The 72089-nt window shown below is 35.9% G+C and overlaps 1 long non-coding RNA gene across 1 annotated transcript; it reads left to right on the forward strand.

The window, feature by feature from the left end:
- Window positions 1-15970: 15970 nt before the first annotated feature.
- On the forward strand, window positions 15971-39606 carry LOC134430079 (uncharacterized). The gene is made up of 4 exons (XR_010030726.1): window positions 15971-16017; window positions 22997-23114; window positions 23420-23520; window positions 38175-39606. It is a non-coding gene; the product is annotated as an uncharacterized LOC134430079 (long non-coding RNA).
- The last annotated feature ends 32483 nt before the right edge of the window (window positions 39607-72089 follow it).

Here is a 72089-nt window from a genome sequence, read left to right on the forward strand (position 1 = left end):
ATGAATAAGACACTAATTCACATTCACCAGGCACAAATGCTGATACCCAACAGCAGATATACATGGGAACATGTCTGGTGAGACACAAACACATCTTTTAGTTGTTCTGAGGAAATATACCAGAATGTTGGAGTCATAAAGGGTGTTTCTTGGTATTCTGGTCAACATACTTGGTTGCATGAAAATCTATGAGTGGATCACCTCGTGATATTCAAGGACTAACCAAGATTTTTATTGGGTTTTTAATTGTGATTAACCTCACTGTTGTGCTTAGATCATGTGGAAACCAAGTATTGTCACCTGTCTTTAAGCAAGGGTCAATCACTTGTCAGCTACTCATTTCACAGGTCTTCCTTGGGAACACTTGAGGAGATTTCAGTAAATTGATGCTGATCATAAATGGCCTATGGTATAGAGGAGGGATACCATGTCTATACAGGAAGCCACAGCACCAAACTCCAGAAAGTTTTCCATAAAAAAAGAAGCCACTCCCTTGCTCAGTGTGAAGAGGGTATCCTGCCTCAGCAATTCTCCCAGTCTACAGAGGCTTCTGTCAACACTCTGAAATTTGAGATTATGAAATTTCAATTTAAGTGTCTGCTCTTAGGAGGCTCTATCTTTTATAGAATTATTGGTTTATTTTATTTCCTTTATGAAAAATGAGAAAACCACCTTTTTTTGTCCAGTATTTTGGTATGTCCCTTGTCCCTGCTTTTCTGCAGGTCAATGATGAAGTGGGTTTCTGATCATAAAAAGGGTGAATTAATCTTACTAGTCAGTCCACATTTTCCTAGGAGACAAAATAGTGCCAATAAGACCTTCAGTCTTCAATTAGGCTCTGTCCTGTTACAGACTAGCGAGAGCTGTTAAGCAGCAGGTGCAGAAGGGCAAGAACAAACTGTTGTTACCCAAGAGTTTTGAACCTTGTAACTTCTGCTCTGTCAGTGCAGATTCATGAGGCAGGAAGCAAAGTGAGATTTTAGGTTTTGTTAGCAGTTTAGTTGTGGCAAATTGCCCTGTGGCCAGGATAACCTGTGATGTGGTCTTGCTGGTTTAGAGACATCTTAAAGACATTAAAAACAGTTTTCAAGGTGTAAGTGATCAGTGCTTTGTAAAAACTCAGCAGACATTTTGATTTGTCTTGAGACCACCACCATAAAATCAAGATCCCCAAAGCTGCAGTCATTTTTTGAATATTGGCCAAATTTCCATAGGAGCAATCTGTTTGTGCTCTAGTGGTTTTGCCATACATTTCCATATTTGCTATGTATCAGTATTGTTTCCACAGGATTTTACTTAAAAACACACAGACACAATGTCTCTGGAAGATTTTCACTGATACCAGTGATGAAACCGCTGAATGGTCATTTGGATCAGGTCCTTAATAAAAAATATAAGTTTTGGTGCTGTTTGTCAGGCTCTATGGGAAAGGAAAGATAAGTAATATTTTTGAAATGAACAAATAAGATAAATGGTTGCCAATATGTCAGGAAGTTGAAAAAATACAGTTAAAAGGTATGTTATAGAAAGTGTTTCACAGCACCAGGTCACTTACACATGGCTTGATTTATGGTTTTCCTCGAAACATTCTCATTCATTCTGAGGTTTAACATGCTCATCAGAATTACTTAAGCTAATCTGCTTGATTGCTGCTGTAGCAGCTCTTGGCTTGATGTCTGCTTAGTTTCAGACTTTGTATTCAACAGGCTCTCTTGTTGCCCTAGCAGTATGACTCATATACAGGACAAGGCAAATGCCAAGGTGCTGCCAGTCACAAGAAACCCACAGAAATGGAAGTGAAGTATTTGGTAGTTTCTTTTTCTGACCACAGGGTGTTGATGGAAAGAAACAAGGCAGGACAATCACGCTGCTTTCGCATTTTGCTCAAGTGCCAGGAGGCGGTTCTTTCACAGTCACTGCAATTGTTCCTGTTTAACATGGAAGCCTTAAGCCAGACATAATTAGACTTTTTCTTGACAAATCATTTGTGCAAAGTCTTGACAGGTTGAAAACTGAAACGGTTGTGCTGCATTCTTCAGGGTCTGAAACAGACAGGATTACAGAAAAATGAAAGCAAGTACTGTGAAAGCTATAACTTGCAGAAATATGTGTCTAGCGCGAGTACAAAGTCTATGTCATGTTTGATCAAAACAATTAGACAGAATATTGTCTCGTGCTTTGCTGGTGTTATACTACAGTATATTAGTAATATATAAGGGCTGTATTTCACTAGATAAATTCTGTGCCAAATGAGATGCAAACAAACACACCAAAAAATATAATATGCACATATCTGATATTACTGCAGAGCAAAGTAAGTAAGTCTTACAATTTGAGCTCATGTAACAACTGAAAACTTCTTCTCATAAGATGAGCTATTGCGCTGGAAAAAGAAAAGCTCCATGAAACTGTTATCATATATTGTCAGTATACTCAAGGAAATGTTCACAGAATTACAGAATCATTTAGGTTGGAAAAAAACCTTAATGATTTGTTGAATCTGAGATATTAATATTCTTCCTATGCAGGCTAGTATTAGTAATAAGATTTGCTCAGTGATGTCATGGCACAGATGTAGACATTTTGAAATATTTGCAAATTTTTTAATCACTACATAATAAACAAAATCCTCAAACATCTTAGTTTCTACTTGTGCTTGCAAATACCACGATTTTCATGAAAATGCATAATTGTAGCTAGGGTTTAAGAGCAGATTTATAATTATAATGAAGGGTGTTATGAAACATACTACAGGAAGCATTAGAATGTACATTAGAATGCAAATAATTGAATCAGTGCTTTTCATAATGTATCCTGAACTTCTGGTGAAATAGAACTACTGATTATTCCTGGTAACATTATTTTGTGTTACTTCACAAAATATAGCAATTTGTAATAAATCTCTTTGGTAAGCTGGTTCTAAAGCATCACACCAAAACTTTTCCACTTTCCAAGATCCTTTCCAAGGCATTGTCAAGAACACTCTGTAAAATATAAATGTGGGAAAAATACATTCCACAGTCACAAGTAATCTTTCAGCTTCTTTATGGATGGAAAAAATTCTCTCAGAGATTGTCAAGTCTTAGTATCATGTTCTGAGCAAAAATAAAATAAAAGAAGAGAGCACTTCCTCTTGTAATGAAATAAGTCATCAGCTGAAACTCTCAAGTTGTCTTCAAATTCTGAAATCTCACCACAATGTGGTTCTGGTGTCCATCATATGTATGTGCAAACCCAAAACAATTCTTCCCCAGTAAAGTTGCATATACACCTGTTCAAATGTAAATACTTTCCATCATACACAGTACATGTGCATTCAAAAGATCTTAAAAGAAATGTTCTTGCAGAGGTCAAAATGCATATGGAAACTCCAAGCTCCTGCATATCTTCATGTTCTTTGCTCTTTCATCAAATATGTGATGAGAGGACGCATTATATCCTTCATATGGATCTCTTTAACAGACAGTATTAGTAACCTTATTTCAAAATTACCTCAGTAACAGACAGAATTTCTTGTCCAATACTTAGAGAGGAATAACGTCTCTATAACTCAGGTCATTTTTCTGTTGTCCTTTTTTGGTTCTCAAAATGGTTAAGGAATCATACTGAGTTGTGCCTGTGTACCTTTGATCTCACGTGACTCTGGCTTAAACTCAATCATCTGCACTTCTTAAACATAAACCGACTAATTCTCAGAAGATTATAGTTAATAATAAAAATTCAGGTAGCAACTCATGTAAAATTATTTCTGCCACATACATTAAGTCTTTTCTTTCTGCAGCTGCACAACAGTGAAATTCTTGTTCATATGAATTAATTTTACCTTTGGCAGCTTGGAAATGTATTCTTTTAATTGCATTTTTACTGTAATCCAAACTTGTTTAAAAGACCAAAAAAATTTTGCTAAATCTGTTTGACTCAGAACATATGCTTAAGTCTTTGTTGTAGCTCACTCAGGAGTGCTTTTGTGTGTGGCACAGAATGGATTAATTAGATGTAACAAAAGGTAGTAATCAGTAAATTATTTGCGATAATTTGTTATTTATTAAAGATTTACTTACAAAACACATGTTAAAAAGCATTAGGACAATCTCTGCTTTATTATTTTAAGCAGCACTTTTCACTTTGATTGCAAGTAGTAACTTCACAGCTTCAGAAGAGGTCTTATTTTTGCAGGACAAATCCCTCCTGTACTTTTACTCTGAACGCTGCCCTCCTTTAGTTGCACTGCATTTCTGAACTTCAGTTCTGTAGAGTTTCACTTCCTTCTCCTCTTTCTAATCTTTGTTAGCATGGCTGTTCTTAAACTTATTGAATTATGGAAACAATGAAAGCAAGGGTGCCTATAGGCAGCTCAGTCATGTATGTCCATGTGAAAGTTGCCAGCACAGTGCCTGGGGGAAAGCAACCTTTCTGCCTTGAGATACCAAGGTATGCTGTCAGCATTTCCTAGGAGGAAATATGTTTCTGTTTTAAGTACAAGAATGAAAAGAATAAGAAGAAATAATAATAATATTGAGCTCTGAGGATAGCATAGAGGTGTGTTTATAAACAAAGCCCCTGGTAAGTCATTGGATCTCTATTATTTAAGTCTGTGAAATATCCTCTAGCTTTAAAATACTGAAATATTTTTCATGTCTAATGATCAACATTGTGCCTCAGAGTGTCTGTCTACCTGGAGAGAGGTGTAAAAGTTGTGAGAATGGTCCTGTAAAAGGAAAAATAAGAGTAAAATCAAAGTAGCATTGTCTGGGGTTGCAATTCATAGTCAAATTATGTCTGTGCATGAAGAGTCACTGGAAATGACACATCCTTTCTTAAAGACATTGAGTGAATAGGAACAAATACAATGAATTCTGAACTGAGATATAGATATTCTCTTGGTAGTTTGTAACAGTTATGATTTTCTTGCCAATGTAGTAAAAGCTCAAACCAAATTGCTTAGATTAATAAAAAAATTGCTTAAAAAGCTATTATGAGCTTGATTAATATAATTTTATTTATATTAGTGAAATCCGTTCTTTTTTAAAAAATTAGGCTCCTCTCAAAAATAGCCAAGCAAATACACATCTGGCCATAGCCACTATTGGAGACAAAAAAATTGTCATATTTTAGTATGGTCTGGCACAAACAGCTGCTGCCACTCTTCTGCTGAGCAATGCACCTGTGGATGCTGAGCACCAGCACACAAAGCCCTGGGTTACAGCCCCACTCATGTCCTTTTCTCTCCTCTGCAGTCAGCAAACTCTATGTGCTATAAAGCTCCTCTGCCATTGACCTGCTGGCCCTGCGCAACAACAGTACAGCAAGAGGAATGGATTTTCATTCCTTAGAAAGCTGCCTGAAGTCTCATTTCTGTCTTCTATCCCAGCTCACTCTAGGCAGCCTGAACTGGTGTTAAAACTTAGCTGAGAAAAATTGGCTCTCAGTGATATTCACTCATTGTATTATCTTTTATTTTTGTGTGCTCAGTGTTAAGGAAAACTTCCTTTCATGTAAAATGGTGATATGGTTAATGTGAATGGAGAAGGATGGAAGCAGACAGCAAGAGTGGAAAGAAGTAAAAGAAATTATGTTTGAAATACAACCCAGTAAATAGGTATACTTAAACCCAGTGTTGCATGAAGATTCATATGATTTGTCACATAAATAAGCTTAGGAAAATAAAGACGTAAATAAATATTAAAATTTTCTTTATATACTACAGTTATCCAGTAGAAGGCAAATTTTCAAAAACAATATGAACACGTTTGTAAGTACAGACAAAGTACCCTGAAATTAATTGGGATGACAGGAACAAATTTCTGTTGATTCTAATGGATTTAAGATTAGGCCCTAAACAGCAGATTTGAGAGGATATTCCAAAATAAACAGGAGCTTGAAACTGCATGCTTGAGAGTGGGGAAAAATAGCCAGTGAATCAATCATCTCTGGAGCTGGTGATGTACAGCTCCCTTAATAAATGCTGATGGCAGTACTGGCACATGCTGGGGAATGGGTAACACCAGGTATCCATGGTGCAAGCCAGCAGGAATGTCAAGACAGCAGAATGCAGTGCCCAAGAGTAAAGGAAATGTTGAGAGATATGAGTGGTTTTGCTGGAAGGAGAGCATTTAGTTTCCCATAAAAACACAAGAGAAACTGTCTCAAATCCAATTCACTGAAAATACCGAGAGAACAAATTGACTTTGCACCATGCTGTGACTATCTCCTGACTAGAGCTTCATTGGGATAAATTAATTTTATTAAAACTTTTTTTTACAGTCAGTAAAAATGTAAAGAGAGGATTATATCCCCATGAGTGTGCCAACAATGCTACAGTACCTGAATAAAACAGGGAAAGATGTTACTTAGGAGACTACAGATGAAAATCCAAATTTTGAATTATGTCTGGAAACCACAAGAACCTTCAGAGGTCTGGAACAGTCTGGTGAGAATAAAATCACCACAGCCAAGCACCCACATGAGAGCCCAGCTTTTTCAAGCAGTCAGTGTAGAATAAATTTGATAATTCAATCTGAAAGTGATAACAGCAATGTCTGGGTGATAGAAGGAAAGATATACATTGTGATTTACAGAGATATGTACAGCCTTCTAACAGAGACAAGAAGGCAGAACAGACTTCAGAGAAAGAAGAAAATATTTTTTTCAGCAGAAACAATAGAAAAAATTAAGGGAAGACAACAGCCTTAGAAACAGTAGAAAGTCTACCTAATAAAACAGTGGTATGCTAATTTCCATTTAGGTGAGGAAATCTTTCCATAAATGAAATGGAGTCGAAATAAAATGGAAATGCTCTCCTGTGGCAATAAGTTGTACTGGTCCCTTGCACAGAGTACTGGAGTGATTAATTTTGACTAATTTGAGACGTAAAATTGGAAAGACAAATGAATATGTCTATGGTCATATAGACATGTGATAGTCGGACTGCCTGGGATCCAGGAGATTCTAGCAGAGGTCTAGTGTCCCAGAACTCCCATCATTATGATATGCTGAACCAGGGATGGGGAATTCCTGCTCAACACACGCTGCAAGAAAAATTGTGATAAAGTTTTTGTGGTCCTTCCTCAAGCTCCCACCTTATCTGGGCTCATTCTCTGCCAATTAATTTTCTTCCAAGCCTGACACAAAGTCAACCATTAGGAAAGCAATTAATACAGTTGCATGGGTGACAAAAACGAGTCAGAGCAGGGTGTGTTCTGTGTCCTGTAGCTCAACTCTGTCCTCTGCAACAGCTCATATATCTGACTGCCAGGGAAATTAAATATGGAGATCCTTAGGGCTGCTAATGACAAGAAAAAATTGCCTTCTCATATCTCCTGCAGAAAAATTACTAGCCAAACGTAGAACTATCTTCTCAGCCTCAAGTGTGCAAATACAACAAAATATTGTAGTTAAAATAAATAAATAGTGTTGGACTGGTTTAAAATCATGATATGCATAGTCTATCATTATGCATCTCCAAGCAATTGGGCAAGAGTGAAATCAATACAGTGTCCAAGGCTCTCTCAGACAAAAACATGTTTGAAAGAAATTAAGTCATCTGTAAAAGATTATGTCAAAAATTTTTCTAGTTGAATATATTTGGTAAACATATTTATTAGAAAGTTAATATTAACTGATGGGAGTATAGACATCTATTGATACGATCAGTAATTCTCCAGTGAATGGTCAGCACCAGTGCCTGTGGATCTTCTTGCATAATCAGTGTGATTAGCCTTTGATAAACTGCTATACTTCTCCAATCTTTTAGCCAGTGGCTTACTCAACCTATATACTGCCTCTTATAAACACTTCAATCTGAAACAATTTCAGGAAAAATATTATTCCCAGGGTAGTGGCTCAGTTTGCACTGCTTCTTCCAAGGAGTTTTCTGAAAGGCATCCCCTGAGCTTACGGCAGTCTGCTTGCAACATTTCAATTGTTTTATTTCTTCTTTTTTTCCCCTTTCTTTGTTGTCGCTCTAAATTAAATTCTATTGGAGACTGCAGCATTTCATATTATAACAATGCCTGTCAGGAGTTCTTTACTGTGCATGATAAAATGTAAACTCTTTAATTAGCTTTTTTTTTGGTAATAAACAGTGGAAACTACTTTAGCATCTTAATCAGTAGAGTTTCAAAGTTATTTTGTGTTTTGCTTGCCTCTCCTGCTCTTCTTTGTTTGCTATGCTCTATTACTCAGTTGAAAACTTCATTTACAGTTTATTCCATTTCTGATGAGCAATGTGTTTGCTACTTTTAACTAAAACCAAATATTTTATTAAACATCTCCTAACTTATCTCACCCTTTGACAGAAAACATTTGGAAGCACATTACTTACTCTAAGGTGAGTTTGCTGGAAACAAGCTGCTCTAATTTAACCCAACAGTGGCAGTGAGGCATCACAAAATACCCAAGATATGCCAAATGGAAGCATTTACAAAGTGCATTGCTGGCTGCTGAAGAGTTGTCTTACCCACAGTTTTAGTAAACTAACCTGATTTTACTAGGAATGGGATTTGGAACACAGTTACACTGTTTTTTCATGCCAGCACCCAAAACAGCAATATGGTGCTAAATACATGGTTCCCAAGGAGGAAAGGTCAAATAATAAAAGGAGTTTGGAAGAGCTGACACCCTAGATATTTTTTGGACAAGCATTTTTAATAGCTTTTATTCCCCCTCCATTTCCAGGCTTGAGCAGTAAGAAAAGAAAAGGATCTGAGGCTGCTGTAAGGGCTGTGCTTTGCATATAGTTGTGCTGTCTCCAATAATCAGCTGTTTAGCTGCTGAGATCCACGAGCTGCAGAAGGCCACAGTGGGAACCATGCATCTCGAGATGCTCCTCCACAGCCTGCTGGGCAGGCAGGAAGCTGCAGCTGTTTCACAGCCCTGTCTGTCTTTTTCCTGTGCTGTCTGAATGCCTGTTGAGCAGGAGACAACTGGGGTAGAGTAACAACTTCTATTTCATTTCATGGCTTACAGAGAGAGGTCAAAAATCTGATGCAAAATTTAAAAAATATAAAAAATAGAATTACTTCTTTTGGATTCTCCTAATTTCTTATGCTCTGCTACCCAAAGCACCTGGAAGAGTGATGGCATTTATAGCATTTATAGGTAGGAGAGCTTTTTTGTTAGTTTGGGGTTTGGTTTTGGTTTGCTTTGGCATTTCTTTGACTTTTTGCCTTTTTTTTTATAATTACTGTATGTAATATGAAGAATTTGGTGCCTCTCGAGGGCTATCTTTAAAAGCCCAGCAGAAACCAAGTTCATTATTCAGGCCATCTGCAACTGATAATTGAAGAATTACAGTTGAGACGGGATGTTCTTTCACGAAATGTATGATAGTATGTTTGCATTTGAAGGTGGGAAATGATCCTCACCAAGTTCATCTCATATGAATTAGGCTATCTCTAATTCCTGCAGTGTTGGACAGGATGAAGAGTAGGAGATCATATGAAAGAAACTCCCTAGATCTGTAGCAGCACCACCATGCCATTTAATACTCAAAAAGATTTAATATTAAACCTTTTGGAATTGTATCTTCTTTTTGAAGAGACTATATTATTCATTTATATCTTGAATATTGTTGAGATAACAAAGGCAAGTTTTTCTACTAAATATAAAAATCTACATGCTAAACCAGAAAGCATTCTTCTAACCAAATCTTCCTGGTCTGCAATACAACAAATATCTCAGCTTTATATCTACCTGTTCACCTAAGGATTATGTTCTACTGTGTGACAATACTCCAGCAGCTTGTTCAGAGATGTTGAACCAAATAAAAACAAACAAAATATTGAACAAACAATTTTTTTGAGAATATTATTTTGAATACAGAGCTAAAATTGCCATGTCTACAAAAATGCTTATCTGTTGTTATAACCCTAGTTCTGCTACCTACTCTATCTACATTATAATCCACTTTTTAATTAGATGGTAAGATCTAAATTATTTGTTTTCATTAAAAAAAAGGACCTAGCAAAAGCCAAGACTCTACCAAGCAGTCTGCTTTCCATCACATTCTTTCTTTTCAAATGGATGTATCTACTGGAATATATAACAAACTAAATAAAAGCTCATCAGAATTCCCCAAATTGTTTTGGCTGAAACTGTCCAAAATGATTCAGTCTGAAGCAAATATTTATATGGATGCTTTCAGTCGGAAAATACAGAGTCAAGAAACTTAAAGATACCTTATGTCTGGAAGGCTTTTCTCTCAGCCTATATTAATAGGCAGTGATATGCTTGTCTTTGTATTAATCAGGACTTGACTGTCAGAAAAAATTGACCAATTCAAAATATGGGGTTAAAAAATGAACACCATCTCAAACCTTTACTCAGAAATCCCTCAAAAGGGAAGTGGAACTGAGCTCTCTAGTGTTCCATTTTTCCTAGTCCCAAAATGAGCTTCATTTTAGGTTTAGCTGTGATCTGTGGCTTTATTGAGAGCACTTGCTGTTTAGCTGTTTTCACTTGTCAGTGGGAGCCTGTAGCATGCAGGCACTAGACATGGATTATTTGGTTATTCACAGATAGACATACTTGCCATTCCTAAAATATTCTTCAATGGAAGTTTTGTTTGTTTTTTTCCCTGAGGCTTCAACTCTTGCACTTCAAATTGACATTTAACTCTCATACCTCCTACTACCTTCAGTTTAGGCTCCTTCTCCCAGGAATGTTTAGTATTGGTCCAGAAATTTGATATGTTTACAGTTTTAATATGCCTCCCCAATTCATGACATAGTCCTTTTTAGTAGGTGTGTCTCCCAAACACAACCAAGCAACACATTTAGACAATTAACATTGTTTGTTAATTGTCAATTCAACTCCTCTTCAACCTGTTTAATTTCAACACAGCTGTCTCAGAGAGCTAGGGGCAAAGGAGGTAGACTGACTCCTCATTTCATTCTGAGCTTTCATGTGTATACTTTGATTTAAGTCTCTAAATATAAACCCAGAAAAATTACTTCCACAGGAACTTTAGCGTGAGCTTCTGAAAATATACATTGCTGTACTCTTTCTCCCTTTCCCTTCTCTCCAAGGAGAAATATAAGTAACCATGTCTCTAGAACCATGATAGCGTTCTAAAAATAATAATCTCTTCCAGACATGTGCTCGAGACCTAAGCAAGGAGACACTGAATACCCTGAGATAAATCTTTACATCTCTTGTCATGCTTACAGTGTCATCTTGGCAAACCCCCTTCCTGTAGTCCAACTACCCAAAGGTGACAGAGAGCCATTTTGTGTCAGCAGGGGTTGCACAAAGTAGGACACTTCACTTGAGTAATTAGTCAGTGTTAAGAATGAAGACAGTGTTTTGTTTTATTAAAGACCAAAATATAATTCTGAGTTTTATATTTCCTTCATTTACAGATGAAAATTATAATTCATTCCTTATATGTGTGAATTTTAAGTTCATAGCAATTGTTTTTGAAATAGCTACAATTCATTTTCTTTGTCTCTCGGTTTGATATTTCTTGCAGCTTTCAAGATACACAGTTATCTTCAGGGAGGGGACCATGAGTCAGCGAGAAATTTGAGGTAGATATTGTTCTTACAGTAAGCATGCCAAAAAACATCCAAGGAAATCTGAAATTATAGTTTATTTTAGCTCAGACTAAAACAATGGACCTTTATAAAGGGACAAGTGAGGCCTACTTAAGTAAGACAATAAAAGTAACAGAATACAAAAATAAATCTTTCTTTGCCCACTGTATCCTTGCTTTTTTTGAGCCTTGCTCTGAATTTAACAACTTTCAAGGGTTTATTGAACCAAACTCAATGCAATATTCTCTTGCAAAAAAAGGGAGTTTTCTTTGGGTTTTTTCTTTTCTTTTTTCTTCTTTATTTTTTTTTTCCCTGTCCTATTGTTTCTTTGACCCTGATCTCCTCAGGAACTGCTGCTCCTGCTGAAGCCTCTGTGCTTGTTGAGTTTCTCTCACTGATTGCCCCACAGGTTTCATCACAGCTTTTCCCATCTATAGACACTCATTGCTCTCAGGTAAGATACAGAAGGGAACCCCTTGACCCAGAGCATTCTCTCTTATTCATGTGTTACTGAAGACCAGCTTGCCCCTGCTGTGCTTGCTAGAGAGAAAAACACAAAAAAAGTAATGAACAAACATGGTGCATTGTTGCATCTGTTCTCTTGCTCTCCAAATTCCATGCATAAGGTTCAATTTTATGCTATCATCAGGGGCCTACTCACAGCAGAGAGAAAATTGGCATTGCTTGTAATGAATTAATACAAACCTCAAAGAGAAATTAAGTTCTTTCCATTTTCTGTCACTAAGGGATATAAGACAAGGCACGAGAAGGCCAAAACAAGTGCTTTGGAGGATGTATTATTTTAATAGAGTGAAGCTGTAGATGTGACAGAGTACTCTTGTATCAGAGCAAGAGGGTGTATTATTTTGCACTGACATTTCTGGGGTCTAAATTACTTCACTGCAAATGGTTATTTCTAAAGCAATGAGATTAAACAATATTTGGTATGATTACTTGAAGAGTTCGATCTGACAGTGAATTGATTGATGTGCTCAGTCTGTAATAATTGTAAAGGTTATATAGATAAAGCTAAAAGACTGTGGCTAAGTGCAGTCCTCATTTAAGAAGGTGCATGTTTTATAGAATATGTTTATGTAGAAATCTAAATGCATGTAACTCCTGCTAATTAGAGCTGGATTGCAGTATTGATGAGCAGAAAAATCACATCTCTAGACTGTGCCAGAGAATTAAAGTCAGAAACCATCTTAGATATTTTAAATTATATATTCTCTTCGTTCTTATAAGGTGAGACAAAATATGAAGCTATGGCCTAAATGTGGGAACACATAGTTGAGGTTTAAAACACATCACATTAAAAATGTCAGGTAACTCACTGAATAACAGCACTGTCCCTATGTACCTGGACAGAGAGGCAAAAGGGCAAGACCTCGCCCAAAAGCCTCAGCACAGAAGAAACCTGAGAGTAAGGCTTAACACTTTTACAGTGTCAGTACTCATAGGTATAACAAGATCTAAGGCTGGCAGGCTGCTCACAGCCTAAAGGATTGCAACCTTCCCAGGGGAAAGCTGGGAAAAAGAAGAGGGAAAAATATTGGATGGGCAGCCTGAGAGGAGTTAATCGTGATAAGTGGGCCTCTCTGAGATTCTTGGGAATGGTGTGACTATTTTGGAGATGTGACCAGGCTACTCATAAATTCAATTGTTCCTTGAACCAACTTATCTCAAAAATGCTTGTATACTGTAGTGGTTTTGGTCTGAATCACTTTTGGCCAGAGGACCTGAAGACCCTTTGACCCAGGCTGCCCACTTTGGACTGCCTCAAGTTTGACCTCGCTTTGATGATGGCTGTACGTTTTGTGGACTAATCTGAGTACAGCAGTCTATGATGCTGTATGCTTGTGCGTATGAGCACTCATGCACATGCACATCTGTTAAAGAGCCTATATGCAGGTGGATATAATGCAGAGGAAGGGCAATGTACCTTACATGGTGATCTAATATGACTTGTTACATTTAGATCACTTTTGAAAGCCAAAACGAAACAATCAGGTTATTGTATGGAAATGTCAATGAGCTACTCTGCCTGTGGCTAGTTTGCTAGCATTTTTTCATTATGGAGTCATAACTGCCAGCATACATGAAACCATAGATGTAACTTTTGATTATTCAAATTGTTCCAAAGATAAAGACGCTGATACATAGAGCCAACACTTAGGCTTATATTTATAACTCTAATAAGAAGAATGTCAGTCTCATAGCTCACAATTTAATACTTAATACTAACATCTTAATGTACCATCAATCTGAACCCAAACCAAACTTCTTGAAATAGACAAGACCTCATGATACATGCTCCCCACATGTTTCTTCTCTCTTTTAACAAAAGAAAAAAGAAAACTGATCAAGAAAAGTCACAATTAAAAAAAATAAAATATGCATTATTCTTGGAAAGAATGTCTCATTTTCTTCCTTCCTTTTGGCAGTTTTCTAGGCTGCTGTAGATTGAAGAAAATAGGAATAAGCATCTTTCGACCACAAACAGATGTGCTCGATAAAGAAAATGTCAGCAAAAATACTAAAGCAATGTGTCACAGCAGCTTTCTGACAGATAGAGGGAAAAGGTAAAAAATGTTCTATCATGTCCGACAAGGTGTTCTTTTTGAGATTTAAAGATCACTGTGCAACTTTAAACATGTTTGTCACTTTGGCTCTGACTGGAGCTATCTGGAGCTTCACAAGAACTTTATCAGCTCAGCATAGGGGGGAAGAAAGAAGCCCATTCCCATTTATCTCAGCCAGGTTCCCTTCAAAGCCAACAAATAAATTACAGTGTACATTTGATACAAATTGATTTCTTAACTCAAATAACAATGTTGTCCTCCCAGTCAGGCCATGTGTCACTCATTCGCGAGCCTGAGTGAAAGGCTCAATCTGTCTGCGTGACAGAAATAGGCCTGACGCATCTCACCGAGGAATGCTAATAACCCCGGCCTGGCCCGGGCCTTTGTGGGCAAGCCGCGATAAGGAAAATCAGCCCGTCCTGTCAAACACCGCGAAGGCCTGATCGCTGTTTGTTCCAACAAGCTGCATGGGCCTCGGAGCCGCCATCCTATTTCATGTAGTAAATGAGAGGAAAATAAGATCCGGCTACCACGGTTAAGATGCCGGTGACTGTGATGAAGCCGAAGTGAAAGGAAACCCCATTGAATATCTTGAACTGATCTTATCAGCTGCTGGAGAAATGAGATATTGGCAGGGGCTGTTGAGTTTCTCACAGCTGAGCAGGTTAATAAGGTTGGGAGGCAGGCCACAGGCTAATTGGATTTGCCTTGGTTTGATAAACAGTGGCAGGCCCACTGCCAGAAAAACATACACAATGTGGCTTTTCCTCTTTGTTTGTCTTTAAGACATACAGAGGGGGGAAAAAAAATCCCTGAAAAAAGAAGCTGCTTTTTTTTCCCCTTTTTTTGAAGCTAAAGGTGTCTTCCTGAATTCCCAGATGAAGAGGCGAACAAAGTCAAACTGTGAAACAGTAGTTGTTGGGTGTTCTGATTTTAATCAAACACCATTTAACCCGCCTGACCTCACAAAGTCAGCTCACATCAAAATAGCACAACTGTAAGGGCTAACTAGAAGCAGAAGGAAATAACAACCTATTGAAGCTTTCCAAAAGCTTAAAATATTCAAAAGGAAACAATTTTGCAGCCTCATCTCCGGGCAGATGCAGCCCAGGCAAGACAGACAGCCCGCGCAGCCGCCTCCCTGCTGCACCCAGTGCGGGCACCCAGGTTGTGCCCATGGCCGATGAGCAAGGCACCGGCACCCCTTCAGACCTCTCTAAAGTTTGATCCCATGGCCCTCCAGCTCTTGCCATAACCCTGCTTCTTTTCCATGCTGTTACTTGGCAGGATATGGCCTGGAATTTGAAAGAAGTTGAGGATCTTTTTGATTAAACACTGCCAAACTGTGCCCTGCAGGGCAGGCAGAAGGCTGCTCCATTACCCCTGTGTTGCTGCGCAGGTTGCTGTGAGCTTCTGCCCACACTGCCCAGTAAAACCTGCCAAAATGCTAAGGCCTTTGCATGACCTTGGAAATGTGATGCTTTGAAAAATGTTTAGCTGTTGAAGCTGCTATTGAATGCCTCTGATAAAATCCTCTCACTAGTTTTTGTTTCACAAGGTTTGGTTTGTATTTTCTCTACTGACTCTTCTAAATCTTGGGTCCATTTTCTCTTTGGACTGGCATTGGCAGGGCCAGTGAAAGGAGAAGTAACCAAATGAGGGTGGTGCTTCCTTTTTCACTGCAGACACAAATATAGCACCAGGGCAAGGCAGGAATTACTTAGTGCAACAGAGGAGCATGCATACTTTAAATATGAGTGTGAGAACATGAATACATTTTCAGTGTGTACAATGCTCCATATTGTGGCATCTGAACATCTGGCATCTGTGACTTTATCTATAAAAGTTATCAATGGAATCAATAACCAATGAGAAATGTATGCCATCCCAATGGAGAGCTTGTAAGTATCTTAATTTTTTTCATTTATGTAGTTTCTGGTCCCTTAAGGAAATATGTTTGCATGCCATCAGGTTCAGTGAGTTGGACAAGATGAGGAACTAGAAGAAAACATGTCTAAGCTTATTCTGCATTTTATTTTTCTCCATTCAGAATGGGAACTTCTTTGTAAGTTTTTAAAAGAGATTAATTTCTCTGAGAAAATATTGTTTCTCAATTATGTGAGAAATACAAGTAATGTTTGAAGTCTTGGTTTAAATATGACCACAACAAAGAGTTTCCACTCTATTCATCTCCATTCTTTAGAAAAATATTTGTATTTATGACTTTATTATTTACTCTACTTTGTATTTCACTGCTTTAAAACATACTTTAAATTAACATAACATATTTTGTCAGACTTTTTCAGAATACTATGTCAAAATTAATGGTATTGTACATTTTGCTTTTTTTGATTGAGCAGATATTTCCTGAACAACTCTTTCATGCTTAAAATTTACAAGTTTCTGAAAGTAAAGCATACAATTTTCAACAAATATTGCCTGTGCAGGCAGCTTAAAATTTTAGCAGGTTCAAAAGTATCCCTTTTTGGGGTGGTTTAGATTCCCCTAGGCTGACTACTCCTCCTTGTCCTTTGGGTTTTCCTTACGCATTTGCCAAATAGAATCAGAATATAACTTGCCCAAAAAAGGAGATACACTTGTTTAGAAATAATATTTAACTTTCTAGAAAACAATACCAGTCCTCACCTGAGATGTGCGATGCTGAGGAATGTAAAAAAACTACCCCTTCCATCTGCTAGCTGAACTCTGCCTTACTGAAGATGAAATTCCCTTTCATTCTCTGGTCCAAAGCATATCTAATTTGTAGGAAGTGAATTGGTTTGAACAGAACAGAAAGTAGATTTTTTTTTCCCCCTCACAAAATGCAGCTAAAGACTGGTCTTCCACCTGCTTACCACATGTTGTAACTGTGGGACTAGCAACTTCTCTAGAGCAGAGAAGGTCCAGGCAGTTCAGAACTTACCACGTCCTTTGGCTCTGGAAGAAAACATAAGAGAGAGGGAATGACTTGCCAGCAGAAGAGTTTCTCAGATCAAGAAAATCAAAGAGGTTTTCTTTATTTTTTTTCTTTGAGTTTTAGGCCTGGAAACATTTAAGAGAAATTTTGTTTCATGGTAAATAAGAACAAAACCTGTAAATAGTATAGTAACTGAAAAAATGAAACAAAAGCCAATCCCTGTATCATGACGGAAATGAAACCATTCAAGGAAAATAAAGAAAAGAAAATAATTTGATCTAAACATTGCTTAAATTAAGATTCAGGTTTGTTTTTAAAGAAAGAAAACTCTTTCCTCACTTTGAGTATGTTTCTGGACACCATCCCATGATACAAAATTGTCTTTGTACTTGCAATGACTTATGCATAATAGTTTCTTCCTTTCACATTTTGAGTGTTTTATTATTTTTGGATGCACATCAATGCAGCATGTGGCACATGTATAAGGCAGACTGGGGTAATGGAAGTATATTTTCTGCAGTATAAATACTGGCTAGAACTAAGCTGACAAAACCTCTTGTCCAAAATCCAGGTTCACTGCTGTTGAAATTAATGAAATTTGCACCTCTCAATAAAAGTAGGATCAATCTTCAATGGTTTTCCAGCCTTACATAAAGCTTGGAATAATGCTCCTATATTTGCTGTAAATTATATTTGGAATCATTAATTAGTCATTTTCCTGATATACCAAAATATCAATGAACAGATGAATATGAAATAATATCTTTCTAAAATCATGAAATACAGCAAATGAACTACATTTCAGCTACTGATTTTAAAATTGCATCAAGCCCAAGTACTTAACACAGTACTGATCTTATTAGCTCACTATATTTCAAGAATTATTTAAATAACTAGCAACTAATGTTTTCTATTAAGACTCAAAATTTATCATCAGTTTCTCTTTTATTCAATTTTAATTTTTAAAAAAATAGGCAATACATAAATCAAAGCTAATAATAGCAGTTCCAAAGACATCTCATAAAGACTAGCATGTGCTTTTACCTTTAATCTCAGTGAGAAGCCCCTTGCCTTTAATGGAAGTATTCACAGAATATAAAATTGAGCAGATGATCATATCTTTAAAAGATGAGGGCCTAAAGAAGCACCTGGTGATTAGTACAGAGTGCTACAATATGAACAGACCTCATAATGGGGTACTAAGGTTTTCTTGGAATCATTATACTACTATTTTTGGAAGGAAACAGATGAATCCAGAACTCAGAAAAAGCAACTGCCTCAAAGCACAAGCAAGGTATTAATAATTAGGAAGTTCTGTGGAACAATCTGACTGAAGAACATTTTCTCCTCAATACGTGGCAAAGTTTCTATGACATTTACTAAATTTCATATTGGGAAGACAAAGAAATGGAGATACAGAATAGATTCTGAAAATGTTCCTCTTCAGGAATGACCATTACTATAGTGTCCGTTCGGTATTTTCATGGCTAATGATATGATGAGGCAACTCTGCCTCTCCGCAAAGCTCAAGTCACTCCACATACTTGGTTATGTTCCTAATAATTTACTTTTAAATCAAATAATAGATTGAATGAAGCTTTACCATCAAACTTGTTTCTTATAAGGTATACTACTGTATTTGTAATGAAGAAGTGAAGAAAAAAGAGGAAAAAACCATAGAGAATGTGATGATTAACACAAATATAATAGTGTTTATTACCACAAATATGTATAAATACATTGTAGATGTAACTTGCCATCCTAACTCTTTTTTGTTCATCCAAATTATGAATAGGTAAGAGAGAGTTGATAGATTCCAGCCCCTAATTTACAGATTTACAGCCAGACATATATATACATACATACAAACATATATACAAACATATATACACACACATTGCATCAGTATTCCATATAAATTTGAAACTGTAACAATGGGTTTTAATTTGCTTACTTAAATTATTTGTAATTTAGGTCAAAGAAAGGAAATAACATGATTCTGAGAATTTGTTTTGCTTTCTCAAGTTAAGATACTATACAGGCTTAGCATGAGGAGCAAATATTGTTCGAAATTCAGATTTCCAAATAATGTTATAAACATAGGTAAAACAACCCAACATTTAAAAGCATTGCAGTCTTGGAAAATATGTTCTTCAGATTTCAGTATCAAGGCATTAAAATTATGTTATTTTGATTTACACATCAATTAAAAAAATGCTGACTCACACATACTCCTTTTTCCACAGTCACATCACTTCATTTTCTTATACTATTTTGTGATTAAATAATGTAACTAAAGTTTCTACTTCCCACTGGTTGCCAAGAGATAAATCTCCTTCCTACAGTGTAATCCTCTGCTATTCCAGCTCCAAGTGTTTCAAAGACTGTTCCTGCTTCAGAAATTACAACTGCACAGTAGTGGTGGGTCTGTGTCACAAAGACTTGGTGCTCAGACCCCACTGCCTACCCAAACACATACCAGAGGCTTTAGTTCAGACTTGGCTAGACTGATCCTGTGTAGTGACCACTGGGTGAGGTATATGAGGTATACTGTCTTGGGCCCTAGGTTTCACTGTAATTTTACCTAACAGGAATATATAATTTATAACTCCGTAGTCAAAATAAATGAATAAGTAGCTATCAAATCGACATCTACATTATAAGTGTCCATTACTGAACAGCAGGTTTAGTATGAGTGGATCTGTAGAGTAGAGTAGCTGGTGCTAAGGACATGATGTCCACACATTTTGGGGTAAGAGGTTTTTTTAACTTTGTGATTAAAGGACTTCAGGTACATTTCCTGATACTGCAGCAAACATCTTCCAGCTGCTCTTTGAGACACTTTTTTTCCGAACCCCAGGTCAATAAGGGGGGAAAATCAGGAGACTGACATCACAAGCTCCTTCCTGCTCTGAAATAAAATGCTAATGCAGACACACTCTTTCTTTCTATACTGTATTCAATTATTTTATTCTTTTGATAGCATTGCCATATGTTATGTCAGAAGGATTTTCATCATCAGGGTCTAACTTTTAGCACTGACTGTTTTAATGAAAACTTTGGCAAGCATCTTTGTGCCAGACCATTATTTCCCCTTCCAGGACAGTCTGGTTTACCTGTTGGCAAGCTGATTGCTCATTTTAGGATTTAGTTATCATCCCTATCATCTTAATGAGAAGCTTTGTATTTAGTCCTACATCAGATTTTCTCTATTATACTTGATTAATAATTTTTTTCCAGGAGAGTATCTGAGCTTTCCTTACATGTCATTTTTATGAGATCTGTAATATTTTTCTAGCGTAGAAAGACATTTATTCAATCAGTGAAAGAAAAATTAGTTTGGAACAATCTACTTTCTCTAAATATGTATTTCTTTTTCTCCCATTTTTGACTTACCTCCATATATGATTATACTTTTCTTTAAACTGTGTTCTGATATTTTCTGCATTACTTAGATCTGGCTGATAAGTCAATTGGCTTCTTCTCTTAGTCTAAAATTAAGATATTTCTATACTTAGATATAGAAATATTCTTTAATTTTTTGCTTGTCAATAAACTTGCATCATAATAGGAGAGATTTCAACTGGATATAAGTATAGCAAAATAGGGGAACAGGGGGGATTTCAGCCTTGGAGACACAGCTGGATGCAGTTCTGACCAACTTGAGCAATGAGATCTGATCTCATTGCCTACTCTTCTGACCCTCCTGCTGAGCAGGAAGTTGGACTACATTACCTCTTGAATTATTTTGTGGTTCTATGGTCATGCAAATGCATATTTAAAGTATGTTCACAGGATCTATTCCAAGGACACTCTAGAGACAATAGACAGTTCCAGGACTGCAAGTATTGCCATAAAACTACAGATGTCTTATTATATAGACAGATTCCATGTCCTAAGTGAAAAAATCTCAACATTCTAGACATTTATTTCCACACACTTTCCCAGCGACAGTTTGACATACTCCATCAAAAATCATTATGCTACTTATCATCAACATTTTCCTGTCTGTTGTTCTCATCTATGCTAACGTTATTTCTTCTGACCATCAATCTATCCTTTATTGGCCAATAACAACAGAGGCATCATAATGTATTGCTTATTCAAAACAATTCTGAACTTTTATTACATTTTCAAAGACCACCTTACATACAATTTTTTTGAGAATCATCTAAAAGTTGTCACAACCATCCTTGATCTGTCTACAGTGATGTTTACTCATCAATCATAAGATATTGCTTGCTTTCTTCAGGATTCCTCTCACAGATGCAAACCTCTGCCTCTGGCACACAGCATAGAACTCTATTCTGCATTTTTTGAACCAATGAACTATTGCTTGTGTTTAACAAGGGGACAAACATTTCTTTTCAGTGGTACATATCTGCAGCCCTTTCTGAGATTTACTGCTTTCTGTGTCCCAACCATTCTATTCTTATTTCTACCTCCCAGTCTTATGGACTGAGCTAATTATAGTAATTCTATTTAGTTGCTTTTCTTGAACTTTTACTGACATACTTGCAAGAGGTAATGGAAAACAGCAGAGTCAGGCAGCATTTCAGTAATAACTATATTAATCTGCTTATTAATAAAATCAAATCTGTTTTCCAAAGAATTCTGGCCCTATCAAAAAGGATATCAGTTGACTAAACAGGCCATTTTTGCTATTATAATATTAATACAAACTCTTATTGCATATTCTAGTCTGAGGTAAAGTCACTATTTCCAGAAAGATCTGAAAGCTTCTTTTGTCTGCATACATCAATAAAATAATGCTAATTGATACAGGCAGAAGATTCAAATTATAGTTTCAAATGAAGTGCAGTAATATATGTAAATTGGAATAAGGAATGAGAAAAACACATCAAGTAAATTAGGTGGTACTCAAACACAAATATTGCAAATTAAATGACAGAAATAGTGGAATTAAGTGAAAATTAGAAAATGAATTCTTTCTTCAGCCAGATATTTCTCACACAATTTTCAACACTCTACCTCCAATTTTACATGATATGATCAAAACAACCAGATTGCTAATCATATTTCAATCCAGACATTTCATTTAGGGTGATATAATATCTGCTCCATTAGTTTTCCTTCACAGGCTTTAGACATTCAACCATTCTGCCATACTTCAAGAAATAAAAAGATCTGAGGTTAAAAACCTTCCAGAAATATTTTTAAGTTTGCTTTGGGTAGATTTAACTCATGTTCAAAATATTAAAACTGAATATTCACTAGGTGACACACAAATATACCTCAGGATGTATGGGGGTTTATTTTCAATTACAGAAAAAAACCATTCAGTTGTTCCAGAAATTCCTTCATACTCCCTGGCTGTGAACCTTCAACTGGTCCAAATCATTCTAGATAATTCATAATCCTAATGTTGGAGGTATAGGGGTTCACAGATTTGGTGTAGGGGTTCATAGTCAAACCTGATAATGAAGAAAAAATTAATTCTGTGTTCCTTCTCATTAACTTCTGTTCATTTTGGAGAAAAAACCTCAAATTCTAACGTAAAATATTCCCCATTTTCATGCTGCATGCGTCAAGTATTGTAACACATTGCCACAATGCTAGGTGAGCACAGTTCAAGACACAAGGTCAAATATGCATATGGAATGTGCCTTTCAGAATTATACCATATAAATTGCATTAAGTTTCTGTTTGATTCTGAGTCTGGGCTGATATTTGAGATGTTGCATTGAAACAGAAACACAATTTGAAAGTGAATTTCCTGATGTTTTTTTCTATTACTCACTTGTTGAGTCAATCTTGGGGCAAATTTTGAGATGTGCAAACTACATTTTTTTGAGAAAACAAAGTCAGAAGCTTCAATCCAAAATCTCTCCAAACACTTTACATGGCATTTGATGTATGCTATTAAATTCAGAATCAATGTGTGGATGGCCATTCCTGGAGATCCATGATGCATACTTGGAGTGTTGTTGTTCTTTTTTCAGAAAGCTGTAATCTATATGTGCAGCAGAGATTGCAGTTGTTCAACAACCCACTTGAAAACAGATATAAGGGAAATATAAGAGTCTACTGTTGCACTTCCCTTGCACCAAGTTCCTTGCTGTAAGTAGACTTGTAGCAGAAGTCCTGTTCTCAGTGAAATATTACCCTAAAATGGTTGCAATATTTCAGTGACAGCATCTTATGCATCTTGTCAAGCATTGACCTGAGATATTCCCAAGTAGCATAAAAGTATGCAAATATTTTTATAAAATGCTTAAGAAAATTTAAAGTTTGGAAATTCCTAGTAATTTACTGAATATTAAGCAAAAGGTTTCTTTGCAGTGACAGGACAACAAGACCTCTCTCTTTCACAATTTTCTGGCGGTAGTAAAATTTTGTTTTGCTTCTGCAATGTTTTCCTGCAGACCTCTTCAAAAGGCTGGGTGACAGCAGATCCAAAATTAAGTAGGTTTTTCCAGTCTCTCATACCCCTGAGGAGAAAAGAAGGACTCATGCAACTATCAAGGTACCTATATTAGCAAAAAGACAGGTCTAGAATGGTGAAGGGGACTGAAATGAGGTGTGAGATGAACATGTTAAACTAGAGAACTTGCTTCTTAGTCAACAGTCTCTGTTAATTCATTGATAACAAGTAAATATTTAGGCAATAACTTGCCCTCTCCTTTATATTGGGTGCGGAAACTGTAATACAGTGATGAGCTTCATTGCTGCCTGCATGGTCTCATCTTGCACAGCATCTGGAGTGAGCGGCAAGAGCATAGTGTGAAGTTGTGATGTGGCTTCCAGCCAGCTCTACACCAACATGCATCATGTCCCAGCACAGAAAGAGAGGCTGTGTAGTATGGTTCAAATGAAGCAAACCACCCTATTCCCCCACCTGACTCTCTGACCCTATCTTGAAACACTGAAGTTGTCACAGAGGCCTGGAAAATAAGAAAAGGGTGTTTTACTTGCCATGCCTTACTTCATGAATGCTCTAATTGTTTAATTCCAAATATAAGCGATGATATGTTTTTTTTGTATTTGCAGGCAGACAGAAATGGTTGCTTGGGAAGAGCTGAAACTGCTCTCTTTGATGCAGATTTGCTTGTCAATTTTGGCTCACCATTTCTCAAAAAGTGTGTCTGTATTTCTAGTGAATATATCTTACACTTATTCTGGTACTCTCTTCCTTTAGATATTTTCCTATTACTAATGTAACTATTAACCTCAAACTTTGCTATGGATACTTGCTTCCAAATGGCACCTGAGAAATGAGAAACATTGTTCTTGTCATGAAGGAACAAATACTTAGCCTGACATGGTAAGAAAGTCATTAAGTGTCAGCAGAAGGAAAAAAGATATTGCAGCCCCTGTATTCATTGTACAAAGACTACTAGAAAAAGAAATTTTGCTATGGAAATGTGATAAGACAATTCTGGCCAAATATACCAGTTTTCATAAAGTGAACTCCACACATATTTTATTGCTGAAGAATTTTGGCACTAATACCAGAAAAAAAAAAAAAAAAAAAAAAAGAAAAAAAAAATTGAGGAAAAAGGTATAATTCAGCCTAAAATGTTAATTTCTCAATGTGAAACTCATTTAGAATAGAATGTCCACTATATTTTTACCCCAGAAAGAAGAAACCATGAAAAATATCTACAATTTTAAAAAGGTGCAATAATGTTTATTAGAGTGTTAAGAAATATTGCTAATGGGAAATATATTGAATATTTTTGCTGTGTGTGTATGTGTGTGTGTGTGTGTGTGTGTGTGTGTGTGTGTGTGTGTGTGTGTGTGTGAGATGTGTATTCTTTAATGCACTAATGTGATCTTTATGGATAATCAGTTATCCAGTTCAACTCCCCGTGACCCAAACTAGTGGTAACCTCTGGAAAATATTCTCCAACAGTTTACACATTCATTAACTATTATCAATCAGTACAGTTTTACTTTTTAGCTACAGCTATGAAAAATGCATGAAGGCAGAGATGAACTCTGGTTTGTGGCATTTGTTGTGCAGCCCAGAAGCAGCAGCAACTCGCAACCTATCATGCATAAAAGCAGAAATAACTTTTATGAGCCCAGTCATGTAAAGCTTGAATAGTCAGATTCATGAAATTCGCTGAGATTTGGATTAAATTTAAACCATTCTATACAGTTCTACTTTTGATTAGAGCTCCGTGTGCAGTGAAAAAGCTCCCATTTGAATGGAACTTATATTTTTAAGAAGTTTGAATGTGCTGGAATTTAAATTGAGTTCCAAGCTTGATCTTAAATTGTGCAGTGGGTCAATTTACATTCAGTGTTAAGGGGTGGGGGGTGGGGGGGAAAGAAAGATAGCACTACTTTTTTTTTATATTTTAGCTATGGACCAAAGTTTATAAATATAAGGATCAAAACACGATAGAGTTTTACTATCTCCTTTTATGAAATTATGAAGCTTGAAGGGCCCAAATGAAGAATATAAGCTAAATAATAGAAACTCTACAATGTTCATTATTTTTCTTTTGAAGAAACAATAATAAAATGCCCTTTCCATTTCCACTTCTTTTTGCTTCACACTAAAAATCAGTTGCATTGTATTATATATATATTCCAGCCATTTACCTTTTCACTTTTTACCTGTGGTTCATAAAATATAGCGTAGGTGTAGCAATGATGGGGGGAAAAAAAAGCATTTTGTAGATCAATTTGCATCACAAACTAGTAGCATTTCATGTTTTGTATGTTTAAATTCTATATGAGTATCAGTCACTGTGGTTTTCACATATTTTCCGTAGATGCAGAAAAAATCACTGAGGCTTAGAATTTATTTCAATATCTAAATAAATTCTCAGCTCATCGTTCAGATGACTTCTGGACTGCAAATAAAGTCATACAATGCATGAAGAGATTAAATCACACATCTGGACTCCTGCAATGTATAAATATAAATACATACATACACACACAAGCACCCCCCAATACATACAGCTAAGGTTTAAATCCAAATACTTTGATCTGAGCCTCTCCTTTGGCTGTGCTTCAGACTAGACTAGAATAGCTTGGCTTGTCTTCCCCAGATCTGCAAGCTTAAATCTCTAATTTGTAGGAAGACAAAAACAGACATTCTCATAAATCTATTTAAAGAATAAATGTCTGGCAAGGTTCTACAATTTGAAGCCAAACCCGTGCAAAATAGATAGCACAATTTTAATTTTACAGCCTAGGCTTACGGTTTAGAAGTCCACTTGGCATAACAGAAATTGGCTTTTTGCAGGATCAGGTCCCAGCTGTGAAACACAAATCCTAAAAAGATGTTGTCAAGTGTTTAATTTTAAAGTCTACAATTTCTTTCTCAGTATTAGGTTATATGTTTTCTATTTTTTATGTCAAAACCTACTAAGAAATTATATTTTTTATTGTTACTGTTATTGTTATTATTGTCTAAAAATGCAGTCTTTTAAAAGAACATTACTGTTAACTTTTTAAAACTCAGTGTTTCAAAAGACAGGATTAGACCTTTTAATATTTTTATGATTACTCATTTGTTAGAATACATCATTAGGTATGATTTGATTGACCTGGAGGGAACGCAGAAATTCAAAACTTATGGAATTCTGAAAATTCTAAAAAGCCCCACAAACACTTATTTGCAAACTTTTCAATTAATATTCTACTTTTCAGGAATATGAACTTTTAAAAATTCTAATATATTAAATATGAACATTATCTACTAATGAAATTAGACCTGTAGGAACTATGGAAGAAAATTTCGAAAGATAATTTTGATGCTAATTTTGAAAAGCTCAATTATTTTGCAAGTGCTTCTAAAGAAGGATTTCTTTTTCTTAGTGAAACTTAGATCACCCAGAGTTAGACAGCATCAAAATCCCTCTGAATTTAATAATCAGAATTTTCTTCAGAGTTACCAATAAGCAAATGCATTTGCTAGTCGTGTTTGTCTTTGTTTCCAAGTGTGCCTGAAAGCCTTATTTGTATTACTTTTCTTTTAGTACTAGGTGTTAATGGAATTACACATGATATTTTCTGCTTAGGATATTTCTCCTCAGGTTTTTTACCTAGACTTTATACCTTTACTACAAGATTCCCAAGAAAATCCTCATGAAAATATGTTGTTTGAAAATTTAAAGCACATGTAATAAGCAGTTTAACTGGTCTGCAACAGCTGGACAATATATACCTTTTCTCTACATCATGGCCTTTCTCTCAAACCAGTAGCTTGCATAAGAAGGACAATGGGGATAACTGCAATTATAGCAAAGCTGTTTACCTGCTGGTCACTTGTAGGCTTGCAGTCCTTCAGAAAGAAAACACACTTGGTTACAATCGGGCAACAAGGTCATCATATTTATGTCTACTGGCACCAAGAATGAAAATGTCTCATTAACACCAAAATACTTGAAATTTGAGAATAATCAATATGTAGATACGTTAAAATTTTACTAGTTTTTATAGAGAGCAGCATCCCTTCTATCCAAGTAGTACCTAAATACTTCACATATAATGCAATGGGATTTTGGGGAGAATTTTGACTAATTCTAAGAAATCTCATTATCTCAGAGAAACTATATGATGAATTCATAGATTCTCTTTCTGTATAAATGAATTACGGGACTTTTTAGATTCTGCAGCTTAATTTCTTCAAAAATACATTGCCAGTCTTAATGCACCCTGGAAGAAAAGGGTTTTCTAAATGCTTTTTACTTTTCCTGAAGATATAGTGAAGAAAAGTATGGCAATATTTTGTAAGTGTCAGCAGTGAATGAAAGAAATCCAGTTAACTGAGTTAATCATATCATCTGATGTGTGATTCCTGCACTTGTCAATGATGGCACATATTTTCTATTCTGATTCCTCTGAGACTATCATAATTGCATCTGCTTTCTTAGATTTTGTTTGGTTTGGTTTTTTGGGGGTTTTTGGTTTTAGGGGTTTTTTTGTTTGTTTGCGGTTTTTTTGTTTGGCTTTTTTTTTGTGCAGGAGGGTAAGTTGACCCTAGAACATTGGAACAGTGTTTTGGTCATCATTTGTACAAAACTTTGGTACGTGCAATATATACCTACAATTTCTACATTTTGTCAGTGTAGGAGCTGATGAAGAAGTTATGCAAGTGTGGACTTGGCTGGCTGAAGAAACTTGTAGGAACTCATAGTTGCACCAGGGATTACAAGCGAGATATAAGGGAGATTTAGGGTTCTATCAGTAGTAGAAATATTTGGACAGGGAATGTAAATGAAGGGAAGAACAAATCAGCATTTGCACAGGGAGTCCTAAAAATTGTGAATGTCCACAGCTGAGAAATTATAAGGATCTAGCAGGATAAAAATCTACATAAGAAGGAGAAAGGGGCACAGGCACAGATGCAGAGTGATCCGTTTATCAAAATGAGGCAAAAGATTAGCAAAATTATATCAGAAAGGAAAGGATCTTCAGTGGCATGGGATGTTCATCTACCTACCTTTCCAGCTATTAAAGCTACAGCTGGAGAAAGTTTTTACCTGGGTTCATTGTAGGCACTGGGCTCCCTCTGGCAAGCCTAGAAAAGCCCTTCCCCATATGAAGAGAGGCTGAAGTAACTCAGCTTGTTCAGCCTGGAGAAGAGCATACTGAAATGAAAAAACTCCAGACATCTCCCTGCCAGACTTCATTGATAATATTAATTTTGGACAACCAAACCATGGCTGCCCAAATTCCATTCCATAGCTTCCCTTGGCCTCTGAAAATTGAAATAAATACTTATGCAGAAGGTGTGAGACAGCACAAAGGTTGAGCCACACTCAAAAATTCTTTTTAATAGCATTTTAGTTTAATAACAAATAGCAGAAATAATAACAAAATGCAAGTTTAATATCAAGTAATAACAGCAAAAACTGCAGCAATCTTCCAATGTGATCTTAACTGGCAGCTTTGCTATCAAGACAGGATGGAGAATGTGAGACTATAATAAATTACATGAATCAAAATCTGATTGTTTTCACCAGCTAATATTTCTATGAATTAATGTTTAATCTCTTCAGTATGGATTCTCCATTGATTTATTGCATATAGGCATTAAAAAAAGTCATTCCTTTAATGGATGAAGCTAAGAAAATGTTTATTTTAAACGTACCTTATAAGGAAAAATAAAATATGCCTAGGTAGGTAGCAATAATTAAGGTTGCTTGCTAGATAACTGAGTACAAAGAAGTAAATGGGTTGAAATATTTTGGAAGCAATGCACCTCATGGACAGTCCTGTAAGCACAAAGCACAAACATCAAGAAATCATGGAGTTCCACTATGAGGATGATACACCCTAAGACTACCATTTGTGCATGGTAAAGCACAATTTACTGAGGTAGCATCAGAGACACAAAACATTCCTACAAAAATATGACTCTATCTTGTAATACTAAGAAATATTTTTGAGAACACATTAAAATAGAAGATTTTATATAGAATTACCTTACAGGTGTAGATAACATGTATCTTGAATCAGGCCATCTACAATCATAAATAGGCACATACATACTACACAGCTGCTACACATACTACACTAAGGACTGCTCCCTGCTCCTGCAATCAGGAGAGCTTACTTGTAAAGGATTTCCACAAACTGACTACAATTCTTATAAATAACTTGCTGTTAAAAAGACAAAAAATTTTAAATAAAGGAATTTTACCAAAACATTAATTGAAATAGAAAAACTCCAAGAATAAGATGTCTGACAAAGAAAATGGCTCTCCCTCCCTTCCTTCACTCATTTGAAAAATTAATTCTAAAATGTGTCCTGAATAAAAAATAACTGAATCCACAACTTTGTCTTATATGAGAAAATGGAATTGTCTTATTCAAATAGCTAACTTAGATACTGATATCACCAGTTCAAAGAAAAAATATTATATTACTTATTTAGAGAATAATACCTGTTATATGTCCTTAGACTTCATTTTGCAGGATGAAAGTGTTTTTTTACTGGTAGAAAAATTATAATCTTAATTTAGCTTTAAATAGAAAGATCACTGTAAATTGAACTACTGCCATATATGGAGTAAATGTAAGTAGTCTAGTTGATTTCAGCCCAAGGAGGATCAGAGATCATATAAGCTTTGACCAAACACTTAAAACAAGCCAGCCAGCTTAAATACTAACAAGAAGACTTCCACTAAGTTACATATAACAAAAGGCTTTTGCCAGAATAAACTAGAAACAATGCTATGCATCCTAACAACATTTTCACAGATTCACAGAATATTCTGAGTTTGTGTCTTTGTGCATTACAGTTATATCTGTAGTTTATAGTATCATCTGTGATGATAGAAGTAGGACTTTGATATGCCTTGTTCACAGTTGCTATCTTTGGAAAAGTAAAAATAGCAGAAAATGTGCAGGAGTTAATACATTCTGCCCAGAACTTATTTATTTAGAGCATTTGGCCTACAAATCTGCAGCTCTACCCTAGAGACAAGGAACAACCACAGGCCTTGGGCAAAATCTCCCTTCAGAGTGGTAGTGATGCTTAGAGGATTTCTATTAATGTTCCTCCATGTATTTGTACTGTACCATACACTTAGCACAGCATTGTGGATTGTTTGGATCATTGTTTGGATCTGATAATAGATCAGAACTGATTTCATGCAGTGAACAGTTCCCAACCCTGCCACTCTTTTGACTTGTCCCTTTAAAATTGACAACTGTTTCAGAAAACTAACTCATGAGATGTGCCTTTCTAATGAGAAACTGAAATACATGGGTTTTTTCATTCTTTTCCCTTTTCTTCCCTTTGCAAGTACCAAGAATTCATGTGAACAGCTGTTTTCTTGTCAGAAAAGGACAATAAGGAAGGAAAATCAACTTAAAAAATGTCATTTTTCTGTAAGTTGAAGTGCTTCTTGGTATTTACAGGCATAAAGGAGGCAGCTGCATTCTGTCCCAGCTTGAATTCATAAACCTAACTTGATCGCCTTCTGAAGAATTTATGAATCATGGTTAATAATCAGCTTTAGGCCCTTCTGAGGAAAGAATCACATTTTGAAGCTACAAAGGTCCACTAAATAGCCCACGGGAAATGACCCTGCATCCCATTAAATATAAAACCTTACTATTATAGGGCTCTGTGTCAAAGGGAAAACATTTCAGTCTCTTCTCCCTTCAAGTGTCAGAGAGCTCCCTCTGCCTAAATGCTTTATTAAGATTGAGGAAACATACCACATTCCTGTTACTCAGGGAAAACTGTTTTCCTCTACTTGAAAAAGTTTAGTTCCTTTTACTTTGGGGGAAAGAAAACAAACCATTTCCTTTCTTCATTCCCATATATTCATTATGGTCCACCTTTTTTTAAAGCTCTTATCTTCCTTTTATCTATTTCATATGCCTGTGGCAAACACCATAGCTGTCTTCTTTCTATTCCAGGAATTGGCTACAGTGTATTCTTTATCTTACTTAGAACAGGTTGCTATTTTCCTATTTAAATGGAAGATATGGATTGAAAGTCAGATTTGAAGGTCAGAGAAGTGGAAGTGGTTCTTAGTTTATTGCAATTTAAGTCTTTACAGGCCACTTTTTGCTTGATGGAAGGAATAATCACAAATTATCAAGAAATAAAGTGAAATTCACATTTCCTTTAATAATATATTTAAGTTTCCCAGGCATAAGTGGCCCCCCATCTAGTCTGCTGTTTCTTCAATTGCAATAATGGTATTGGCCACAACTTCTACAGAAAAAAGTAATTTAAAAGGCCTTCTTCACATTTTATTAGGGAACATACATACAAGGTATGTGCAATTGAAAAGAAGACAAATAGAACAAGTAGACCTGTGGCTGTTGATACCCATTGTGTGATTTAAGAAGTAATAGCAAAAAAATTATGATAGATAAGGATATCTTGTCTTTCTCCACTTATGAAGGGAAGAGTTTAACCAAATTATATTCTGATACAACCATTCTTACTTAAGTCAACTTCCTGTAGCCTATAAGACCTTTGTTGTAAAATTTCTTGGCATAACTGATGGCTGTTCAGAAATTCCTTAGGCTTTATATATTTGACACAACATAAATAGCAGCCAAGAAGTTATAATAATTATAAAAGCCAGTAGTGCTAGCAAGTCACCACTACCCACAAAAGACATAAATTCTGATATCAATGAAAAAAAAAGTTACCTTCAATTACTTGAGGTATAAAAAAGAATCTTCATTGTGAGGAAAGGCAAATTGAATGAAAAAAAGAGGAATTCCAATATTACAGAGTATGGAAAAGAATATAATTGCATTCTGATTCCTTAATCTGAAAAATCTAAAAGAAGAAAGGTGTCTGGAAAGTAATCAGTGTGTGAGAGTCTTCAACAAATTTGACATGATCTTACAGTATTTTAGCTACAAAAAACAGCAAAAACAAATTTCAGTTGCCCACACAAAGATTTCATTTCTGAATGAAGAGAAGTATCTTTTTATAGCGCTTTGCAGCCTTACTTGAAATAATGCCTGCATTTTTGGAAATTGTATGAAAAATGATAAAAATTTCCATTAACTTTAGTTATTATGGTGTATTAATTACAAAAATATGGAACAAAAACAACTGTTCAAAGTTGGGCAAAAGCTAAGTCAATGCAGGTAACTGTTACCTGATCATTAAATGATCTAAAACCTCTACAAACTAAAACCTTATCTCCAGGCAGGCTAAGACAAGCTCACGTCCTGAGGTCTGAAAGAAGCCTGGGGCTTCTTACAGGGAGTAACAACTCTGAATTTATGGGGCTAAAAGGCTACACTGAGTAGTAAAGAGGGAGCTGTTTATGAGCATTGAGCACAAGAGTTCGCAATAGATACTGAGCAACAGGGCAAACACTACTTGCATCTCTTGGAGCACTCGGTAAGTCACAATATGAAAAATACACTTGGGAGAAGAGAAAAAGTATGGGATAGAAGCTGGAGTCTGTCCAGCTCCTTCTGGAGCTGGACAATTTCTTGGAGACAAATCTGGTTTGAGACAAGCAGCACAAAAACTGAATAAACTCACACGCTTCTAAACCATGTCTCCACCAAAAGTTCCTAGCTTCTTCTTCTGTTTTCTTGTTTAGGTTATTAGCCTTGCCTGTGGATTTAGCTTGTACAAAGGAAAAAGAGTGATTGGCTACTGCTCAGTAGTTACTCCAGAGAGATTTTATTTTCTCATAACACAAGGTTGTGGTCATTATTAGCCTTCTGTGTCACGTACAAAATGGTTGAATCCTACCTCATTGTCTCTTATGCCCTTCCTGTGCTGAGGACAACCTCACAAATATGTCATGTACTCTGCAGGACAGGGCAATGCAGAAGTGTCATTAAAACTTTATGAAAAAAGATACTATGACTTCATGTGCAAAACTCTGCTTTCCTGGTGCCATATGTATTCCATTATAAGCTATTAATGACATAGCTAACTATTGCACAACACATACTTAAATGTACAGTACAGAATCTATGCATAACTTTAAAACAGAAATAGAAATAAAGTTCATTTTATAACTAGTGTTTAGCTTCTTTAATTAAAGGCAAGCTGTTCTTCAGTTTCTGTGTCCATACTGTTATATTTGGCCCAAGGAGGATGCACTAGTGTGCAGAACAGGCATCCCAGGAGTCTGATAAAATATGCACTTGTTTGTTCAGTTCCTGGGCTGCTGATTCACTGGCTTTGGAAACTCTTTCTGACAGAAAGCATCTTACTAAATATATTTAAATTATCTTGTGGATACAGATGTATCCAACAACAGCAGAAAAATAAAGCCATATAATGAGAATTGGTCATATCACTTGAATATGAATATTTAGTTGTTATTCAGGGTTTTACATCTCTAGACCTCATGGTGCTTTATGACAGTGGAAACTGAATCACAAAATGATTACACAGTTGTACAACATCAATGTCTTCAAGACTTGATAAAGTTTTTGGGGCAAGCACAAGGTTTTACCTTCTGCTATAAGGACCCAAGAAGACAAAAAGTGTCACAAAAATGTCTGTGATTGTTTCTCTGATAAAGAAAAATGAAACAGAAAGGATATTTTATTTCATTCAGGAGTATACCTGAAAGTGCTGGTCACATTACCTTTGGTTGATAATACTTGCGCAGATTTCTTCTTCCTATATTTTTTAAGTTCAACAAGCATAAAAGCTTTAGGAAGAAAACTGGAAAAGAAAGCTCTTAACTATCAAGATCATTAAGTATTCTTTTAAGTTTATCTGTAGTGAAAGCATTTTTAAGACTCATGGATCCTTTTCTACATCAAGATAAGTTTTTCAAACATTTTTGTGTATAAAATCATAATATTTTATGATTTATTCCCAAACACTTTGAAGCAAAAAGAAGGACCCTCAATATTTCCACAGGTGAGGAATAGGGAAAAATTTTTCTTCCATCTGTAAAAGTAGCTCCTTAACATAGAGCTTATTTGCTTAGACAAAAACCTGAATTCAATGCTAAGAAAAAACTGAAGCTACTGAAAAGAAAAAAGTATTTTCTATGTAAAAAGTTATTTATAGATCTCACCTGGGATTAGCCAATAATTTCTTTCATATGTGAATCAAATGCAAGAAGAACAGAAAGTAATTAAAATATGATATATCATATCAAAAGACAGACGTTTAGAAGCACATCTGCAGCCTGCCTATGGGAAAGACACAGAGAAAACTGACACAAAATATGCCTGTAAATGTGAACTGAGCAAGTAGCCACAGGTTACTAGTTCAAAACATAACTTATATTTGACATCTGGATTTTGTGAACTGCCTTGAAAAATAAAAGAAAATAAAAATATGTAGTGGTATAGTCTGGAGCTACAATTCTATATCTCATACTTATTAACTTATCTTAGGTGTTACAAGAGAATGTTCATCATTGCAATCCTGAAAATGTCATTGAAGTTAATTATCCAAGTATAACTCTTCCTACAGGAGTGCATCCTGTTGAAAAATCAGCATGTTTTTAAATTAAGTGCTTTTGTATGAACAATTCTGGACATATAGAAATAATTCTTTCTGAGAGGAGAATGAACAATAAAGACTACTAGATTTCAGGCTCCTTACAGTAACTGAAATGATTAGGTCCCAGTTAGAAAAAACATTTAAAAATATGAAAAATGATGGTGATGCATCATACCACCATGGCTTGTTTGCCCTTTGACAGCTCTCACATTTCTATGCACAATGAATTCACAGCATAAGACTGGAGTGCTCTAGTCAAGAACATGGGAATCCTGTCTGCAAGTGAAAGCTACTTATACTTTAAGAGAAGTTATGTGTGAGACAGGATTCTATTTTGTCAGAAGATTAAGTAACACAATATCACACAGTGCCAAGCTATGTGAGCCCCCAGCACGGTGCCAACACAGAGATATAAATGCTTTTTTTATCAAATGCCCAGTCTTTGCTAAGATTGGCATTTGGAAACAGACCAAACAACAGGACAGCTCCAGAGTGAATACATAAATGTTCATATACAATAGGCAGAATATACACCCCCTTCATTGCACTGAACCCATGCAAAAATGAGCTCATCTATGACAATGTATCCATGCTCATTGAGAAAAGAGAGGTTTCACCATTCAGGAGATCCAAAAGATTAATTTGTTTTTTGTGAAACAAAGATCCATTCTCACAAGTTCAAAAGATATTTTTGAGCCAGAAGAAGAGCACACCTGCAGTATTTATGCTACCATTGACTGTTCTCATCTAAGCACAGAAATAATAGTCTAATTTTGACTGTACCAATTGTGAGTTTCTGCTAGGTTGATCCTTTCCGGACTCCAGGCACACACTAAACCAGTCTTTTCACTTGTCTTCTCAGTTGGACAGGGGAGAGAAAATATAATGAAAGAAAAATATAATGATTGTGGGTCAAGGTAAAAACACGGGGAGTTCCCTCACTGATTACCATCCTGGGCAAAACAGAATTAACTTAGGGAAAGTTAATTTAATTTATTGCCAATTAAATCCAAACAGAATAATGAAAAAAAAAAAGCAAAAATAAAAGCAAAAAAAAAAAAAAAAGCCATAAAATACCTTTGCTCCACTCCTCCCTTCATTCCTGGTTTCACTGCAGGGGGATGGAGAATGGGGGCTGCATCACACTCTGTTTTGGCAGCTTCTTTCTCCTCAGGGGAAAGCCTCTTCACATTCTTCCCCTGCTACAGCATGGGGTCCCTCCTATGGGAGACAAACCTTCCTGACACAATGTGGGTCACTTCCATGGGATACCTGTTCCCCCAGGAACAGACTGCTCCAGTATGGATCCCTGAGAAGTCACAAACCTTGACTTTACTCCAGTGTGGGCTCCTCCCTTCACAGGGGCAGAGGTGCCCCCAGGAGCCTGCTCCAGTGGGGCCTTCCCATCACAGCCTCCTTTGGACATCCACCCGCTCTGGCGGTCTTCTCCACAGGCTGCAGGTGGATCTCTGCCCCCCTGCAGACCTCTGTAGGCTGCAGGGGCACAGCAGCCTTATCACGGTCTGCACCAGGGTCTGCAGGGGAACCCCACCTCCTGCACAGGGACCGCCTCCTGCCCCTCCTTCTTCACTGAAGCTGGTGTCTGCGGAGATGTTTCTTTCCGACGTTCACACTCCGCTGCCCATCTGAAGCTGCTTGCTCCCTTTGCCCCTCAACCCTTCTCCAATCTATCCTCTGCCACTGTTGCTGATGGGCTCATCCTTGGCCAGAGTCAGGCTCACCTTGGAGCCAGCTGTTGTTGGTTCTGTGGGATATAGGGGAAGCTTTGAGCACCTCCTGGCTGAAGCCATTCCTGTGAGGTAGGGAACACTTGCAACATTTATAAATGACCATGAGCACGCTCATTGTATAATGATACTATTATACAAGCAAATAGTTGATAGACATTGATTTACACATTTTATTGTTTTTCTATAGCATGAAGGGTCACTTCAGTTAAGGAGAGGTATTGAAATCCTGTTGAAAGCCTTGATGGAAACAGAACTAGCACTGTTCCATTTAGCTGGGTCACGCCTACAAACTTCAGAAGGAAGTAGCCATTCTTATTGTTTCATGCAAATCCATCAATATTTATCTTTATAAAGAGAATGAAGGACACAAATAAAAGGCTGTTATTTACTGTTATTAGCATAATATTACTAAGAAAAACATGTAGTTGGACTGATCATAGTCTTTTTATTGGCACGCATTTCAGAGATATCCCAAATTATCTTTTAGTTGGTTTCCTTATTAATTCAGCTAGACAAGACACATCATTACAAGATTAAAATGGCATTATTATTGCTGAGTGAATATGAAACTTACTGGAAACAATAGTTGTTGTGACAACAATCACTGAAAAAGAAAATTAAAAACATCTAAAAGTACTACTGATAAGGCTGTAGTCAGAACTCTCTTTTTAATCTTCATTATAACAAGTTAGTATTTTTTTCTTTCATGTAGCTAAATTATATATATAATAGACTAAATTGCACCAACATTAGCACATTACTGCAGTTCAGCACTTCCTTGAGAGTAGGAAATATTTACAAATTTTCCAAATATGGTATATCATGACTCTTGGAAATGCTCATCTACATGATTCATGAAAAAGAAAGTTGTTTCCAGCAGGTAAGAACAATAAAGACAAAGAAATATTTTGCAATGCAAATAAAAGAAGATGAAAAAACAAGCACTTCCATCAGTCTGACTGTAAAATCATAAGACTGCAGAGTATGATATGCATTAAGCATAATTATATACAAATGCATACTTTGAAAACGAACATCAAAAGTGTGTTTATATTGCAGTGAAATTAAGCACATGTCCCAGTTAATATTAATAACTTCCTTGTTATATGAGTGTGTTTTCATTTTAAGAGCATTTTATTTGTAATTTTTGCCACTGAGTTTGATTCTCTGTTGCCGTTCTTAGACCAAACTACATCAGTAGACTGCTGCTGTGGGCAAAGAAGTTTCCTAGCTTGTCTGCCACTGCCACTTCCAAATGGGATATTACAGAATCTTATATGTGATCCTGTTTAAAGTCCTCTTATATGGGCTCTTCTAGCTGACAGGCACCTGTACAATTGGAGGAAGAGATGCATCAGAAAATGCAGTAAAATAAATCAGTGGTACAGTTAACATAAGTTAAAAATAGGGGAAAATGATGCAGAAATGTTGCTCTGTGATGTAGAAAGCTTGGACTTAAGTGCTAACAAATTTTTTTTCCCCCAGTGATTCCTGGACAACCAATAATCCTTGGGCTAAACCATACAAGAAATCTGCAAGGAGAAATAATTCTCTTGGTCCTGAGTCAGTCTATATGAAATTGTCATAGCACTCTTGTCAAAGCACCACTCTAGAACAAACCTCATGTCAACAGTTTTGTGTGAATAATGAGATGAAAAACTGTCTTGCAATATTCACAAAAGACAACAGCATGAAAGTAAAATAGATACTTAATAAGAAGCTAAAACGAGGTCCTGTAAAAGCAAAATCTTCACTGGAAGTTTGGGAATGATTTCGATACTCTTGTTTGATTCACAACACAAATGCATACATTTTCCAAAAGGTTAGAGGAAGAACAGAACAAAGTCAGCATATGCAAACAGCAGAGTAAGGAGGTAGATTAAAGTTAAAAAGCAATCCTTCAAATATGTGAATTTCAATCTGAATAATGACCAGAAAAGAACATGAACTTTTGTAGCTTGAATGTAAAAACAATAATGCCAGACAAAAAAACCTCTAAAATCTTCTCAGGAAAAATGAGTACTTGGATGAGATGACAACATAGATTACAATGTAGCAAAAGAACTAAATTAATATTTTGAATCTCCCTGCATCACGTACATGTTTGAAGACATTTTTTTTTTTTTTTGCTTGTTTTAAGCCAGAACTTTTTTTAATGAAGAACACAAAAGAGAATAAAAATATCACATTTAAATGTCAGGAGCACAGCTCATAGGACAACTTGACAAAATGAAGGATTTTACATCATCAAAGCCTAACACATGTTTTCAAGACCTTTGTTGAAATTCAAGGAATAAATGTCTGAATTATGGCCTTCCTACTTAAAAATGGCTTTATACCAGAGGACTAGAAGGAGACTTTGGAAACTCACTCATCAATAACCTGTACTGTGAATGAAACAAAAAAATAAGACAAAGTCTGGGGTCTCCACTGAGATTCTTAAGGAAACAAAGTAGCCATGGTATAAGAGAAGACTCTACCCTGGATAAATAAATGGCTATAAATTGGGACGCAGTGGAAATTTTTTTTTTTCATACAGAAGAGAATTGACCAGTGAAGTTCTGAATCAACTGTCATGTAAAGAAGATGAATAACTATGTGAAAAATTTTCTGATCGTGATGATTTATTTGGGATCTTAAAAAGAAGAGTTGGCTGCAGAGAGATGCAAAAGGACTACACATCCCTGAGATGCGAGGTGATAAACTGCAAGATGGGATTTTATCCAAATAAATGTGATGTGCATATGGAAAAACAAATGTAATTTTATGACAGGTTCTGTAATGATGCGTTCTAAGATGACTGTTAACAGCAGGAATGAGCTCATAGATTAAAATAAATATCTTCCCACAATGATCCTTTCAGTGTTCACTAAAAGGAAAAAACCCCAAATGTTAAGGCTTAATAGGTAAAGAATAGAAGACAGAAAATAGTATTATTTGATTATATGACTCACCTGCACACCTGCATTTGAATGTTATGTACATTTTACTCTCTTATATACTGATGGAGATACAATGGAAAATCAGGAATATGTTCAAAACTAGCTTCCAAGTGAGGAAATATTAAATAAACTAGCATGGTTTGAGACTGACAGAAATAAGGGAGGTTTGACGGCATCCATAAGTCTAGAAATGGTGCAGTGTACAGACTGCATTCCCTTCCACTACAGAACTATCTGCAATCAAATAAAACCACAAGGTGACAGGTCCAAATTTCGGAACAACATGGAATATTAGGGGTAGTAATAGCCAGTCTGAAAGGCAATGGGACATAACTACTTGCATGGATTCTAAAAAACATTGGAAGAAATATAAAAGATGTCACTGGAGTCTGTAAGGAATGGAGATAACACACCTACCTCTAAAAGTTTCCTAAATGTGCAACTGCTGGGTTCAGGGGAATTTCACAATATACTTGTCATCTTCTTCCACTCTTTTCCAGGCATCTGCTTTTGCCTACTGTCAGAGACAGGATACCGGACCAGACAGGCTTTTGGTCTGATCTGACACAGCTGTTCAGATGCTCTCAGTGATAAAACTCACTGTTCTTCATTATGAAAAATAAAAATATTTGATTTTTTGTCTGTTAAACATTCCATGCAATAGTCATGAGTGAGTGCTCTATTTCTTTGCAAGTGTGTTTGAAAGCCTTCCTCTTGATCATCATATACTGAATGCCGAGGAATACTGCACTTTCTGTCTCAACTACACAGTGCTGTTATATATTAAGAGTACTATAAGACCTTAAAAGTGTGTTCATTGTTGTGGAAATCTTTAAAACTTGGGAAGGATTTCCAATGCAGTTCCAAGGGATTTCTCTTTTAATGTATTTGCAAATCTGTTTTGGTGAACGCTCAGTACATCAAAGAAAAAAAAGAAAAAAAGGTAAAAAAAGAAACCATTGCAGGACCTTTATATTCAACTTTACAGAAAAGTGAAATGGTTTTTTTGAACCTTAATACTCAACTGTACCTGTGCTCCTGGTCTGGAAAAGTTGTAATGCCCAGTGGTTTCACTTAGGTCTGCCCATGTAGTTGCAGTTCTGTGACATTATCTACATACAAGCCAAAACCCTTCTTTATTTTTATAGAAAGCCTCAGTAAAATTCTGCAACCAAGGATTTTTTATATACACTTCTGAAATAATTCCTCATTTTAGTAATTTCTTTCATCTTTTGTGTTTGGTCAGATGACATATTCCCTTATTTTTAAGGAGACGCAATGCATGAGAAGATAAAAGCTCAACTCAGTGGTCTTACTCTTATTTGGAAAATGTTTCAAGGCAACAGACTCATCACTCATATGAAACTCCTCATATACAGATCAACATTTTCAAATTTTGAATTAATATTCTGCCATTTTTCCAATTGCATTAGTGTCTGCTTTTAAGTGACATTGTTGAGGAAGATTGTATATAGAAAAGAGGGGACTGTAGTAAGGACAGAATATGTGATATTGAAGGGGTTTCAATTTCATAGTTACTGAGTGTAAAATGGATATGCAAAACCCAAAGAGGATAGTGTGAAGTCATAGTGCACAACTGGATACTGAACTGCCTGTGTGGGAAGACACTGTGCCATAATGTCAGGGAAAGAAATTCACAGAAAATTTCACAGAAAATTTGTAAAATATTGCTAAAATTTTTATATAGCATGGAAAGTCTTGGCAATTATTCAGGTTTGGATGGATAATATTCTTCTGGAGAAGATTATAGCTGCCTGTCACAGGCTGAAGTTTCCAGGAAACCATCCTCCAGATATCTTAAATATCTTTACCAGATAAGCCCAGGAAAGGTAGTGGCTTTCAAGAATTATTCTCTGAGGCACTTGCAAGGTGGAAAACAATAAAGTCCAGAAGTTTTGCTTTGCCAGCTGATGAGAAAGTGAGTCAAAAAACTACTCTCTAAGGAAACAATGTAAGTGTCTCGGGTGACCCATAAACTCCATTGTGCATCATATCCCTTCTCAGCCATAGAAAATATTACTTTCAAGAGAAAACAAAAAAAAAAAATTGAGAGACTGGAAAGAAATATCAAATAGGAATATTCAAAAGAAAAAGGTTTCTATAAGTTTTATGGAAATCAAGACTACCTAGACTACCTTAAATAGCAGATTGGCTTGAATCATCCTTCTACCAGCCAATGTCAATCACTATGCCCACAGCTTAGATTTGAGAGCCGAAGCTTCTTTTTGTTCTGTGATTAGGCATGTTAGGGCAAGAAGGATTGTCCATCAGAGAAGGGGGAAGACTAGAAACTCCAAGTTATAGGATAGGAATAGTGTCATGACTTGCTCAAGTTGGTATGCCTTAGACTTGACGTGAATTCTGCCTAATTTTGCTTTGTATATTATAAATGCTGTGCACCCAAACAGCCTGAAAGCAGTAGTCCTCTCTCCATTAAGATCTGGCAAACTTCCCCCTAGATTTTGTTTTTCATACCTGTACTGAAATAAGCCAGCATGTTTCAGATGTTTCTGGATTGAGACATTGTTTTTACTATTAGAAAGTCTGATATTGTATAACATTTCCAAAGAGATTTTGCTTGGTTGTTCTCCAATGTAGAGATGAGCACTATGGATGAGCAGTGGGAAACAATTTAAGAAATGGCTGCAGCCCTTGCAACTGAAATTCATTTTGGCTAAATCTAAACAAGGAGGAGGGTTACAGAGGTCAAATGTTGTTATGTAGTATGTAAAGAGTAGAATGAGCAAATAATTGAAAGGCTTTTGAAAAATATATAAACAGTCTGGTAGAAAGACAGACTGAAGAGAGTTTATACAAATAAGCAGACGAAAGTTAAAAGGATAATTAGAGGAGCAAAGAAATAATATTGGATGTCAAGCTGTATGGAATATTTCAATTAAAAGCTCTTCAACTATATCTGTAATAGAGACATAAGTTCAAAGGTTAAATTGTCCCATTAAAAACAATGATAGGGGATTGAAGACAGGGCATAAGGAAGTGGCAATTTGTTAAATGTTATTTAGCTTCTGTTATTACAGCTAAAGAAGAAGATGGAAAACTGCTTGAAGAATTTTGTTTCTCACAAAGATAGGCCAGCTCCTAATAAAGTGCAGGTAAAATTGGAAGTAAATAAGTCATTTATCAGCAAATGCACATTATCCTGGTGTCACAGAGAGAAGTGTTGGAGATTTAGGAAAGATACTCGAATTTGCTATAAGTTAGGGAGGTTCTAGCTTATTAACAACACTTTTTTGTGTATAACCTTTGTGCAAAGTCTCATAGAGCACTGGGGTAGCTCAAACGACTTTACAATTATTTTCCTCAGTGCAGCTCAACCTGGGATTTTAGAAATTAAAGTAATAGAGATTATCCAGGTTAGTGGCATATTATATATCAAGGCATACCAGTCAAATATAGAGGTAAGAACATGCAATAAAAGAGCAGAACAAATCCAAACCTTCACTAAAGAACCATATGAAAATAAATGTTGGGAAAACTGAAGAAGATTCTTGCAAAATATACAGAAATATATTTCGTGAGATCAGATACCAGCACTGAAATGAAATATTAAAGCTTTGAGCTGGACGACTATCACAGCATATAAATGAATACATTAACCAGCTCAGTTTATAAACTCTGAGTAAAATTCAAGTAGAGAGTATCATATTCAAAAGGACAGGAAATGTTCATATGGCATAAGGTTTAAAATCACGGTAGAGAACAAAAGCAGCATACACTGTATAATGAGATGAATTAGACTATTTTTTTAAAAGAGAGACAAATAAAAATAATACAGAACACAGAGCAAATATAAAGACTTAAATATGAAATGAGTTTTCTGTCATTAAATAAATGTTGAAAACTGAAGTTCAGCCCCTTTTATTTCCAAAATTCAGCATTCAATATTCTCCTAAAGATGGCTGGACATTCAAAAGTGTCTCCTACTAAAACAGTCAGAATTGAGAGTTTCTGGGAGTTTTGAATATCTGGCAGTTTGAGTGCATCATCTTTCTTAACTCCATTTTTTACAGTGAGGAGTCAGATGTTGCCTTCGACAGCCCTGTTTTGGCATTTCCTCCTTTTATTGCTTACAGACAAGATTGACTTCAGCAGCCTCTTCTCTATGACAGCTAATATGAGCTAAAAGAGTTTTCTTTGGTGAATCCCATCTCCTCTTTATATCTTTGCACCACTGGAAGCTATGAGCTTCCATAGAGGGGAGGAGCCTTCAGGATGCAAAATGGAAAGTGGATAGCTGCAAAGCTGTCCAGAAACCAATCTTCCCCTAATTATAGGGGTCTAAACAGCTAGAATAGGAGATTCAGCTGTGAAGCAAAGAAGTAGTAACAGCCTCTGTCATAGACACTATGGGGAAACTTTCCATTAACCAGTTCTGGGCCTTTAGGGGAGCACTAGAGGAAAATAGGAAGCTGAATTTTCTTTCTGTAAAAGTAAGATGTAGAATATTCACATTAAGAATCTCAAACCTCATTTTTGACTAAAACTCTTCATATCTCAGATGCAATACCAATAGATTTATTTCTGCTTCAGTCCTCACAGACTATATATCTCTTATATATTCCTTGCCAGCCTTACAAAAAATATACCTGTTTCATCATGGGAGTTGATTATTGTAATTTTCTCTTTAAAAATCTCTCAGGTTTGTCACATCATCTCTGAATATAAGAACTCAACAGCTATATTGCTATTCAGATGAATTGAGTTTATTATGCTATTCCTCTCTTTTGTACAGTAACTGCTTCTTAAAAAGCTGATTTACTATCAAATGCCACTATTTTTTAAGGCTCTTACTAATGTGGGCCATGGTTCTGTTCTTTAATCTCATTTTGACAGGTATCTCTGCCATATATATCTCCTATTATTTAAATACTATATTTTCACCACTTTGGAAGGTAAATGTCTTTTGCTTTCTTTGTTTCAAATTTAAGATGGTTCTAAATTATGTCACAATATATTTCTATGTCTTTATGGTGTTAAAATTACAAGTGTCCCAATAGAATGAGAGGGAAAATACAAAATCTTTATCATTACCATCATAGCAATAATGTTTGGTATTTCGGTGCTTCAGAGGCAAAGAGAATGCATAATTACCTGTTATAATTATTACACCTATGCAAAAAGTTTCTGTATTTCAACAAAATTCTCAATAGGAACAACATATACTAAAAGGTAAGTCTTGAGACTTAAATCAGATTAATGCACAAATCTGCTTTTATCATAAAAGTAGAGGGGAAAAAAAGCCCTTGAATTATTTTCCTTTTTCTTGCCACATATCTCAAGCCATTACTGCCAACCCATCAAATGAAAACTGCATCTTCTAGAAGCTAAAATTGCGAACACTACAAGTCATGTTGCAGTTGACATGAAAACAACCATTGCTGGCATATCTTGTATTTTTACAGCTGACTATTCTCTCCCTGACATTTTTAGTAAAGTTGAGCAATATCCAGATTCCAGCCTTGATACCAGTCGGCACAGCAACATTCATCTTAAGATGACATCTGTTGAGAATTTTTCAATAACTTAATGGTTATAAAGCATGTGAGGAGGGGGATAATAGAGGGATTATGACATAAAAATGCTAAAGCCCTTGTGGGGGAACTGCTGCACATAAAGTTTTGATTTGGTAATTCAAACTAATGCAGTTTGTAGTCCTCTAGAGAGAGGGCAATAATGGTGCACAATATGCTCTTAAACACTGATGCATAACACATTGTGCTAGAGCCAAAAGGCACTGTACAATATCATTATGGTGCAGAGAGAAGCAGTAACTTTGGGAGCTGCTTTTACAAAGATCTGAATGCACAGGTAACAAACAATACTATTCCTGTCCTTTCTGTGCTCCTTAATCTCTTCATTTGAGCATCTTAGGAAACATGGCATTTATTGTTAATAGGACAAAATGATAAAGTTAAAAATACAAAGATTTGTGTCATGCAGTACATACAGGCTTACCTTCTATTTTTTTTCCTTTCTTTTTTTTTATGATGAATTAGGCAGGATTAAAATTTTTCATTGTTTGTCTTTGAATGTGGTGAAATAGGGAATGAACATATTTGGACAAAGTTAGAAAACAGACAAAATTAAAGATCTGTCTGTGTGAAGTGGACCCAAATTAAGTACTAATTATATTATTGGAGGATATAAAAACATGCAGAAATGGAATGGAGAATTATTATAAAATTTATAAAAAATCTCATGCAATGTACAGCTAATATGATTTTTTATTATTTTTGCCTATTTTATTACTGTTGAAATGGGTTTATTTAATTTACATAGCATGTGCTGCTGGATGTAATGTCAAACATAACATTTAAATGAGAACACAGTTTTTTGATTACTTCTCCAGGACTTCTGGCAGTGTGAATTTAAGGAGACAAAACCAATATTCTTGAATGGCAAATTGTCTGTACCAGGACAAAGCAAAATAAAAAAAAAAAAAACCTCCATATTAGCAGATTTTCTAGAAAATGCATATATAAATGACTTTCTGGTTCATAAGGACCCTATCAAGGTTGAACAACTCCATCATGCCCTTCCTGTAAACATGCTGATACCTTTTTGGATTTTTTAATCTGAGTCAAAAGTTTAAGAAAAAGGTCTCGTTATTCAGAATACTTTTTCTTCTGAGGAGTCCTATAAGTATTTTTGTGCCTTTGCACAAATGGTGATTCATGTCATCTTCCTTTTGTGGCCTGAAAATCAGTTTTCCAGTGGAGTTTGGTTGATTTGTATATTCATACTTAATGGCACAACATATGGAAAAACGATAGTCAATCACATCCCAATGTGGTTGTCCCATTTGGGTGGGACTAGTCAGCTTCCCAGGGGCCTGTTTCCTTCAAATGTGTCTGAAGAAGCAGCCTAGAAAACTGGCTCCCTCATTCTGACTGACAAAAGTATATATCCATATCCATGGGTCCTCTGCCATAAAGGGAAAACCAGTGTGTTCTCACCAAGGGATCAGGCTCTGAGCTGCTGCCCAATTTTTAGTGTCATATCTGGTACTACAGACTCTATCTCATGCTTCACTGTGGCGTCCCAGATCTCTGCTGTATGTTGTTCCTCTCCAGGGGGCTCTGGAACCACAGGAGTCTCTGTAGCAGTACATCATTGGGTCATCATGCTCGTGAGGCTTGTGCTTCACGTACAGCGCTTGTGCCAGCAGGAAGCTTTGCAAAGGAGCCCAGATCTTCTCAGAGAGAGTTATTTATGTGCCATGTGATTGAACTTCATTTAAATTAATGTCTTTTTGGAATCCTAGCAAATATGGTGGCCAACATTTCCTCTTTTGTCATTCAGCTGCACTCTGGCATTTTTTTTCTCCCACATTACTGGTGGCAGTAATAAGTTTTTAGGCTCATTTCCTTTCCAGTTCTTTCCATGTTTCCCATGAGGAGTCTGATCCCAAAGTTTGTTGAGCAAATGGAAGATTTTTTCATTTAAAGTCAAAATGTTTGGGGGAAATTTTCAGCTGAGGTGTCCTGAAGTTTAATGATGCCTCAATGAATGCAAAGCTAGCACAGAGTGGATACCCAGAAATGAAGACACTGCTTGGTAAAGTATCACCCAACAATAGTGCAAGCAGAAATCTGTGGCTCCCAAAATCAGTTATAGGGCAGCTGTGTGATTTAAATAGGGGTTGATTTGGAATAAATAAATTTTGGTCTCAAATGTGGTGGTTTGCATGTGTGTCTCACACAGCTTCTTCCTGTCAGGACCATTGCTGGATTTGGTACTTCCCATCATGAACAGTGCTCTGTGATCACGTGTTCACTTCTCATCTAGAGCAGAGCAGTACTAGCACATTGTCTGATGAGGCACAGATGTTTGTGGGTGAGAATCCATGATATTATAGACCTTTCTCAGGGGTACAGTTCCCTGTTTTCTGTCTTTAAATGCCTGGAAAGGTGTAGGAATGTAAGTGTTGCAAACCTATTGGTGCACAGTAGTTCTTCACTCATGCCTGGTCCACAGCTGGCAAAGGTAAGGTTTCATTCCCACTGTTCCCTCTTGCTCATGAGGACAGAATGCCAGGCAACAATGACTGTGATCCTTCTCTAGGCCATTCACAGTGTTCATGCAAACCAGGAGGTTGGTTTGGAAAAGTATAGGCACTACTCAAATGATGCAGCGAGAATAGCTTGAATTCTATCCTTTTCCCCAGCCAGCAGATTCTGGGATAGTTATTGAGTGTGATATACGAGATGCATATTATTATTTAAAATAAAATACTAGGATATAAATTCCCATTAAAAAAAAAAATCAGTTCTTTTACATTACCATTTAAAAAAAATAGTGACACACCAATTAAAAGACTCAAAATTCTGCTCCATGCTTAATATATAATGGGGGAAATTACATGGAATATATGTAAATCTTTTTATGTTTCCTTTATATATAGTATCATAATCCCTCGAATGAGAATTTGCTGCATTGTTCCATTGCCAAAGTGATGTCTACAAATGAGGGCTCAGGGAATTGCTGCAGGCTTTCTGATGAACTGAGCCAGCAAGCCACTGTGGACACAAGCCTCAGTTTTTGAATGAAGAAGAGGATTTACACATGCAAAGATATTTGTCTCCTTTCCATTTCAGATTTCCAACAAACAGCTCCTTCTTTCATATACTGGCAATAATTGGAAACAAAATGCAAAACCTAAATGTACTTGTGTGCTCCAAGTCTTCTCCATCTTTTTTCAGCTATATAATTTTTTCTGTTAAAAGATGCAACTCTTCTTTACAGTTGTCACTGATGAGATAATTAATACAATAACTCAAAATTCATTATTTTAACCATCTTCTAAACACTTCTAAAAATACTTAAATGCCATTTTGCAGACAAATTACTTGTGAAACTATCTATCTATCAGGGAGACTTTCAGTTAAAAGTTTGTACAAATAAATATATTCTATATGTTATTCTTTTCAAAGAATGTTTGATCTAATAGCTTCTAAAGATGGAATTTTGTTTGATTTCCTCGTTGTTTAATACCTAAAAGAACAGTCTGAAAAAGACGAAAGATGCATTAGTTTACTTAGCTACTTAGCATTAGAAGAGTCAGTATTTTGTGAATTACAGAACAAGATTCAGTTTAAAGGATGAATTTTTTTTTCTACTGATTGCCTCCCTGCTTGAAAATACTAAGTGGCCTTAAAGTGCCAAGGAGTTATAGGAAGTTTAAATTAATGTTAAATATATTAATCCTTTTTTTTTTTCTTATGGAAAAAGGAATAAATTCAGTATACTCACACATTCAAACCCCAGCTATTTAATGATTTTTGTAGGATATCTTATATACATTAGTGGTATATAGTGACCTGAAATACACATGAAACCAATGAAAAAAAGAAAAATAGGACTGCCTTTTTTCCTGTACCCTTTATGTCTGTGCATGCCCTTCTCATGTGCTGGGATATGAAGTATGTGACTCCATGAAACTTTTCACCCCTTATCTTTTCTCGTGCATTTGGATAGTATATATTTAGATGCTCTGATATCAGTGCAGAGGAGAAAACTTTCCTGAATACATTTTATAATCATTTGTATACATAAGGCCATGGTATCTACAGATTTGGGGAAATTAATATTAAATGTTAAGGCAAAGCATCTAGCAATAACTAGGGAACTTTCAAGGTCATACCTGCAAAAATAATTTCTTGTACACTAAAACCAGCATGCAGTCCTTTCTGAAAGAACAAAAGATAAAACATCCATTGCAGTTTTTCACTTTCATGGATTTTCTTTTGAAAAGAAGTGCTACACTCTAGACTTCTTCCAATCAGAATGCAGAATTCTTTTTCAGAAATTCTTATTTTACTCTACAAGAAAGCCCTATTCCCTCAGAAATCATTTGTGAACAGCAGTTGAGTTTTGCTAGTCCACTGTCTGAGGTGAATCCAAGATCAGTTATGGTTTGAACATAATTGTGAGGCGTACAAATAACTGTTTTTAAAGGCAGTATTCTCACTGTAGTTTAAATTCAAGGTTTTATAAATGAGGTGGTATAGTAAGAAATGTTTGTAGTTAAAACTCTGCAATGGAAAATGTCCCCCAAGTCAGAAGGCAGGACCCACTTGATCAAGTTTATAATTAAGCAATAATCTCAAGAAACGCAGTCATTACCAGCCTTTAATGACTACTTTGTTGGTTAACAGCTCAATGTGAAGTTGAGGATTGTTAACACTCTATCAAACTTCTTGTTAAGTGTGCTAAGTTTTTATTTAAACACACTTGGATCGCAGCTGGAAAGCTGTGGGGGAATCGGACATTCCCGAGTGGCTAATGACCAGTTTTTTTCCATCACTCAGAACACAGGGCACATTCCTTTATGTTTATATAATAGCTGTTAACTACAGATGGCTGGTGCCACCCGACTTTGGTACTTTGTGTGACCTTAGTCATCTACTGTATCTGCAGCCAGTTGATGCTCTTTCCTGCTGAGATTTCGTGAAATAACAGAAGTTTATCTGAGAGCCTTTTGGAGAATCCAGCCAAGAAGACATAATAATTACCACAGAAATCAATAGTAAGAAAAAACAGAAAGTTCCTTTCCAAATGCTACGACAGCCTCTGCTGAATCAGATTTATTCTGGTGGGCCAGAAGAGGAATCATTTTGCATATTTGGTGAGGTGACTGGAAATGAATCTTACAAAGTCTACTGAAGTAATTCAGCCTAGGAACATCAGCTGGAAAGCAAAGTCATACCTCTGAGTTAATAGTAATTTTTCTTCAGAACTACCTGTGATGAGCAGCCATTTTCCTTTGTTTCCTGCACTAGCAAAGATGCTGATGTTTTATGGTTTATGATACCTTTTCAGACAGGTGTCAGCATTTACACTGCAAGTGAAGAGCCCTTAAATTAGCAGCATGGGTCAGCCTTGCTGAAAAGCAACAAGGATGGAGGGTGGCTGAAGTGATGTCATACACGGGTTTGTTGACTTTGTTGAAATACCCACAACACTCGTGGAGTCAGACAAATTCCGCCTAATCAACCCGATAACTTATTATCAAAAGGATCCATTTCTTTGTCACGTCTGTCAGGGTAATCCGGAATTCATTATCATATTAATGTCCTGACTGGGCTCCTCTGGACCTCTGAGTTTTGTTTGTTGAAGAGCTTCCTGGGGCGTTTGGAGAAACAAAGCGCACTCTCTGGAACATGAGGCATTCAGAGCCGCGTACAGATGGGCCCGGGCTCTTTGTTCCTCTCTGCCTGGGAGGCTGTTATGGGAAGCAGCCAACCTGCAGTCTGTCACAGTGAACATTGTCAAGTCATTGTGTACTTTTAATTGTTACTATGTACATGGAATCTGAAAGGTCGCTCTGGATATATAGTACAAGTGCACAGAGCCCTTTGCCAGACCAAACAGCTGTCCTGTGGTGTTCCCATATTCAGCTCCAGTCACCTTTCCCTCATTGAAGGATTCTTCTGACAGAGCAATTAAAACATACGATTTATTACTAAACAGTCAATAAGGAAATCTTAGAAGTGCACTCTTTCACCACTTCACTGTTTCCCATGTGGCTGTCTTAACAGGTCCTTTTATATGTAAGCAATTATTTCTGCCCCAATGATATTACAGACCCGGCAAGATTAATTAAAGAGCTGACAGCAAATTACAATAACAACCTCAAAATACAATCAGAGAGGTCAAACTGTATACCAAATTCTGTTCTTAGACACTCCTAGATAAAATAAAACTCCCTAAGTTTGGCTGGCCTGCAAGAGATGAACTACATTCTTTTCTTTATTGAAGATACATGAATATTTCTTTAGAAGACTTTGTGTAGCTTCTCATTTTTATCTGCAGCATAAAAGATTCAGTCTTAAAGGAAAACGTAATTGTATATGGTGTGAATAATCCTTGGCTGTAGAAGCACTACTCACCAGGGAGTCTACAAGCCGTGTTAAGTCTAGATATGCTAATATTTGTTTTCCCATCATGCACTTCAGCTTTTGTTTAGAAAAATATGATTTCTTGCTAAGTACAGCTGAACAATAATAAAGTGGTGTTTCTAAATTTTTGTCAAGTAAATTACTTTTATCAATATCGTTATGTATGTAAATACAATAATTATTAAATAATTTAAAATTATTTAAAATTATTAGGTTCAAGATACAAATGCACAGAGATTTCAAGTTCCTGCCCACTCTTCTGACCCCAGATGTGCTAAATATTAAAAACCATGCAAAATGTATTGTGGAGAACATGGTCATTCTCATGCAGTTTTGCTGCATTAAAACTTGGTAATTAATAACTTCCACGCTGCATATATGGTAAAAATCAATAAATATGCATATATATTCATATTTATACATGTCACTATATGGGGTAAAATACTATATTTAAGCTTTTTAAAATAAAATTTAACATACAAAGCTGATGTCCATAATAAACATGAATAAACTGTAATCCACATCCTAAAGTTTTAGATACAGAGCTTTTCATGAGTAACCGTACAATGTATAATCCTGAGAGCCCTGCACTTCTGAAAATGTACATCTATTTGTATGCAGAACCAGGTATTCTTTAATATGATACTGATTTCCAACTCTTTGGTGAGGGTGGGCCCTTTTTCTCTTTACTTTCCCTATTTTTTTCTTGTGATTTTTTCTGTTTGTTTTCCCTATTTCTTTTTCTTCCTGAATCAAAGAAAGGGTGAAGTTGGAAGTGTTGTCTGGTCCAGCCTCCCTGCTCAAGCAAGGTCAATCCAGACTGCATTACATAGAAGTATCCTTACCCTTATCTCTACTTTATTTTTTTTTTCTTGTCTTGACTGTAGAACAGAAAAAAGTCAGATTTAGCATGGTAACAATGTATGATAATGAAAATAACCTTCAGAATTTTCCAATACCCATTTCAGAAATCCATTTATGACAATGAGATATATTTTTATGATACTATTGTTGTCATTTTTGTTATCAGTCTTATTGTTATTCTTCAGTGCTTCCTAATGATCCTGTTTATAGAAGTGAAAACAGTGAGACTTATACAATTAAATTTGAGAAATTTATTATGATGAAAACCTTTCCAGCTAACATTACTAACATCCATTTAGCTAACTGCATTTCTCAGTAACTCTTTGTTCTTTGTTTACATGAATAGTTATATATATTTATTGTCCGTTTAAATATTAGTAACAACTCAGCTTCCTTCATCTCTTACATCTTTTGGATTAAGATAACTAGTAGATCACCTCAACTTGCAAATTCTTATCATTGCCCTGGAAAACCCTTGCTTTTCTGACACTGCATTTAAACCAATTTTTCTGTTACTCAGATCACAGTGGATAACTTAATAGTATCACCGAGGAAAAATTAAAAACACCTGTAAAAGTTCCATTACTAACTTCTACAATGATTACCTCTCAAATTGAAGTTTAGACATTAGTTTATAGAAATTCTTACTCCAGTTTCACTAAAAACTTCTTCTGAATAAAAGTATACTACTCCTCAAACTGGGATAGTGTCTGACTCCAACGAAATCACTAGGTGACCATAAATAAACCTATTGTGAGCTCTAGTTTAGGAGTCCTCAGTGCTGATCAAGGAACCTTGGAAGGCGCAGAAATGCACAAAGTACAAGGCAACGCAGGGCAAGGCAGAACCCTATGGAATGGCTGAAAGAGTGGGTTTTAGTAATGCATTTTTACTCAAAACACTTTTTATATAATTTTACCTCAGAGTATTTGCTTAACATTTTGCTTTTTCACAAAAGAGAAACAGAGACAATACTGGAGAAAGCAAACACACATATCATGAGAAATTTTTCTATATTGTGATCTGGTTTATTTCACTTTACCTATCCCTTGGAAAACTCCATGGAGTGAAAACTCAGTGAGTAAATCCTTGCTGAGGTAGATGAATCCAGGGCTCAGTCCATAGGAGACCAATACTCAGTGGAAATAAGAAATTTCTCTTCTGTGAAAAGTTCCTCATAGACTTAAAATGAGATTTGCCTTTTTTTTTTGTCATTATTTGTGTCACTCTAAACCATTTCAAATAACCCATTTTGTTTCAGAGTCTTGACAAAACCAATAATGAGCACTTACAACATCTAGGATTATACCAAATACAAAAATTCCTTGCTTATAGCATACCATAGCCTTAAGTTCCTGCTGGGACTGCTCTGCTCTCAACAGTTCATTACTCTGGTGTTCTTCAACATTTTTCTATGAGGCTTTTTTAATTTTAAATAACTCTGCAAATACTTTGAGACAGGTACCTGGGGGTCAGCAGTGGCACTGCTGACTGTGCTGTGCTGATTCCTGACAAGATGTGGGTACAGAAGAGGGATCCTGGCGTGTGCTGCTGACCAGAGGCTGGTCCGTGTGACCACGGGCTGTGTCTCAGGTGTCCTCTGCTGCTCTCTTCTGCCTGGCCCAGGAGAAACTGGTGTTCACCCAGCCCTCCTTGGAACCAGTCTGGGGGCCAGACAAGATGCCAAGTAGAAAGAATGGAATATTTTTCTGTCAGTTTACTCCACTGAGCCATCCCTCTGGGGAGCTGGAAGTGTACCACTGCCAGGACACGAGAGTAGGCAGTCACACATAGCCAGGGCCAGCAGGAAAGGCAGGGAAGAGGGAAGATTGCTCTGTCTGGTGGCAGTTAGCTGTCAGATCAGATTAGCTGTATCATAAAACAGTGTATTATGGCACAGCTCCAACATAAACCAAGGCTGCAGCACTTGAGTGGGATGAGGAGGCTTATTTGTGTGCTCCTGCATTCGAGACATGATTCCACTGTGCAGTGGATTAGTGAGCTGATCTATGTAAAAAGAAATATAAAGAAAATGGGAAAAAAACCCCAACAAAACAACACAAAACCCAACCACACATACAAAAAGGATTATTATTTTGAACACTTAGGGGTTTTGATCTAGTTTCTACCACTTTGTGCAGTATCATTGTGCCACCAGGGAAGAGAAAATGGAAATATGGTTGTCTTCAACCAGTGCTGATTCCTGAAACCCATTGCTGCAAGAATAAATTCCAAGTACGTTTGCCCCAATAACTAAACAGCAGTTAAGTTCCCTGATTTGGAGTGTCAATCTTGCGACTGTGAATTTATTTCTATGGTGATTATTACCTCTATGAATAGTTCACTTCATCTAGAATTATACTAGAATCGAAAAGCAATTCATAAAATATAGTGAAATTTTTAAATTGAAAATCTCTTGTAAATCTATTTCAGTTGATGACAAATATTTGTATGAACAGTGATGGATGCTGACAGAATTTCCTTTATTTGACAGATAAATGAGAGTTATCTGTACAGATATGCTATAACTGAATGGCACAGATATCATTCTATAATTTATAATAAATCATATAATGCGAAAGACGAAATTATGACTTAACTAAAATAATTCAGTTAAAGATCAACAACTATACTTGATGCAAAAAAAAATCCAAGGCAAATATATAGCATAGCAATGGACCAATCAAATTATTTAAAACAAGTTATATTTAATACATGTTGTGTTGTGAACAAGTATGAAAGATTCTGATATTCAAACCAGTTTCAGTTGAATATCATTGAATCCTATTACTTCACAAATATTTCTTGCTAGGATCGGGGAGTTAAAATGTATCATTGTGACCCCTTTCCAGAAGACATTTTAAGCTATTGTATAATATAAAATATTGCACCATCCTGAAAGTATAAATAAATAAACAAGATTTGTTATGCTAGTCACAATACTAATGCATAATAGTCCCCACTTTTCAATTTCCTGATTATTACTTTTCCAATTTATCTAATCTTTAAATCAAAGGCGAATTCTTTGCTGAGCATCCACCCTCTCATATTTTATTTAACTTCATCCTTGTTTCTGCTTTGTGTCTGCCAGCTAGTGCAGTTTCATTTCACTTCAATCCATTTTCTGTCTCAAAAAAAAAAAAAGAAAGAAAAAGTAGATAGATATAAAGACACAGAGAGAAAGGGTGGAGAAAAAAAAAAAAAGAGAAAGAGAGACGAAAAACTTGCAGTGGACAAAATATATCAATTAAAAATTAGGTTAAAAATAGTCTTTCATAGGTACTGCATGTCCCTGAGCTAGATTAACATTGCTGTGAACATGTTGCACTAGTCAGTTCATTGCCTGAGGAAAGTTTGCAGGCAAAATTCATCTGCACAGCTAGCACACTTGAAAGACTCAGGCACAGGGCTGTGTTCATGGTCTGGCAACAACAAAACACCTGCTCGAAGTAGAGACAGAATAGCAAGCTGGATAGAGTTCAAAAGAATCAAATGATAATCACACCCTGATTAACAGAAAAGTGAATTACTGTAGTCCTTTGTCAATTGCTGGCCTATTTGCATACTATCTTGCAATGCCCAACAGGTTAGAACTTCTTAGTTACACATGGTCAAACATTAAAAAATGGAAGGAAAAAACTTTATGCCTGTCTAACTCAGACACATTGCACGCATATTGTGTATGTTACATCTTCTTAATGCTATCTAGTCTGATGTTGGCAAGTGCACAGAAAATTCCACCCACTGTCTTTCCTCCTTTTCCCATTTTCCCACCTACCAAATATACCAGGCAAACAAGAAAAGCAGCCTATAATTTTGTTTGGCACAAGTTTTTTAGTATATTTGACAGCAAACAACTGTATATTAAACCCATTTGTTTCAGCAGATGAAAGTGAGTAATTTTTGATTCAGTCCATTAGAGCTGCTCTTGGCTATGTGAGATTTTGGAGGTTTATCAGCAAAAAAACCTCTGTAACAAACTACAATGCCAGAACATAAAACATGGAATGTACTACCTTAATTTCATACTGGATGCCTTTTGTTTCATAATTGAGTTTTCTGTGCATACCCTGGGTTTTATTTTAGATTAGTTTCAAAACTGAATGCTGTCATGATAAAATGAGCACTTCTGTATTCATATCTTTACATTGCTAATAAGGTAGTGAGGCATGTCAAAATGGAAATAGAAAACATAATAAAGCCAAATTAATACTGTTGCTTGATGTTTTTTCCTTTATAGTATAAATTTAGTCTTGCTTCATAGGTATTTATAGAAAAATGTCTTCTTTTGCTGCAGCATAAGCAAAGTCCTGCTAGACCCATCTTTCATTTGTTCAAAGAATAGGTAAAGCATGGATTGCCACTTTTCCTGGCAGTGTCTCTCCTTAGGAGGAAAGAGTATGAGAGGAAGAGACCTCATGGGATCATTTCCCTACTGTAGTTGAGATATCAAATAGGTCATGGCAAATATGTCACTTGTCTAGCTTGTTCTTAAAAATGTTTAAAGCTTAAGACTCTAGCCACTAGTCTTTGATATTTTGAAAACCCTACCAGCATCTCAGTTATTCCAATCTAAATGTAAGAATGTTTTCCATTGCACCTATGACTTCTTATGTTGCTTATTTTGTCAAGGTAAAGAGATTAATCAGTTTCTCAGTCCAATAATCTTCCATTTATTAGAAAATAGGAGAATTGTCTCCACTTTCTTCTGCAGCTTGATGAAGACTAGGAACTTCAATCTCCTATATTAATAATGTTTCCCAAGTCTAAATTCCATATTCATTCCTGCATATGACCTCTAGCTGGTCCTCTCAGGCCTTGAAAGTGACACAGCAGAAGGATGATTTTATGTGCCTTAGAGGTCTCTTCTTTCCTTTTCTTGTTTTGCAAGAATCCTGAATTTAGACCAATATATGTCTTGCTGCAAAATTTTCATACGTGCAGTTTTCTGCCCATATTGGTTTTACAGTGGATAACTATCTCCCCTGTTTGATTAATATGAATTTATTCTCTCTTTCTCATGGACAGTTTTTCCAGTGTTTTGTGACAATTTTACATTGTCTTCCTGTTCTCTAAAGATTTAGTGGTTGTGATCCTCACCACTGACTTAATGAACATTCGATCATCTGTGTCACAAAAGGAAATCTTGAACAGGACAGCAACAGATGATATGTTTGATTTTATCAGTGAATCATAATCTTTTTTATCTTTTCTTTGCTGATACTGTAGCATTTTTTTAAAAACATGTCTTTCTAAATGGCTTAGGAAAATGCCACGCACACGATGTTAAAAGATTTCTGTTTTAAAAATATATCCACTGCTTCTGTTTTGTCCACAGGGCCTACTACTCTATAATAGAAGGAACTAATTTGCTATTGACAAATCCATGCTGGCTGATAGTTTTCCATTACCTTCCAGGTTACAAATATTTTGTTGGATGGTATATTTGGTCCAGTAGTTTTCTGAGCACTGGCATTAAACTGGCTAATCTGTAATTCTCTCGTACCTCCTTTTAGAATTCCTATCCCATTTTAGAGATGAGCAGTCCATCTGCACTGTTCCAGTCTTCAGTATCCTTCCCACCATTTGTGTTCTCAGAGGTCATTGCTAACAGCTGTTAAATCACGGAGGTACTTTCAGTAATTTAGGATGAGGTACATGGTCCTCGCATGCTAAAGTATCTTCTGAACAACTTAAATGACAAATGTTACTTGAGAATATGGGCAAGTGAATATAACACAGGAAAAGGCAGGCAAAGATGAGTGTCACATTTGATGGCTACTGAAATTCAGATTGTTTAGGCTTCCTAATTTGTGAAGGTGTGTTTTTAAGGAAAGGTTGTGGGGAAGAGATATTAATAAAGTGTTAATACTTCCTTTCCCCAAACAATTATTGTAATGCTGACATTATTTAATATCATTCAGTGTGGTTTGATGTGACTCCATTATTACAGTTTTAAATAATAGATTGGAGGAGAATAAAGATGTGTCTACAAATCTGTGTTTCTTGAGTGACAAGCTGATCAAAGAAAAGGGTGCTTGGAAATACCTAGTAGATATGTTAGCTCTACTGTATTGATTGTAGAGAACAGTGTTTTTAAAATCAGCATGTGAGGTATTTTAAAATCAATGGTGTTGCACTGTGACATAGACTTCCAGACCAGCTACATTGGCTCAGAAGCAATATCTGTGCCATATTCCATTGGCTCTCCAACAGGAAGAAAAACCACCAGATATCTAGCTGTTGTCTTCATATTGGCATTCTAGATTGCATTCATAAAAGAAAATTTTACTACATTTCACATTTTGAGATGAATACATAAAAATACTTCTTTAAAAGTTACAAAAGTTACAGTTTTGCAGCCTTTGTGTTACTATTTGTAGCTCTTGAGTTATGTTATTTATTTTTTAGGAACTGAAGCCACAATTTTCATCAGCTTTGCTGCATTTTCCACAAGTTTTTTACAATTTTTGAAACAAAATAAAACAGAATGGGCTTTTAAAGTAAGACATGACTTGAATGCCTGTTCCTGATTAACTCCAAAATAAGATTTTTCTCCTGCCTTATCAATTCAGCTTATTAATATTGCTTTCCTTGTCCTTATTTTGGAACCTATGGAGCAATGGACTTACAGGCACTCAAATGTGTCTAAAATTGGTTATATTTTTTGCTGACAATTTTTTTAATGAAACACAATACTGGAAAACCTATGTGGAAAAATATGCCTCAGGTGAAGAGAAGCTTGTCTGTGTTTGGGAGCTGAACTGCTGCTACAGCACATCCCTGTTGCCCCTCTGTGTTTTGTAACATAACATTTTTGCCCAATCCTTGCAAGTTTCCAATGCCAGGTTAGATGGGGCCCTGGGTAACATGATCCAAAGGCTGACATCTCTGCCCATGGCAGGGGCTTGGAACCAAATGGTCTTTCAGGTCCCTCCCAAATTCTATGATTCTGTGATAACTGCTAATAAAACCATGATAGCAGTAAAGTCTGGAGCACACATGGCTACTGTGCAGTTTCTAAGTAATACTGCCAGCACTTTTACAACAGACACTATTGCCAAGCACTGCAAGACCCAGAGAAAAAGAGGAAAACTCTAGACACTGTGATATGCACTCTCTCTGGTAATAATCTCACAGCATTGTTTTCAGATTGTTTTCCTGACCTGATTTATTTCCAGTAAATATTAAAACTCAAGTATTCAGGTGTGATGGCTTGCTTTGTAACATCTATTATTGGATTTTACTTGGAGATGTGGCTGTGTTCATTCAAATGGGTTGAAATTAGGATAATGGATGTGACCTCTACTACTGGCATTATCAGATTCCTGTGTACACTACTTTTCCATCACTTGAAGCAAGTAATCCTTGTTTCCCCTGCCTTAAAAAGGTTTTGATTTACAACCAGGCAGGCTTTTGCAGACATGATGGGTTTGCAGTACAATATCTGGATAATGTAATTTTTTATTAAATGGCTTGGCTGAGAGCACGGTGGAATGATTCAAACAGGGCAAGCTGAAAATGAAGTTTTCAACAGATCAGCTTTTCCTCAGCTTCGTAAAAGACTCATATGTAGGTCATACAAAACATTACCTCACCCCTGTTAATTAAAAACTGTTGCTGCTTCTTCCAGGTTCCACCAGTACCCTGTTGTTTAACTTCTGCATTTGATTCAGGGGGGGAGTGATAGTCTACCCATGAAAACTCAGGTGCTCAAGCCACTGGCCATGGATATTGTTCAGATTGCACAGCTGATTTGTTAATTTCTGCATATGAATGATATTTACTATTAGACCCCTCTTTCAGACATACTAATTGTGAACTTGCTTCTTGCTCCATGAATGGATGAATCAGTCCCTGCTGTAATAATATGTGCAGTAAGAAGGGGATAGCTCCTCTGAAGACCTTTATTCATCCTGAGTTTGTAGATATCTCTGTACTGCCTTGTCTAGTTGAAGTTCAAGATCAATTTCACAGAGTCCAGAGTGATTTTGTCCACACTTCTGAAGAGCCAGACCCATTTACTTCCCATGTCCTTGCCCAGAAACACAGATGCAGAGGCTTTTAAGGACAGTGGAACACCTAGGAAACAGGAGTTATGAAGAGGCTACTCTGAGAATGCAAAGTCTGACTGGGAGGTGAAATTCTACTGTCTTCTGCATCATGCCAGATCAAATGCAGATTTAGAGTCTATGTAGCTCCGCAAAGATGGCACTAAGGATTTTCTAACCTTTTTTTATTAACGAATTTTTTAATTAGAATTGTAAGCAAGGCATTTCCAGTTATTTTAGAGCTAGTTATGTATACTTTCTGGTCATAATACCCTTTTTGGAAACAGAGTTATTCTAATAATGGAGAAATGCATGACAAATTTATATATTCATTATAAATCCCTGTCTGAGAATTAATCACAAGAATGAAGTATGCTCCTTTTATTTATTTTGTTATATTCAAATTAAATTTACATTGTGAAACTTCCTCTATTTATGCCATGACTGAATTTTGACCTTTTTATGTGAAAACATTGTAGCAGTCCAAGTAACCATGGGAATTTCCTGTCATCACATAGCAATAAATTACAAATGGTACTGTGGAAATGTATTCTTTCTTAGTACAATCATATTTACATGAATGCAAGCATCCATATTCGGTCACCGCTCATCCATACTACTTTTTTTAGCTATGTCTTTACACCTGAGCCAAGGATAAACACTTGAACTAACCAATTAGCAAAAAGCCCTCTTTTTTTGCCTTTTTTATTTTTTTCTTGTTTTGAGATTCCTTTGACAGGTGTAGTACATAGGAGCTATCCACTCAGGTTCTCAGTTCTAAGAGACTGTGCAGAGTGAGCTCATTCTTGACACTTGTTATTCTAGACATGCAAAAGCTCTTAAGTTAACAACCAAAATGAATCAAGGTAGCATGACTGCAGTAGCTCACAGATGTAATATTTCATAAGGAAACTAATTGTTTCTTATTCTAATTTCTGTAGAAGAAAATAGGCTTAAGAAATGCAGGCAGTAGCACCAGATGATCATAAAAAAAAAAGAGTCAAGTGAAAAGGAAATTTTTTCTTCGGATCAATCAGTGCACTTGGCAACCCACGCAATAAACAAGAAAAGCTGTAAAGAATGGGTATCACTCCTGCCAGGAAAAGTAGTGCTTTGTAGTAACAGCAAGAAAAAGTTCCTTGCTGTCACTCCTACAGCAGAGGGAATTTTATATTAATTTGTTTCGCAGCTTATATTCAGACAGTTGCAAAAGATGCCCCTTGACCACCAGTACATACCTTTCATTTTGAAAAAAGCATTAAAAAGGAAGACCAATTAATCACCTTTTTTCCTAAAAGTACTAAATTAAACAAAAACAGTAATGAAAATAAAAGTAAATTAATGTAGTTCTTCTGTGAGTAATAGAAAAAAAAAAACCAGAACTATTTTTATTTTTTTTTTATTTCAAAAATTACCTACCTATTTCCTTAAGAGGTTTGTGTATTCTATTTTCACTTTCATTTTATTTCACTTTAGGAAACACTAACCAGTCTAGGAAGAAAACCTTTTAAAAGAGATATTTATACTCAAACTTCAGAGGATAAAGACAATAGAAAGTGCAAAAAATCAGCTGAAATATTTTCAGAAATAATTTAATTCTCATGTCACTGCTGACTGACAGCTCTAATAAATTCCTACATTTTAAGCAGACTTACATTTCACATGCATTTGCTCTCCACTGCTGAGCAGAGTGGAACATCTATTGTCAAATGCATAAAATAACATTAGAAATGCAAACTTAATGTAGCCAATGGTAATGTGTTATTTAAAACTTATGAGCCTGAATAAGGGCTTATTTTCTCTAAATTGAAATTTATAGTTTCATTTTAAAGTACTAACTTGAATATTGATGGGCTTCAGGCATGCTGTTATAAAATGGGAAAGAAAAACAAAGCAAGTAACTATGAGGCATAAAGCTGCTATTATGGTAATATATGGAAACTTATATAAAAAGTGGATCCTAGTTACCTGTACTAATAGCAAAAAACACACAGTAGAATTTGTGCAACTGGTATAGGGAATTCATACTTTCCTGCAATATATGTCAAATTTAGGTTTAGAATCACAATATTTAAACACAGATAGCTAGAGAATAGTTTTGAAATAGCACCAGAAAGCAGGTGATAGTTTCATCTCTCCCTTTAAACCTTTTTTTCTTGGCATTTTTTCCTCCAGTTCCACTCAAATCAGTGAAAATAAAGAACAAAGATAGTGTTTCTCAGTTGCTTTTTGGCAGCAGGTTTTCCTGACACTGGATGGTTATACAGTACACGGCTATAGGAAAGCTAATTAAATTTACATGAAACAAATCTTCTTCAATCTCAAAATAAAAAATAACTCTCTACAATATCTTGATTTTGCAGATATTCTAAATCACTGAAGTTTTTTTCCATGTCCTCTGTTCAAACATATTATTGAGCCATATATACATACTTCAGAAGCAATGCAGTATAGTTCAGAGCTTGCAGAAATACTAATTTGAAAGTCTACAGCGCTTGTCATCTCTTGATAAAAATATTTTACAAAGTAGTAAATAGTCTACAAAATACCCCTGGAAGAAGTGTTTACAAATACAAAATTTTATCATGATTAAGAAAATTATATTAAGAATAACCTATTTTTTTTAAAAAATCACAGGTATTGATCAGTTGCTGAATTAAGAAAATAATTCAGTCTTCCAAATCAAATGCATGTAATTCAGTCCTGCTGGTGGAATCCTGCACATTAAAAATGCCAATCTCCATGGATCTAAAGAGTTAGATTTCACTAAATACAGGTAAGTACTCAGGAGAGAAACATATTTTTAAACAACCCAGATGAAACAAACCCAATCATAGAATGACAGAATTGTTTGGGTTGGTAGAGGCCGTAGAGATCATCTTGTTCTAATCCCTTTGCCATGAGCAGGGACACTTTCCAATATCCCAGGCTGCCCCATCCAACCTGGCCCTGAACACTTCCAAGGATGGAGCATCCAAAGCATCTCTGGGCAAACTGTTCCAGTGCTTCATCACAGTAAAGAATTTCTCCCTAAAATAAAGTTCATTCTTTAATTATGATTTGGGTGAAGCTAGGCATCAGGGTTTTTGTGCTTGCATGCCTTCTCAGTTCACTTCAATCATTAATCAGTCACATGTATAGTTGAAATAATATCTTGGGTTTTGACTTGGGTTCCATTTGAAACTAAGTGATAGGTGGAACATTTGTAATTAATTATTCTGCTGTTACAGAAATCCAGGTGGTAATTTTTTGATCATTCTCAAAATTCCTCAAGGCAGCTCTTGCTGTTTCACATCTGATTACTACACTTAAATGTGTTGATTATTGGTGTGAGTGGAATGTCCCAAAAGCTTCTCTCTGTGATTTCTGCTGCAGAAGTGATCAAACTGTACACAGATAAGACATTAGTAACTAAATCTTCAACAAAAGCTATTGTATGAACATCATCTACAACAGTCTTATCCATGCAGTTAAGATATTTAACACATTCTGTTATGTAGTTAAAACTATATGCACAGTTAAGATTGTAGCCAGTTGATTAAAAATAATAATTTGAGGTGCTCTCCCAATCCAGCTAAAAATGCTGCTGTAAGAACCCTAGTAATGGAGGGTCCTTTTGCCACAGGATAGCTATCAAACCTCCTGTTTAGGAGATTGGGTTCCTTATATGAATATTACCTTATATCAGGGCTTATCATCTACTACCTGTCATCTACTATTCTAGTAACACAGAATAAGAAAGAAGGTAAATTAATATTTTTTGAAATAATATATTTTATTGGTGCATAGAAATTTGTTAACTAATGTAACTCAATAAGAGTTGCCATATATTTTCTTAGTGCACAGCACGGATTCAAGGTCTTTTTCTGGTTTAGAAATTTTACCACATATGAACAAAACAAAGTTTGTTTTATTAGTGGTCAAATTTATTCCATCTAATGGTAATGTGAACTGTTCCTTATCATTAAACTATTTTTACAAGTGATTCACAAATTATTTTAGAAATGTTTCACTAAAGGAAGAGCTTGTATGGCAATTTTATGCCTCTGACAATACTGAAAATGCTTAATTTACAGACATATCCTTTATAAATGCCAAATCTAGGTGTCAAATCTATTAAGTTTTGCCCAAAATATAGATTTATAAAATATGGATCTATTAAATATTGATCACACTTAAAAAGAGGAAAATACAGGCAGAGGGATACTCCAAGAAAGCATTCTATAATCAGTGATGACTGACTATTATTTCCATGACTTAGACATGCTCCAAGAATTGCAGACTACATCCAGTCTCCTGTCTTGCTTTCTGAGCACTGCCAGCTCAACTGAGCACCTTACAGTAAGTTATCAGATAGTGGTGAAGGTAAATTACTCTATTAATTTTGTCCTCCAAATCAATTAATTAGGTTCCTATCTGGCGGATACAGAGAACACTACTTTTTTTTTTATTATTTTATTTTTATTTTCTGAAGAATAGAAGGCTCCCGGAAGACTTTATTGCTAGAATCCAAAGTATAAATGTAAGATTGAGAGAGACTTTCTACCAAAGCCTTCCTTCAACCAAGATCAGAAAAAAGGGCAATAGTTTTAAACTGCAAGAGGGTAGATTGGACATAAGTAACAATTTTTCTTATTATGAAGGTGGTAAGACACTGGATCAGATTGCCCAGAAAAGTTGTAAATGCCTTAATATTTGAAGTATTTGAAGTCAGTTTGGATAGGTCTCTGAGTAACCTGGTCTATTAGAAGGTGTCCCATAGCCAGTGGGTTAGACTAGATGGCCATGAAAGGTTATTCCAACCCAAACCATTCTATAATTCTATGATTTTTTTGTAGGATTTTATAGTTTAAAATAATTGCATGGAAATGCTGGGCTGTCTATTAACAGACAGTGCAAATACAAGTGCTTATCTAGCCTCTCATAGTTCTACAGCATATACACAGATACAGAAGGTTCCAGAGCTCTAAAGGACCAGTCTAGTAATCAGACAGAGCCTGGCTCTGTCAAGCTTGTAGAAAAATATACTTTCTGATAAGCATTTTCCAGAGCATAGTAGAAAATAGTAGAAATTTGTTGAAAGGGTCTAAGAATTGCATGGAATAATTACAGTTTATTGTTAATTTCAACTAAAGTATTTTAGCACCATGATATGTCTAATTTTTGGCCAACTCTAACCTAAATTTGATAGCAAATACAATGTCATCACTTGGCTTTGGTTAGCATTGATCTGACTGCTGTTGCAGGGAAAGTTTCATCACTCAAACTGTATCTGATAGGACTCAGTAGAAAATACCTCTATAGAGTTTATTTTCAGAAGAGACATCTAATATTTTTTGTTTCTCTCTACTCTTTCTGGACTGTTATCTTCTATTAGGACTGCACAGGCACTGTCAGAAACTCTGAAATTTTGCAACGATCTCCAGAAGCCCAGGGAATTGTCTGCTATCACCCTGACTTGGTCCCTGCTCACCATTGTTTCAAACACGAGAATTCAGTCTTGTGTCAGAGCCAGTACTTCCTCCGTTTTTGATACAGAACATCTCTTAAAGTACCAGTAACATTCTGATTCCCAGATCTTGAAGAGCATAGCTCACTTGTGCTGCAATATGTGAGAAATTTTTGACTTTAATACAGGTAGAAACAGATACTAGAAGTATGAACAGATTCTAAGTGGGAATATAAATCTCACTAAAGTTTGCAGCATTTTCAATTTTTAATGCTAGTTCATTTACGACTAAAGAAATATAAAGAAAATCCCTTTGATAAAGCCTTTTGAAAATTATGTTCTTTAAATAGCTAAAATGTATGTAATACATCATAGCAATGAATTTTAAAGAAGTATTGGTTTATGCTAGGCAAGTGGAAAGCAAGCTAACTTCAGTACATTTTAATTGTGATTTGTGTAGCTGGCTTCTTTTGTGACCTACTGAAATATTTATAGTGGACAGAGAAAAGAGGCAGTCACAACTGCAAATTCCTGCAGCTGGGGAGATCTCTGTCACTGTGGGCTTCACTGAGACAGCTCTGTCCTAATTTCATCTGACTTTGAATATGTGCAAATCACAAGAAAATGTGAACTGACTACAGACTGAGAAAATCAGCAAAGACAGAAAATCATTTTAGAACACAGTGTTATCAATATTTTACTTAGTCAGGATTAAATAAGTTCTTCAGAAATTTGCAACCCTAATTTCAAGAGATTTATACCATTTCTTTAAAGCAGTAATGAATAAAGAAAATCTATCTAGAAATTAAGGTTGCTGTTTTTTTCATGTTGATTCACATGACGCAAAAGAAAAAATTGCCTAAATTCATCATAGGTGGACAACATAAAGCTTTAATCTGGATTCTTATAAATAATGTCTAAAAGCATTTATAATATGCTCTGCTTCCAATGTTCTGTGTACTAATATCTTTTAAAATCATACTTGGAATTCATTAACACTGACATGACTGTGACCTTGAATTCAATGATCAATGTCGTGATACCATTAAAGTCCTTCCTGATACCCAGAAGCAAAAGGGTAAGCTTTGTTTCAGCCTCAATCATCTTCTAAAATCCCCATGGTGATGGCTTAAAAGTTTGGGATCTTTTAATGTTTCTTTTCATTTTAAAGGAAACAGGAAGTAGTTGGCAACCTTGACCTTTGTCAGTCTGAGTTCCCAGTTTGATTAGATCAAGGACAGATGAGGCCTCTTCATATCAAAATCTATTCTGTATATATTGCCCTGTAATAAATATATACTTAGCTAGAGGAAAGCAAAATATCAAAAACAAGCAAACAAAAATATCAGTTAGCCTTCATCCTAATGGGGTAGGGTAACTGGTTGAGTGTTGCTCCATTGTGCTGGATCACTTTGGTTGTGGATATCAGCAATACCTGAGACGGCAGGGATAATACAGGAAAATATGTTAAAGAAATGTCAAAAGGTTTTGATCAAATTAAAATGTCTAAGGCATACTCAAGGCAATCAGCTTCAACACAGAAGTTCAAAATACAGAAGAGGAACATGCTGGAGGGTGGATTTTCTTTTGTTTATTTTTTTCCTTTTTCTCAGCATGATTGCTTACCTGCCTAGCAAAAACTATCATTGTTTATCTTGTTATCTCTGAACACAAGGCCTGCTGAATCTCCTAATACAAAATATAATAAATTAATAGGGAATTTTGCCATCAGTCTTAGACATCTGCCAGTTTTTATTAATTTTTTATAAGAGGTTGCACAATTTTTCTTTCACAGCTTAGTTTTACTAGGGAATTTTTTTCTGTGATAATATTCAATCTTTTCAATATTCTCTGTAAAAAGGCCACAGAAATCTAGATGTATTTGCCAAGGAATAAGCTAGTGTTAAAGCAATGTTATATATGCATCTGAGTTACCTTTGCTCTTTCTGTGTCTTAGAAAAAATCTTCTGTGAAAAGATACATATAAATTTTGCTTAAAGAAAGCAATAGCTGTTTCCAGAAAACACTGCTGAGTGAAACCTTATATTAACTGAATGTAAAACTTTGATAAGTCAGAATTAATAGTTCCCAGTCAACTTTCAAAGAGATAGTACCACATAAGTCTTCCAATTAAAAAGAAAATTAATGCATACAGAAGCCATTATAAATAGCATCAAATATAGCAAACCATATTTAGAATACTTTGATTAAATTTTAAACTAAATCTGTTGGTAGGAATTACTGATGATTATATGTCCCTCAAAGTTCCTCTATTCATTGTGATTGCATATATTCAAACATAAAGTTTTAATATGATATTTACATTGCTGTATTTTTAGTACATTACACTTAAACACATTCTCCTCTGATCTGATCCAGGAGTTGAAGTCTTAGGCTTTGTGTATGGTAGATCACTATTGCTTTAAAAATAGAGTCAAAATCCCATCTGAAAATCTCCAAAAGTCTCCCACCAAACAGCAGGGCAGCAGTCTCCACTGCTCTCAGAGCTCTCAGGTTTGCCCTTCACTTGCAGGCAAAATCCAAACACAGCCAGAATTACATGGTATGTAAGGGAGGCCCAGTGCTCACAGCAAGCATCTCTTTCAATCCTGAGTGGAGCCCCAGGGATCTACAGATCTGCCTTTTACTGCTGTGATTAAAACCTTTCCTCCTTCCTCAGAGTTGGGTAGTGACCAGGCAGGTCCTGTCAGATGGTTCATCTGCAAAGAAATTTTCTTTTACCATCTCAGAAGCAGCTACTGAGCCAGTCCAGTAACCACCACAGAGCTGCTTCTGGGTCAGCCTGGGCTCTCCAAGCAGAGCAGAGCAAGGCAGGGCATCACTGCACACCACATGTGTGTAAAGACATAAACATCCCAGCTGAATTCTGTGTCTCTGCCCAGCGCTTCACTCACTCTCTTTCTTTGGGCTCAGCCATATGGTATACATTTCCATGCAGTACCTTTCCTTTTAGTAATGCTGCAAAATTAGTCACAACACCAATGACAGGGGTTCCTTTTGAAATGCAAGAAGTAATCTTTATCCAGCAGCATAAACCATTTTAAAAGCTCTCTTACTTTTTCCCTTTAAACCAAACAAACAACAGAACAGATTCTTTCCAAACCATTTTATTACCTTCTGAGACTGAGAAATCCAGCTTCTATCATCACCCATTATTTTAATTTTTGACTTTGTTGTTTTTCAGGAAGATACTTCTTTGTGGGGATAAGAGCACAGATGGCATAAAGAGATTTGGTGCAGGAATGTCAATTAACGCAAATATAATTATTAGTTCAGAGACATCACTGCAAACCTACTTGATACCCAGAAGCAAGAGGTACTGCAAATATATTCATCATAAATATTGCCATGTGCAGAACAGAGGAAAGGCAAACTAATCTCTGACTTGCCTCAGCAGCATACTATATTTTTTCCCAAATCAGTGCTCCCTGTGGCATCCTCTCTGTATTCCACGTTGATTTGTTCAGCTTACACTGTTTGAATTCCCTAAAAATGACTGAATAGTGGATGAGTGTTTTTGATAACTTGCTTGAGAGCTGTCTTGCTGGTTAGAAGTGTAACAACCTTCTGAGCTGCCCAACTTCTGAGTTCTTCACGAGATTTAGGATAATGATTGTGATGGTGACTATTTCTCAGCTAATCTTTGAACCTTTCTTGAAAAAATAGAAATAAAAAAATAATAATTAAATAACTAGTGGGAGGGAGGTGGGAAAAATAACAGCAGTGTTCAGGCCTGTAATCACAGCAGTGGCTGGCCCTGTCCGTGTCTAATGTAAGGGTTATGGAATATCATAATCCCTTCTCTGAGCTCCTTTACAGCAGCAATGATGACTAAATTTCTTGTGTCTTATCACACTGTCACAGACTGGAACTAGGAGAAGGAACTCTGAAGAAAACACAGCATGAAAACTGGAGAGCAGATGATCAGATTAGCTGCTATTGGATTTGTTAGCAGGGCCACAATCTGACTGAAACAGGCTCGATTCCGAGGCCCATGGAGATTTAAACCATCAGCTCCCCCCCTTGCCCCTTATCCCTATCACAGCATTATTTATTTTTTTTAATATATATCCCCTTTCTCCACAAACACACATCCTTTTACCTATTTTAAGTCATCTTCCAAAAGGATGAGGTTAAGAGTTTAACACTTCACAGATTCCAGTGGTATCAGATGGGTTGACGGATTTTGAGTAAGAGGATCCATCAAAAAGTACCACACAAAAAAATCCCCAAATAAGACTGAAAAGCAGCATTCCTTTACTATGTAGTGAGATTTCCTCCGTTCTACAAGGCTTCTGCAATGGCACTGTACAGAGGTCTGCTATAATGTGTCCACTTGTGCTGGCTGTGTGATCCTCAATGTAGATTACATGCCACCCACAGCCATACAGAGAGGGAGGAACACAGTGAGTGCAGCCCTGTTGTGATGGGCTACATCCAATCCCCATGATAGTAAGTACAAATCTCACTGCATAAGGTAAAAATTTAGCTTGACGATGTGTGGCAGTTTATAAAAACCAATTGAATGCTGCATTGCCTAAAAAAGCATTTTGTTCATGATGTACAGTAAATATAGTATATATTTATACTATATTTAGTATAAGTACACATTCAACTTCATATAGCAAATCAAGTTGCAGAGTAAACCAACTACAATGTTGTAGAACATCCAGTGTAACAGAGGAAACATGACATACAAAGAAGAGTTTAAGGAAATCTGATAGAGGACATACTTTCTTAATAGCTATGAATATTTGTATGAAAGAAGATCAACCGTACAGCAAAGTGAAAAGTTTTGTGTACAACAACATCAAAAAAGTAAGGCAGAGCATTGAAGTCTTGAATTCTGCCAAGATATATTCATAATGCAAAAAAATGGACACCTGCCTAAAATTTTGCTCAGTTGGGATCTTAGTTTTCAGTTTAAGATGCAAAGCAGGATTCTGTTCTTACCAGTGTCAAATACAATACTTTCCAAATGAATCATCACAAAAGAAACAAAGACATATTGAAGTCCAGCTCTGTAATTATCTTGATGAAATTACTAAATGAAATCATATAGTAGAGCGATAGATACAGAAAAGAACTGCAGGGCCAGGATAATATTATACTTGAGTGATAACTTGATCATGTTTTAAACTTAGAATATTTGAGCACCTGTAACTCTGAAACCTGTATTTCACTCTCCTTAAATAATCTACTTCCATGGTAGAATCTGTGGTTCCAATTTAAGGTCATTTTAGTGAGGGTTCTCAAGTTACAGCAATTTTATAAACTTCATGAGATATTCATTTATACAGATATAGATTTATTACAAAGGCATTTCAAGAGTTTTGTTCTTTGAAGCTATGTTAGAAATAGGTCCTTCATTTGCTTTCTGCCTTTTACTAAATATTATTCCACCTATCACTCAAAACACCAAAGAACTTTATGTGCATGACCTACAGCATTCTTGCTATCTGTACTGATCTCTGTAAAATTATTTGATCATCCATTCATGACAATGCAATATTTTTATTTTTCAAGAGGACATCTTGATGTGCTAATAAGACCTCAACCAATGTCAGTCTTTGCCATGATCCATCCTTGAGAATAAAGCCAGCACGTCCAGATACTCTGCTCTGATTAGTTATTATTTACCCAATGACAAATTGGTAGGATAAAAATGTTTTTAGATACCACAATGCTGAATATCCTGGCTGAAGTTCTTTTAAGTAGATAGTGGCTACTGGTAGAAGTGGCTAGTGAGGAAAGCCACTTCACATTCACCATTTTACATTTCTGTAACAGCTGATATAATTGCTTGTAAATGTAAAATATTTTGTTTTGGGAGGTTTTTTTGAGACCAAGTAATACCCATGAGAGGTTACACAGAAAGATGATTTGAGGAAATGGTTAGATACAATTGCTCAGAAATTTTGCTGGAGCATTACTCATCATATTTGCTGAAATAAAAAGTCTACTTTCCTCACAAATCTTTGTCTTATTCTGGTATATTCTTTAGCCAAGTAATAGTGTCAGCGCAGTATCTGAAGGACTTGGGGTTTGGGGTTCTTTAGTTTGGGTTTGTTTGTTTGATTGATATTTAATTTAGATCTTCCCAGAACCATCATTCATCTTTCTGGAAGCAA

This window comes from Melospiza melodia, chromosome 1, assembly GCF_035770615.1.
Source record: "Melospiza melodia melodia isolate bMelMel2 chromosome 1, bMelMel2.pri, whole genome shotgun sequence".
Classification (NCBI taxonomy): Eukaryota; Metazoa; Chordata; class Aves; order Passeriformes; family Passerellidae; genus Melospiza; species Melospiza melodia.